Source organism: Triticum urartu, chromosome 2A (genome assembly GCF_056163025.1).
Source record: "Triticum urartu cultivar PI428250 chromosome 2A, HENAU_Tu73, whole genome shotgun sequence".
Classification (NCBI taxonomy): domain Eukaryota; kingdom Viridiplantae; phylum Streptophyta; class Magnoliopsida; order Poales; family Poaceae; genus Triticum; species Triticum urartu.
The window spans coordinates 475,050,602-475,122,690 of NC_141874.1; the positions used below are offsets into that span (position 1 = coordinate 475,050,602).

General features: G+C 44.4%; 2 protein-coding genes across 2 annotated transcripts; one reads left to right on the plus strand and one right to left on the minus strand.

The window, feature by feature from the left end:
* Positions 1–6,280: 6,280 nt before the first annotated feature.
* Positions 6,281–7,124, minus strand: LOC147985518 (uncharacterized). Its single transcript, XM_087539896.1, has 2 exons — positions 6,842–7,124; positions 6,281–6,765 (listed from the first exon to the last, which is right to left on the minus strand). Exons 1-2 carry the CDS (start codon positions 7,122–7,124, stop codon positions 6,281–6,283), a joined length of 768 nt encoding a protein of 255 aa, XP_087396022.1.
* A 4,471-nt stretch (positions 7,125–11,595) lies between these two features.
* Positions 11,596–22,750, plus strand: LOC125537704 (protein LAX PANICLE 2). The gene is made up of 4 exons (XM_048701029.2): positions 11,596–12,683; positions 12,969–13,019; positions 13,257–13,329; positions 22,153–22,750. The coding sequence occupies exons 1-4, from the start codon at positions 11,968–11,970 to the stop codon at positions 22,312–22,314; spliced, it is 1,002 nt and encodes a 333-aa protein (XP_048556986.1). The 5' UTR covers positions 11,596–11,967; the 3' UTR covers positions 22,315–22,750.
* Positions 22,751–72,089: the final 49,339 nt, after the last annotated feature.

Genomic DNA, 72,089 nt, shown 5'->3' on the forward strand with positions numbered 1-72,089 from the left:
CGCGGGGGCCGGCGTTGGGCTTCGGCGGGCCCGCGTGGGTGGCGGCGCGGTGAAGTGGGCGCGGGGCGGCGGCCAATCCCGCTGCGACACGTGGCGGCGGCTAGATTCGGACGTGTCCGGCCGGCGAGATTTCGTCCGGCCGCGCGAGGAGAGGGAGAAGGTTAGGGTTTCATCCGGAATTTCGGGGAAGGGATCTTTATATAGGCATTGAGGGCGCTAGGAGAGTCCAAATGAGGTGTAGTTTGCGGTCACACGATCGTGATCGAACACTCTAGATGATGGAGAGAGTTTTGGTGGATTTGGGGCCAAATTGGAAGGATGTTTGGCTGCAACATACATGAGGCCTTCTCGATCCCTCGGTTAACCGTTGGAGTATCAAACGAAGTCCAAATGACACGAAACTTGACAGGCGGTCTACTGGTAGTAAACCAAGGCCGCATGGCAAGTCTCGGTCCAATCCGGAAATGTTTAACCCCCACACACGAAAATAGGTAGAAAGGACCACCGGAGGAGATAGGAGCGCCGGAATGCAAAACGGACAACGGGGAAAAAGCTCGGATGCATGAGACGAACACGTATGCAAATGCAATGCACATGATGACATGATATGAGATGCATGACAAAGGCAACAACACACGGAGACAAAAACCCGAACATCTGGGGTACATATAAGGTAAATTACATCTGGGGTGTTACACCTGAACATTCTGTATGCAGATACATTGAAAGGAATGGGCATTCCGATGTCCAGACTCAGTGAAAGCCATATGAGTTTCCATGGGGTCATCCCAGGCAAGAAGGTTGCGTCCCTCGGTCAGATTGCACTCGATGTGGTTTTCAGTGATGCCAAAAATTACCGCAAAGAAAAGTTGACGTTTGAAGTCGTGGATTTTCAGAGTGCGTATCATGCAATTCTGGGCAGGCCAGCTTATGCACGATTCATGGCTCGACCTTGTTACGTGTACCTCAAACTGAAGATGCCTGGTCCCAGAGAAGTGATCACTATCTCTGGTAATCGGAAAAAGGCGGAAGAGTGTTTCCAGAAGGGCTCAAAGATCGCCGATGCCCAGATGGCCGTGGTAGAATTGCAAGAATATCAGAAAAATGCAGACCCGAGTGACTTGCTGTGAGCCAAGAAGCCAACCACGGATTCAGCATTCCAGTCGTCTGGCGAGATGAAGTCTGTTCACATTCACCCGACGGACCCCAATGCAGCTCCGACCCACATTTCGATCACACTCGACTCCAAATAGGAAGAAGCGCTCATCCAGTTCCTCCGTGAGAACTGGGACATCTTCGCATGGAAGCCTTCTGACATGCCAGGTGTTCCCAGGGGACTGGCTGAGCATCGTTTGCGAGTCGACCCGAAAGTGAAACCACTCAAAGAGCATCTTCGATGGTCCGTCGTCCAGAAAAGAAAAGCAATCGGCGAAGAGGTGGCTCGGTTTTTGGCGGCTGAGTTTATCCGAGAGATTTACCACTTCGAGTGGTTAGCCAATGTTGTCATGGTCCCAAAGAAAGATGACTCACTCTGCATGTGCATCGATTTCAAGCATATCAATCGGGCCTGCCCGAAAGATCACTTCCCTCTCCCTCGCATCGATCAGATAGTCGATTCGACTGCTGGGTGCGAGCGTTTGTCCTTTTTGGATGCCTACTCCGGGTACCACCAGATCCGTCTGTACGGACCCGACGAAATAAAGACAGCTTTTATCACCCCGTTTGGGTGCTTCTTTTATGTCACAATGCCATTCGGCTTGAAGAATGCCGGAGCCACATTTATGCGGATGATTCAGAAGTGCCTGCTCACTCAGATCAGTCGGAATGTGGAAGCATACATGGATGACATTGTGGTCAAGTCACGTAAAGGTTCCGACCTGCTGACCGACCTCGCTAAAACCTTTGCCAACCTCCGAAGGTATGATATCAAGCTCAATCCATCAAAGTGCACGTTTGGAGTTCCAGGCGGCAAGTTACTCGGTTTTCTTGTTTCCGAATGAGGAATCGATGCTAACCCAGAGAAAGTAGGCGCTATACTCCGAATGAAACGCCCTGTGCATGTGCATGATGTCCAGAAGCTCATGGGTTGCTTGGTCGCCCTAAGTCGATTCATTTCTCGCCTCGGTGAAAAGGCGCTGCCTCTTTACCGACTGATGAAGAAATCAGATAAGTTCGAGTGGACTCCAGAAGCTGATACAGCATTTGCAGAGCTAAAAGCCCTTCTTTCCACCCAGCCGGTGCTTGCTGCTCTAGTCAGCAAAGAGCCTCTACTGCTTTATATAGCAGCCACTGGACAAGTCGTCAGTACAGTACTTACGGTCGAGCAGGAAGAAGAAGGAAAAGCGTACAAAGTCCAACGCCCAGTTTATTATATCTCTGAAGTCTTGACCCCGTCAAAGCAGAGATATCCTCACTAACAGAAGCTTGTCTATGGAATTTACATGACCATGAAGAAAGTTGCACACTACTTCTCAGATCACTTTGTTACAGTCGTCAGCGACGCTCCATTGTCAGAGATTCTGCACAACAGAGATGCAACTGGTCGAGTGGCAAAATGGGCGATTGAACTCCTTCCTTTGGATATCAAGTTTGAGGCAAAGAAAGCCATCAAGTCCCAAGCAATAGTAGATTTCCTCGCCGAGTGGATCAAATAGCAACTGCTGACTCAAGTTCACTCTGAGCACTGGACCATGTTCTTTGACGGATCCAAGATGTTGAACGGTTCTGGTGCTGGAGTAGTTCTGGTATCCCCCCGAGGAGACAAGCTCAGATATGTCCTCCAGATTCACTTTGATTCCTCCAACAATGAAGCAGAATATGAAGCACTCCTGTATGGTTTGTGCATGGCCATCTCACTCGGCATCCGTCGCCTCATGGTCTATGGCGACTCAGATTTGGTAGTTAATCAAGTGATGAAGGAGTGGGATGTCAGAAGTCCAGCCATGACTGGTTACTGCAACGTGGTGAGAAAGCTTGAGAAGAAGTTCGAGGGATTAGAACTCCACCACATCCCCCGATTGAAAAATCAAGCAGCCGATGAATTGGCAAAGATAGGTTCCAAGAGAGAAGCCATTCCCAGCAATGTGTTCTTGGAGCATATTCGCACGCCGACAGTTCAGGAAGACCCTTTCACTGAAGAGCCCCCGCAACCCAAGCGCACCACGGATCCGACTGAAGTCGAGGTCCCAGCTGTGGTCGACCTAATCATGGAGGTTTTGGCCATTACTCCCGACTGGATGGTGCCCTACATTGCGTACATCCTCAGGAAAGAGCTCCCATAGGATGAAGAAGAAGCTCGACGGATCGTCCGTTGATCCAAAGCTTTTACTGTGATAAGAGGGCAGCTGTTCAGGGAAAGTGTGACTGGAGTCGGTCAGAAGTGCATAACACCAGAAGAAGGTTGAATGATCCTCAATGACATCCACTCGGGGACCTGTGTCCACCACGCGTCCTCTTGGGCCATCGTGGCTAAAGCATACCGAGCTGGATTCTATTGGCCACGAGCAAATGAGGTGGAGAAATATATAGTCGATAGATGTGAAGGCTGTCAATTTTACTCTGATATGTCTCACAAGCCAGCGTCAGCCCTGAAGACCATCCCCCTCGTCTGGCCCTTCGCTGTTTGGGGACTGGATATGGTTGGACCGCTGAGGACCAGCAAAAGCGGCTTCACTCACGTGCTCGTTGCAGTCGACAAGTTTACCAAATGGATCGAAGCCAAACCTATCAAGAACCTTGATGCTAGCACCGCTGTCAGTTTATCAGGGAATTGACATTCAGATATGGAGTCCCACACAGCATCATCACGGACAATGGGTCGAACTTCGATTCCGATGAGTTCAGAGCTTTCTGCGCCTCTTAGGGCACTCGAGTCGACTATGCTTCTATCGCTCACCCGCAGTCGAACGGACAAGCAGAAAGAGCCAATGGCCTAATTCTCAAAGGAATGAAACCCCGACTGATGCGTGATCTCAAACATGCGGGAGGTGCTTGGGTTGATGAACTTTCGTCAGTTCTGTGGGGCTTAAGAACAACTCCTAACCGTTCGACTGGAAGAACTCCTTTCTTCTTAGTCTATGGAGCCGAAGTTGTTCTGCCAAGTGACTTGCTCCACAATGCACCCCGAGTTGAACTCTTCTCCGAAGTGAAAGCAGAGCAGGCCCGGCAAGATTCAGTCGATCTCCTAGAGGAGGAAAGAGAGATGGCCTTGATCCGCTCGACCATTTATCAGCAAGACTTGCGTCGATTCCATGCCAGGAATGTGAGGGGTCGGGCCTTTCAAGAAGGAGACTTGGTTCTTCGAGTGGATTAGCAGAAACCACACAAGCTCGCTCCAACTTGGGAAGGCCCCTTCATCGTCACCAAAGTTCTCCACAACGGAGCATACCATCTTTACAGTATCAAGCATCAGAAAGACGAGCCACGGGCTTGGAACGCGGAGCTGCTCCGCCCCTTTTATACTTAAACACTCGCTCGAAAAAAATGTAATAAGCAACACCTTTTGTAATTCGTTTATCAAAGACAAGAGCTTATGGTTCTCTCATTCGATTGTGTTGTTCTTATTTACTTTTCAAATCCCCCAGTGGGTGGGCTTAATCGCGAATCCGTTTCGCCTAAGTTCGAAAAAACCCTACCGAGTGGAGAGCAACCCTCCCACTCGGGGGCTTAGCTGCAGTCGAGCACTCTCCTAAGTTCTCTCACTAAGAGACTTAACAGCAGTCGAGCACTCGCCTAAGTTTGAAAAAATCCCACCGAGTGGAGGGCAATCCTCCCACTCGGGGGCTTAGCTGCAGTCGAGCACTCGCCTAAGTTCTCTCACTAAGAGACTTAACGGCAGTCGAGCACTCGCCTAAGTTTGAAAAAATCCCACCGAGTGGAAAGCAACCCTCCCACTCGAGGGCTTAGTTGCAGTCGAGCACTTGCCTAAGTTCTCTCACTAAGAGACTTAACGGCAGTCGAACACTCGCCTAAGTTTGAAAAAATCCTACCGAGTGGAGAGCAATCCTCCCACTCGGGGGCTTAGCTGCAGTCGAGCACTCGCCTAAGTTCTCTCACTAAGAGACTTAACGGCAGTCGAACACTCGCCTAAGTTTGAAAAAATCCTACCGAGTGGAGAGCAATCCTCCCACTCGGGGGCTTAGCTGCAGTCGAGCACTCGCCTAAGTTCTCTCACTAAGAGACTTAACAGTAGTCCAGCACTCGCCTAAGTTTGAAAAAATCCTACCGAGTGGAGAGCAATCCTCCCACTCGGGGGCTTAGCTACAGTCGAGCACTCGCCTAAGTTCTCTCACTCAGAGACTTAACGGCAGTCCAGCACTCGCTTAAGTTTGAAAAAATCCTATCAAGTGGAGAGCAATCCTCCCACTCGGGGGGCTTAGCTGCAGTCGAGCACTCGCCTAAGTTCTGTCACTAAGAGACTTAACGGCAGTCCAGCACTCGCCTAAGTTTGAAAAAATCCTACCGAGTGGAGAGAAATCCTCCCACTCAGGGGCTTAGCTGCAGTCGAGCACTCGCCTAAGTTCTCTCACTAAGAGACTTAACGGCAGTCCTGCACTCGCCTAAGTTTGAAAAAATCCTACCAAGTGGAGAGCAATCCTCCCACTCAGGGGCTTAACTACAATACAATACTCGCCTAAGTTTGAGACCCATCCCTATCCGCAAGGACGACGAGGTGCAGGTCGACTGCAACCTTCTCCTTCGGAGCTACAGCACAAATACAACGTCCGCTCCATCCCTATCCGCAAGGACGACGAGGTGCAGGTCGACTGCAACCTTCTACTTCAGAGTTGCGGCACAAATACAACGTCCGCTCCATCCCTATCCGCAAGGACGACGAGGTGCAGGTCGACTGCAACCTTCTCCTTCGGAGCTGCGGCACAAATACAACGTCTGCTCCATCCCCATCCGCAAGGACGACGAGGTGCAGGTCGACTGCAACTTTCTCCTTTGGAGCTGCGGCACAAATACAACGTCCGCTCCATCCCCATCCGCAAGGACGACGAGGTGCGGGTCGACTACAACATTCTCCTTCAGAGCTGCGGCACAAATACAACGTCCGCTCCATCCCTATCCGCAAGGGCGATGAGGTGCAGTGAGCAAAGTCCATCCGGAGGCAAACACAAGCACATTCGGAGATAAACCAAATTCAAATAAATCCTAAAAGGTTCCAAGCAGTGAATCAAAAGTACTCGAACACCAAGCCCGAAGGAGTTTAACGGTTACAGAAACCACTCGGCATTCCAAGGCAAATTTAAAGCGTATCCAAGTTTCATAAGATTGTTCACTCGGCCGGAGGAGGGCTGGCAGGCTCCATGAATGAGTATAGATCGATCCCATCAGCGATCCGAGTGGCAGCAGCAATGAAAGTCTCCATGAAGGACTGGAAGTCGTGCTTTTTGGTGTTAGCAACTTTGATCGCAGCCAGCTTGTCTTCACGAGCCTCCTTGCAATGGACTCGCACCAAGGACAGCGCCACATCAGCACCACACCGAGCAGAGGATTTCTTCCATTCTTGCATTCGGTCAGGGATCTCATTCAGGCGAGTCATCAGAGATTCTAGATCGTTCTGAAGCGTCGCCCCTGGACAAAGCGTCGAGTCGATTCGAGAGACAACCTCCTTCAGGCGTGCGAGGTAGCTTGTGGTGCTGGCGATATGGGACTCCAGTCGGAGCACGTTCATCGCAGTTTCATCGCAGACTAGGGAAGCGATAGGGTCCAAACCCGTCTCGACCCTTCCAGTTTCTTCGTCGAAGTCTTGGCAGAGTTCTGCAGCCAAAAGTCAGTCCATCAACCGAGCAAGACCCAATTGCAAGCATCAACACAGTCGGATTAAAAGAAATACCTTCCAGCACGAGATAAAGCTTCTTGGCGAGGGTCCTCATATAAGCTTCTGTGTCATTCCTCTTGCGGATCGCAGACTCTAACTTTTCGTTCAGGACGACCTTGTCCTTCTTTAGGCTGGTCACTTCGCGGTTAGCTTCATTAAGACAAGATTTTAGTCTATTCACCTCTCCTTCAAGCATTCCGACTGAAGCAAGCTTCTTGTCTGCGAGAGCGGTTTTGTCTTGGGCTGCTTTTTGCGCGGCGGTGAGGTCCGAGTCCTTCTTGTCCAGAGCCAGCTTCATTTTCTCTGCAAAGAAGTAATCGAATCAAAGAAGAGGTCAAAGAGATATATTGAAATTCAGTCGGCAATCAGTTACCTTCCATACCAGCGGCTTCATCTTGAGCTTTTTTCAGATTTTGCTGAGCCAATTCCAAGTCTAAGTTGAGTTGCCTCTGCTTCTCTTCGAGTTCGGCAAACTTGGAGATAAGAGTACAAGACTTCTGTAGGAGGCAAGAGACAGATCAATCGATAGGTTCGAAGGCAGTTCATTTCTGAGTGAATAAAACCTAAAGAAGTGGGCAACAAGCTGTTCAGACCCCAGTCGACTGCCAGCAGTCGACCGCGGTCTCGGGGACTACACCAAATGGGTGCACTTGGCGTGCCCCCACCGGTTCTGATCCGACTCAACCGGCCCGCCGGAGTTGAGTGCAAAAAAAGGAGAGAAAGAACAATTGCGCCGTCAAGAAAGAACTCAGGCCAGCAGTCGACCGCGGTCTCGGGGACTACACCCAGTGGGTGCACTTAGCGTGCCCCCACCAGTTCTGGTCCCACTCGCCCAGACCGAGTGGAAGAGCAAAACTACCAAAAAAGACAGCGACACCCAGTGGGTGCTCTAATTCGACGCGAACAACAGGAGATTGTGCAGAAAAAAAAATTCGAGAACAAAAACAGTCAGAAAGTCTACTCACCTGGACATTGGCCCGAAGGGCGGCACTAGCGTCGTAGGCAGCCTGACTGCTCTCGTGCACTACCTTCACCCGCTCCATCATCATATCAGCCTTTCGGATGGCTTCCACAACCACTTCCGACTGGTTGTCTGGGACGGGGTAGCTGGTGAAAAAGTGTGCAGACGACCCAGGTGCGGCTGCTTGAAGCTCCGTGGTGTGGAGTTGGATAGTCGAAGGAACCACAGGCGCGGTCGACCGCGTGGGATTCCCACTCGGCAAGGGTGCAGCGAACGTCACAGTGGCCCTGCCCGTGTCTTCAGCTTGATGGACGGGAGGCGTTGCAGTTGGTTCTTGTCGAGCCACCCTGCCAGCTGTTACCTTCTTGCTCTTCCTAGGCTTAGGAGCCACATCTTCGTCGTCATCCGGAAGATCAATGATGTTGGGTGGAGCTGCAAGACAGAACATTCGACCCCAAGTGAACCACTCGACCCTAAAAGGATCAAGAATCGAAATCGCAAGAGTTTATACCTGGGTTGGAGGTTACCGCATCCTCCATTTCCTCGTCCCGGTACTGGTATGAAGAGGTCCCTGACGTAGCAGCACTGCAAAGGCCTGCATTCAATCGGTTACACCCAGTTAATCGAATCCACATAAAGGACAAGTCAGATTGTTACCCAGAGATAGTAGGAACGGTCACTTTGATCCTGGGTAAAGCTTTTGGCAGTTTGGAGGAGATGGCTTTCGGCACTTTCGGCGCTGGGGGCGGCGCGACCTTAGATTGCTTTGGAGCCTTCTCAGTCGGCGTCGGGGAAGACGTCCTGGGGCGCTTCGAGGACTGCCCGATTGGCGCAGCCACCAAGTCCGGAGCACTTGCCGGGTCATGAGTGTGCTTGGACCTCCTCTCCCTGCGAGGAGGCGAGTCGACTTCTTCCTCATCAGTCGATTCATCGCTCTCCTCGTCCTCCTCGGCTTCCAAATGCTCCTCGCCGCTCTCGCCCCCGCTCCCTTCTTCCTCAGCGCCTGGGTCCTACACTCTGTTGGGCATCGAGTACATTTCAATGAGGGCCTGAAAGGATAACAATCAAAGGAAATTCAGTCGACCGCAAACGGGGCATCACATGGTGAATCGGAAAGATACTTAATAAAACAGAAATATACCTGCTCCGACTGGTGCGAGTTGTCGAACGGAATCACCCTCCTGGATCCCCGAGGGTTGTCTTTGTTGCCGGTGATTCCCCTCAACCAGTTCTCCAAGATATCCTCGCTGACCTCCTCCGGGTGGATCCGAGTGGTAGCCTCGAGCCCAGAGTACATCCACATCGGATGATCGCGCGCCTAAAGAGGTTGGATGCGTCGACCGAAAAAGACCTCCAGCAGATCCATCCCGATCACTCCGTCGCGGACAAGCTGGATGACCCGTTCAACCAGCACCTTGACCTGCGCCTTCTCTTCTGGAACTACCTTCAGGGGAGCAGGCTTCTCCACTCGAGCCAAGGAAAAAGGAGGAAGTCCAGTCGACTGGCTAGGGGTTGGCTGATCCTTGCAGTAGAACCAAGTCGACTGCCAGCCCCGGACCGAGTCAGGAAGGATCATGGCTGGGAAAGTACTCTTGCTTCTCATCTGGATCCCTAGACCACCGCACATCTGGATCACCCGCGTCCTCTCGTCACTCGACTTGGCCTTTTTGACCGACTGGGAACGACAAGTGAAGATGTGTTTGAAAAGCCCCCAGTGCGGTCGAGAGCCCAAGAAGTTTTCGCACATGGACACGAAAGCGGCCAGATAGACTATGGTGTTCGGAGTGAAATGGTGGAGCTGAGCCCCAAAGAAGTTCAAAAACCCCCGGAAGAAAGGGTGGGGGGGGGCAGTGAGAATCCGCGATCTATGTGGGTTGCGAGGAGGACACACTCACCCTCTCTAGGCTGCGGCTCGGTTTCGTCCCCCGGGAGCCGAGCCGACTTGTGAGGGATCAATCCTCCCTCCACCAGGTCGTCGAGGTCGTCCTGCGTGATTGCCGAGCGGATCCAATCACCTTGGATCCAGTCCGCCGGCAGGCCGGACCTCGACGAGGATCCGCCTCGGCTGGTCCGCTTGCCCTTCGCCTTCGCGGTCGCCTTCTTCGCGCGTTCCAGCGCCGCCATCTTCTCCTTCCCCATGGTGACGGGTCGAGCTCGAACAGAGGTCCGGTGATGAAGCGGAAGCGAGAGTGGCGGAGAGATCGGAGGAAAGAGAAGAGAGAGTGGGAGCACGCGGAGCAGAGGCCTGGCCCGGGACCTTTTATAAGGCCTTTCACCGAGTGGCTGACTCGTGGACCCAAGCGATCTAAACAAATCCCAGAACAGTCGCGCGCGCAGTACGTGGCGAAAAAGGTGGCGCGGGGATCGAGGAGACTTGCCTAATCCGTCCCGATAACTTCGGTTCCGCCCGTCTGGCGCACTTCCCAAAATTCGAATCCCGCGAGATCCGCGGAGAGCAGAACAACCTGTCAGACTGAAGACAAACACCCTCTACATCATCATTCGGAATTTTACCATGAAGGTTCACTCGACAACAACCAAGAATGGACCAAGGCGATTGAGAAAATAGTCGACGTCGTCACCTCAACTCATTGTTCCAGACAAGGCATATTCATGGCACAAAGAGTGGGTCGGAAGTGTTCTCAACCCCTCCCTCACTCAAACCCTGATCCATTCGGGGGCTAATGATAAAGCTATGTACCTAGGGTAGGGTCATGGACCTGTCCAACTTACCCTCCCCAAGGACATCTCTACAAAGAATTAGAAACAGTCGAAGAGAAACCATCAACCACTCGACCGTGGAGATGCACTCACTCGACCACCTTGAAGACACTCGACCACCAGAAGATGAGGAACGCTCCACTCTGCAATGGTCAGGACTTAAACCATAGCATTATGAACATTTATGGCGCTTTACTGTAGACGTTACCAGTAACGCCTTTCCTTTATGAACATTGAATCCTGTGTAACAAAGGGGAGCTGGGGCCCTGGCGCACTCTATATAAGTCACCCCCTCCTCTGGGACAAGGGTTCGCATCTTTTGTAAACTCACACACACACATATAATTCAGTCGACCGCCTCAGGGCACCGAGACGTAAGGCTGTTACTTCCTCCGAGAAGGGCCTGAACTCGTAAAACTCACGTGTACAACTCCTTCATAGCTAGGATCTTGCCTCCTCATACTTACCCCCTATTCTACTGTCAGTCTTAGATTCACGACAGCGACCACAGGAGGCAGGGTAGCCCTATACGCGTTTGGGGCGCCGCTCGTGAATGAGGCGGAAAGTGTTTCTGCAAAGTTGCTAAATAACGTATTATTATACTAAATCAGCAATAATTAATATGGATCGGAGTGAGTATAAGTAATAAGTATTGTAAAAGAAATTATGATTTCTTAGTAAGGACGGTCATTTGCGCATTTTGTTTGAGCGCTCACAATCTTTGGCTAATTTTGGACGTGCCGCCGTGGCTCGACATGCAGAAGCCAGTGCAACCGCGCAGAAACCCACACGGAAGCTTTAGGCAGGGCGGCGCATGTCACGCACCACATCGTTTAGCGCTGTAGGGTAAATCATGCCACGCCACACGTACTGCCGCGCGGGGCCCGCTGCTCACGACCGCTCTTTTGGTTTCTTCCAAAAGAGCCCCTGGACGACTGAGCTATTCGCCTAAGCAAACCCGCGGTTAAATATCTGGAGCTTCTGTTCTTTTTGTCCCTGCGACCGCGAGGACTCAAAAGTTAAAAAGATATATAGAGAGAGAGGGGAGCGGCCCCTTTCTCTCTCTAGGACGGACACGGACGACTCGACTTGCTCGGGTTTTCTCTGTCTCTACCCCCTTCTGAAACTATTTGATCTCCGATCGACCGAGGTCTCTCTCTCCGCCCCTCTTCCTTTCCGCTGCCTCGTGCCATGCTGCTACGGCTCCTCCTCTAGCTACTTCTCCTTGCGTGCGTGCCTACCTAATACTCTCTTTCTCTCTCTCTTCGTCATCTTCTTCCTCCGATCTCCTGTGGCCAAAGGTACGTGCCTCGCGCGTGCCGACGTCGTGCGTGCCGCGCGCGCGTCTCGGTCTCTCCGACGTTCTAGCGAGCGGAGAGAGAGAGAGAGAGAGAGACGGGGGTGGCGCCGGGCCGGGCCGGGCCGGCCGGGTGGATGGAATGAACCGGCGGCAGCCCGGATGGTCCCGGCTCGGAACCTGCAGCTCCTCCGCGACGCGCATGGCACGCCTTTCATCCGCGACGTCGCCGCCGGCGTCAACGCTCTGACGGCACAGCCGACGCCGAGGCCGAGCCACCACATGGCCCAGGAGCCCATTAACCAGGACCCGTCAAAGCCGCCGCCGCCGCAGGAGAGGCAGGAAGTGCACCAGGAGGAGCGACGCGGGGAGGCGCTAGTAGTGTTGCCGCCCCATCCCGCCGGCACAAGCGGCAGCAGCAGTGGCGGCAGCAGCAGCAACGGAGGCGGCGGCGCCGGGGGAGGGGACTGGTTGCGCCTCGGCCTCGGCCCGGCGTCCCCGGGCCCCAGTGGCGCAGCGCCCGACATCGATCTCTTTGCGGCGGACCGCGCGGGGACGGCGGGGCCGCGGCAGGAGACGCTCCCGGGCATGGACGTGCCGCCCGGAGCCTTCCTGCGCCCCGCCATGCCCGGCATTCCGCAGGCGTCGTTACAAATGTCTGTGCCGCGCGCTGGGCCACCTTGGCTGCCGCCTTGGAGCCACGCGGCGCAACAACCGCAGCTGCTTCTCCCGTTCGGACACCGCGGGCTCTACGGGTCTGGCTCGCCGGCCGCGGGCCCCTCCGGCTTCGACACGACCAGGGTTGTGCTGCCTCCACCGGCGGCCACCGCCGCCGCCGCCGCCGGAGTCTGGTTCGTCTTCCAGGCCGCGCCCCACCAGTGAGTGCATATATACACGTCCTACCACTCTCTGCGACTGCACTAGCTACATGGGTACACGCGAGCATTTCATGTGTTCATCGCTACTTACTCCTCCTCATCCTACATATTTCACTCGCTGCATGCCAGTTGATTAATTCGTCCTTGAATGATCAAATCCTGCAAATGCAGCGCCTTCATCTGCACGTTCTTAATCCTTTTTTGCTTCGATTCGTGTTGTTTTGCTAGGAGGACTAGCTGTCGGTGTTTTATTGACTTTGATTTTTGTCATCTTGATTTGTGCAGAGGGAGGGAACCGTTCTTGCCTCAGATTCCAAGAAGCTACTTAAGAATCAAGTAATACTCTACAACCCTTTTTTTTTTCTTTCATCGTAATCATTCTGCTGCTTCGATTAGTTGCCTCTCATCCTGCATTTGCATATTCTTTATGCGCCTCCAAATCTGCGAGGCTATGAGATGTATTAATTCATCTAAAAAACATGCTTCGGATGTAATGTGGTTTGTGCTTACTGCTGCGGCGTGGAAAATATGAGAATTTAACATGCGATTTCCTTGTATTTTGATAATTTTCAGAGATGGGAGGGTGACAGTTAGATTGTTGATCAAGTACCTGGCTAACAAGCTCGGATTGGAAGACGAATCAGAGGTATTTAAATATCAGCACAAGTCCGATTAATATCCGTTTTATTTACTAGCATTTTGCATTTTATTCTTCTTCCCCCCTTCTCCGGTCTTTTGTGTTATGGTGAACTTCTTTCTTTATTTTTATTACTGCCAAGATGCATTGTTTTCCCCTTTGCTTTTTCCAACATCGGTGATGAAAGGAACATCAGAGCTAGAAAAGAGACTGGTACGTGTACGGTACAGAGGTGTAGGTATAAAGAAAATAACATTAGACATATGCTTGCACTCCTGAATGAAATATATGAAATTTTAATCAAGCGTGACATTAAGGGTCCAGTTTGTGCTTGTTCCTATTGTAGGTGAGGGGTGTGTGTCTTGGGTGGCACATCATCCCCTCACCACTTGACAAGAACTCCTCCATCCGAGAGAGAGACGCAAAGAGGGACTAGTGAGAGGTTGTTAGATACTAGTCTAGATGGTTAGTTATCAGGCTTGTGATGGAGCTTTACTTGTTTCTTCTTCTTGCTCTCTGTCGGTTCATGCAAACAATAAAGCTGTATATATGTATATATATACTCATTTTATATTGTACTTATTAATTATTAATTATATCTTAGGGAGGGAGCCTTGGCTAGCTAGCTAACTATAGGTAGAGCCCTCACAAGCCTTTCTGTTCTTTCTTTTCCTATGCATCCTAGGGGTCAGGATATGGCCAAGGAGCTCATCATTGCCTAAAGCCCTTTCTCCCCAGTGCAATGCCTCAAATGGAGGCATAGGAAGGGCTAGCATGCAATGCATGCAACAGAGGCTTTCAGGGCTATGCTCATATATAGGACACATGAGTAGGCATATATGTGTGTGCTGTGTACTCCTACATGCATGCATGTAGAGAGAACCTCTTGCTACGGCCTGGCTAGCCAGTGTGTGCGTCTGTGTGTGGGGCTGTGCTTGTGTAAAGCCATAGCATTGTGAGGGAGGGAGGGAGATAGATGGTGCATGCCCTAGAGAAAGAAAAGGCCTCCTTCACCTACCATGCATCACTGAAAGCTATGCACCATCCTCACCTCACCATATGGAAGCATCAAGTAGGGCTTTCGAGTGTTTGTATGTGTGTGTGCATGAGGCTCTCTGTGCATGAGAGAGAGAGAGAGTGCGTGAGAGAGAGAGAGAGAGAGAGAGAGAGAGTGCACCACAACATAACGCGCGCGCACACACACACAAACACACACCATTTCCTGCTCCATCACGTACAGTGATGGATCCTTTTCATTATGACTCGAGATCTTGCTTCCTTTTGCACTCGATAGGCCTACCTAGCAAGCCTGCATATGTTCTCAGTAACTGCAATGATATATAGGCTCCTTTTTGTTCAGGACTACACGCATATACAAAAAACACAATATACTCACCATGCACAGACCGACCGGCCCTACAATAAATCTTTGGTTTTCTTATCTACATTTCTCATATGTTAATCTACTCATTTACTTTCCTACCTAGCTACATTGCCTGGCTGTTTCATTGACCAATCTCATGCACAAAATGGCATGCATGCATGCACGGTCACGCAGGAATCTTCTTGCGGATATATATACAAAAAGAAAGAAATACGTTAATGGTTACAATATGTATCTAGGTAACAATATGTAAGCCGTACTCAATGATGAAAGGATGGACAACTTTTAAGGTGCCTAATATATAATGTATGATATATTTGTTGCAACAACCTTAGGTGATGCGTGCAGACGTATACTAATATAAGTTTATACGTGGAGGGGTACTGGGTCTGCATGCATGCGCCTTTCTGTTTGAAGAGTAGACTTTGTTCATTTTCTAATTCTTTGATCTTGGTACGCAGAAGTGTTAGGGTGCACATACATACGAGCCTTAATTGCATCAGGATCCCGCTTTTGCTTTCAACTCCAATAAATCGACGTGTTTATCATATACCGTTTTATATATTTCTGGGAATTGACCTGCTAACAACAGCAAGGCCTCACGCTATAGTGTCTCGCCCACACCAATATATTTGCTTCAATGGCGTTGCATATACATATAAGGTATAACTATATGTATGATGGGTTTCATTTGCGCTCACCAATCACCACTCGGCCAGAAATATGCGAAGTGCAATATAGTTTATTAGTTCCAAAATTCACCATAACTTCTTGGGCCTTTTCATAACTATAAATGGGGGTCTACTCCATAGAAGCATATAATTAGGTATAATCAGTAAGTTAACATCTACATGCCGGTACTATAGAGGAGAATATATTCCTCAAATAACTAGCATTAACCGGGGCAATGACGAAAAATAAAATTCATCATGATCTATCATATGCACAACTTAATTATGATTTTTTTAGTTAAGGTCATCGGATCGCCCAAGTTGTTGATACCAATATCCTATATCTTTTCTCGAAAAAAATCCTATATCCTATATATCTAAGTATCCCATTTAAATGTGCATGCAAGCCATCCACATCATCAAGTGCATGCAACATTTCCACTTTCCACACATGCAAGCCCTCCACACCATAAAAAAAAATCGGCAAAAAATAATTAACCTTCAATGTCAATTTTACACCACATGCAAACCCTCTGTATATTTGAATTTTTTTTTATACTTTCATTGCTATGAATTTCTACAGCAGTGTGCAGGATGTTGTCTAGTTTATTTAGATTGCAAGCTTCACATTCCAGTTTATCTTATTTATAAAAGTTATAGTATGTAATGCAATAAAATGTTACTTACATTATTGGTGGAACAAAGTGAAGGCAAAGATATTTTTTGTCTTCTCTTTTGGTAAGCAGTTTAAACGTATTGATGTTTTTGTGCTCTTTGAACATTAAGTCTGATCAATTTCTGAGTTCAAGCCAGGCACTTGAACCCATCTAGTGGAAATGAACATCCACTCTCCTAACCAAGTGAGCTATCTTTTCTACACTCACTTATTCACGGAGTACACATGTCATAAGGTTTCTAATTGTTCAAACTTGATCTGCAAATAAACATTAAAAGTAAGTTCGCTTCTCATAGCATATACCTTCAATTAGTTATATAGGACTTTGAAAGGATTGCACACCACATGTAAGAACTATGTAAAACGTAGGCAAATCCTAATTACTTCACGCTTCTAATGTAAATTCCTGAAACTAGGTCCAGAAATTTAACTAATTATTTTTAAGCATCAGAACATTTAAAGTGTGATATTAGAAGAATTGCTAATATTGAATCACCATGACCTCTATAATCACAAAATCAATAACCAAGTATATCACCATGGCTCCCGTCAATCAGCATGCATGCACGCACGATGCATAGTATAGTAGAATGATTGATCAACTGAACATGCAAGTTGGTGTAGGATTTCTTTTTTCATTTTAATTGTCTCGTACTCCCTACAATGGGCCTAGTTTAACCGGCGCCATGGATGTATAACAATTCGTTTTTCTTTTGTGCAAAGATGCCCATCAAATAAATATTTCCAGGGTCAACTTTGTCTCTACCAGCCAATTCTTTATAATCCAAACTTTAATGTCAATCAAGGAGGTTCTTTGCTAAAAAGAGGGTGATGGTTTTACCAGGTTAAAACGTGTGTCAGCCTTGAGCAGTGAAAGTTCCCCATGACTAGGGATGCGTGCTTGATTTAACAATCTACACAGAATATGGAATGTGGCCATGCTGCGACTAGGATAATATGTAGTATTAATCAGAGTTTAGTGGCAGCCCTTAGCTAATCAAAAGATTCCATCTGTTGATGGATGCCTTTATATACTGCAGATCATGCATGCACCAAATGGCTCCACCACTTTGTATATGCATACGACTCGTACTTTCTTCTTTGTCTTTAGCAGTCTGTTGCTCTTTTCCTCAATTGCTATCTTAGTCGTTCACTTAATGTGACAGGCATCTATAGCCTTCGCTTAAAAATTACTAAAGATATATAAAACACATATATATGGGGATTGATTGGGAACAAATCCAATGCATCGTGTCTCTCGTCTCGTGTAGACTATGATGGTCAGTGGTTCAGAGCCAACATTGCATTTAATTCACTTGGTCGTAATTTTGATCTGATCATGTCGCCGGTACATAAGTACTTGGTATTCATTTCATACGCTAGAAATATGGATGCTATATACGAGTATCCTTCATGCATGTGCAAAGTTGTTAGATCATCAACCGACCTTGTGCATGTGCACGGATGCAGCAAACTAGGCTTGGATTTCTTCATAGTATTTATTGGCGTCATGCCATCGTCGACCTTACCTCACGTATTAACGGACTGTGCACCTAGCTAGCTCGTGAAAGCCAAACTAGAAATTCTCACGGGAGACAAAGCCTAAGGGGAAGGTAAGATAGCTTAGATATATAGCTTTGGTTGTGTGGTTAGATGACAAATCGAAGAACCTTATTAAGTGGGTGCACTTGCACTTTGTGGTGGAATATTTTTACACATACGTGCATGCATGTGGCCCCACCTTGTTAGCCAATGAAACAGACCCACCAAATCACCTGTTTTATGCTCGCATGATTGGTTTCGAGAAGAAAAAGAAAAGAAAAAAGGGAAATAATTAATGTGCATGGGAGTGGGGCCATGCGAGGAATGCGTGCACAGTAGAGACTAGAGAGAGACGGCCGGAGAAGTAGAGAAAGAGTGAGGGGGGGTAGAGAGAGAATAATGCCAAGTTGGTGAAGGGTGAGGCATCTCAATGAAAGTGAAGCAGGAGGAAGGAATAGACGGATGGACAAAAGCCAAAAGGACCACTAACTACTGGTACTGCTACGACGCAAACACTAGCTCTGCAATTCCGTCTCATGCATGCATTCCTTGGATCGGACGTGTCGTCCGTTGTAGTAGCAGCAGCTAGGGGGTTAAAAGCGGCGGAAGCAACGCACTCTGGAGAAGACCCTCGAAACAAGGAGCGGTGGAGAATTGCACCTTCATACTATTACTAGGGCATCCAAGTATAGTACTCGTAGTACGTAGTATTGATTTCCCACTATTTTATGTCCATATATATACTTAGTAGTAATAAATTAGCTGCTTTTAGTATGTGTAAATTGACAATCATAGGAGGGCTGGAGGGAGCATATTGCCACCACTCCTCCCTTTTTTTCTGTCATGCTTATGGATCGGGGGACCATGTGCATATATGCTAACCCCCTTTTGTTCTGGAGAGACTGATTAATTAGCCAGCTAGACTAGAGGGGGTGCAAGTTGAGTTGAATTGATTTTTGGTGATTTGCACGGGAAGAAATTGTACGTGTCAATTGTCATTGGGAATTTAATTAAGAGGGTTTTTTTAGCAGAGAAACCTACCAACAAGAGCAGAATCTAATAGTTTAAGCACACCTGAATCACTATGCAGTGCAGCATTAATTGCATGCAGGCACGCACGCCTCGTCCCTCCAACTATTAGCAGCTAAACCGGAGGCGTACTTAACCACTAATCAAGTACGTACGAACCCCCACGATGATTATATTAGATGCCGATGGCTCGAGCGTTAGTTGGAGGGTACTTGTTTGTGGCCATGCTAGAATTATATTCCCTCCCTCCCTAGCTAGCCAGCGAGCGGGGGCAAAGGGTTTATGCATGCCGCCAAGCCCAACAAAAACGTGTGAGCTCTCATATACAAGGGCCACTGGTTGGTTGGGACCTGGCACATCAATCAAAGCCAACAATTCCCTTGCAATATATCATAAAAAGAAGAGTATAGTAAGTATAAGATCGATATATGGTGAGTAGTATATGGACGTCCCTAAGTGCTCGACGAGTAGTAGTACTACTACTACTAGACTGGTAGAGGTAGTCGCTCGTGGGTCACATTGATGTAGCTAGCTGTGCTTCTTTGGGGGCAAAGCTAGGGACATTGGACGTTTGGCCGGCCGCACAAACATACATACATCATGGGTCACATGATGGAAAGCCAAATAAGTGCCAAGATTTTTGTTTACATATATTGTATGTTAGTAGAGGAAACTTATCATACTCCTGTAGAAAACTACACCAATCCAAAGCAAGACAAATAATTAGAGATGTACATACTATGGCTACGTTGGTTTCTTGCACGACTGCTAATAAGGCTATGTGCCCATGTAGTGCATGCATGATCATGCATATAATTGGCACGACATGGACAGCTATTATGAACTGGGTATAATGCTGATCATGGCCTCGGGGATTGCAATAATTAGTACTACTGATCTTTGGTCTTTATATAATTCTGCTTGCTGCCAAAGTGTTGGGCACGTCAAATGGCGTCATATATGCACGATCGATTCGATTAAAGATTCGCAGATTGTCAATAGGTGTTCTTTCCTTTTTGTTCTCTTCTTAGTGTGTGGTGCTTGATTAGGTTTCTATATATATTAACCCTTTGTCTAGCTTTGCTGTCTTTGATCGGTAGATGGTTGCATTCTATGTAGAAAAATGCACGCCTGCATGATCATGTGAGACCTAGCACACTACTTCTTGTCCTATTGCTAGTTTGGACTCGCTGGCAGTTTTTGATTGTTAGGAATATCAAATGGACTTGATTGGAAAAAAAAACTCATATATCCTTGTACATTTTTTGGGTGGATAGTATATTTTGGTTGTTAAAAATATAAGAGTAAAGCTTTGGAAATGTTTAAATAAGAGGATCAATCTCAAAGCATACAAAATGACTACAGCAGCTCCATAAAGAATTTACGCCTTTTACACACTTCTCCCACCATCTAAAATTCATCCTACAATCCTCATAAGATTGCTAAGATAAGCTTCTATCAAGAATTAGTTAACTATATCCCACACTAAAGTGCTGAACTCATACTGATTTGTAGCTAGGACATAGGAATGATTTCTACTTGTTGTTTACGAAGTTCCATTTGAGACTGAACGCTGCCATTTGAACACCCTCTTAGATAGGGATCAAGATTCTAGCCAGTACCATTTTTTATGCACTTAAATTTTACAAGATCTAGCTTGACTTAGATTTACAACCGTATTTGGCTCTTTTGCCCCATGAGCATGAGAACAGCTAGCGTTTGAATTTTTATTGACTATAAGGCCAAATAACTAGATGCTCCGTGTCACTTCTATATCTAGATGTTACTAGATACTATACGCTTATAGTATCTTAACCAATGAAATTAACCCTCTCAGTGAGGTCACATATGCGCATAGGATTGCCCAGAGGTAGATATGACGTAGTTCTTGTATATTTTTTAGTATTAGGTCATGCATTGGACAACTGATGTATTAGGTAATATGTGTATACAGCACAAATAACTTGATTTTTTTATTTGCATGTTGTGTACTTGAGAATTTGAGATAGTCAATACATCACGCGTAGGAATTTTGCATTTGCTTCAAATTGTTATGGTGGATGTTTTCCATGAACTGAACATAGAAATCCTACTCTCAAGGCTAGATATGAGCGAGGTCAAACATCACTAGAAAGTCCTATATATTGAAACTGACACCTAACGAAAAAAACGTAGTGTGCCATGCAAGATTATAATTTTCACTTGAGCTGGGGCGTTGGTTGCTACATGGATTGTCATGGGGAGAGAGGTTGAAGGGTGAGACTTCTTCAACCTGTAAACATGTGCCCACAAATGAGCCCCATTCATCATTCATGCATCTAGGCACTGTGCCGCATACTGCCATAAATAAGCAATATCCTTGGGACCAATTTTTATTTCACGAATACGCAAACCTTGCGTATCTTTTCGCTGGTTGAAGGAGAGTGACATCATAAGGGTTACATCAGCTCACTAAGCCATGTGAAATGAGCAGTGGAACATGCAGAGAAGGGGTTGCTTAGCCCCTCCTTGGGACGAATTATCAGCTTGGTTCGTGATTATTAATTAATTTGAATCACGAGGTCCATTTTGCGCTCTGTACCATGATCTGCTGTCATTGTCAACAATGTCGGTGGCGCTCTCGCTCTCGGTATCATCTAAAAATCATAATCAAGGGTAGGGCCAGACGTCCTTGTCATGCCATGGAAATGGCATGTTTGGTGGAGAAGCACGGTCAGAGAAGCTGGAATACTTGCACGCTCTTGTTGTTGGGCAGTTTGGGGGGGGATGGAAGATGAACCATTCAATCAATCAGCATCCTGTGTAGATTAGGCTCAGTAAGTGTTAAGTTTTGTCTTACTTAGCTGAGCACTTGCTTCTAGGACCTCCACCCATTGACTTGATGAGCCTGAGGTGATGATTAGTTAAATAAAGTATACGCTCATGGGCACGACAGGTGGTATTCAAGGGTTGCAGTAGCTTGGCATCTCAGATCTGTGCAATTGCAATTACAATTGCAAGCACGTTTAGTATAGTTTAGCTTTGGTTGGTTGGGCTGGGCATCTCATCCCACATGTGGCCGTGGGGGAGAAGGTAATGAAATGCCATCATCACAAACTAACAGGGGAATCCGACATCAGTATCAGGCATGCATCACTTGGACCTGCCTGCTCTTTTTCTGCATTGTACTTCTATTGGGCATCAGCCATGGAATTGCAATGCATGTTTGTGGTTGCACAAAGGAGAAAGTCCCCATCACATCACTATGTTCCTCTCGCCAGAAGCAATGCTATGCTTCTCATCCATCTTCTCACCTCACTGTAATTGACGCCTTACCTTAAAAATAGTAACAGTAGCTGATGCCCTGCTAAACTATTTTGCTTCACTTGTAATCCATTTTGTGTCCTGTTTGTTAATTTGGTCACAGTTCACTAGCATCCAATCCGTGCATCAGTGTGGAGTCATGTGTGCATCATCATCTCGCTTGCCCTATGAACAAGTTTAGGTTTTTTTGCTGACAAACTGAAGAAAATGTGTGTGTGTGTTTGCAGGTGGAGATTACATGCCGAGGGCGACCGCTCCTCCCGTTCATGACCCTTCAGCATGTCCGCGACAGCATCTGGTGCCAGAGAGACGCCGTGTCGACATCGGTTGCACCAGACACGTCAACCGCTAACCACATTATGGTTTTGCAGTATGGCAGAAGGCCGTAGTAGACAGTCCCCCCTCCCTTCTGATGTCACTCAGAAAAATGTAGATTCTACCCCCTCTTTTAACCATTTTCCGGCACGGCACGACAGGCGGCATGACGGACGACAATTCCTGACCGCCTGGCCTCGGAGGCTGCTGATGATCTATCTATTGATGAACCACAGAAGAGAAGGTGTGGAATGGAGCTTTTTTTTACCCCTGACAAACGGCGCGGTTATTCATCGGCACACCAGACCAGAGGCTTTTTTTCTTGGCCACCCCTTTTGTATACAGGCTATGTTTTCTCCAGCGAATCACTAGAGAAAACAGCTTGGAAGCTGCCTGACATGATTAGATCAAATCAAACTGTGAGAGGAAGGGATTTGACTCAAGAGTGCACTTCCAAGCCATTGTGGCCTTCGCTTCACCTGATTTACTAATTTGAGGTTCCAGCTGTCACATTTAGTTCTCCGCTGCCTGCTTCCTTTCTTCGTGTTGGAAGCAGCCAATGTTGCCCTTACTACACCGGGCATTTTTTTTTGTTTGTCCGCGACTTGTCCATTGAAGATCTTACTTTTCTTTTGTTCAGTGGTTTGTGCCACACAACTAATTTAGTTTCTAACATCTTTCACTTGAGCCTCCTATTGTATCAAGCCCATAAAACTGTACTACCGAGCATTATTTATCTCTGTTCTGATGACAGTCAAATGTGCACGAAGTTCATCCTGCAGAGAATAAGAGACATTTCATCTCACATGATGCCAGGAATAAAGCAGTCTTCCACTTTCTAAAAAATATACGTATGATGCAACCTTGCAACGCAAAAGCTGACAGTAACGCCCAAATCACACCATGTATAATTTTTGAAGCCTGAAGTGAGACAAATTCAGAAAGCCTTGAGCTACCCTAACGAAACAAATTGCTAGCTTTTGGCTCCGGCCGGGGCCGGTCAAGGAGCAGGCCAACAAGTAATAGAACAAATTACAGCAGGCGCTGATTAATACAACAAGGATTAAGGCAATATAATCAGACGGAAAGCTACACCACATGAGACGTCAATGTGTCACCGAATACCCTTCCCAGTCAGGCACCACCACGCCAGTATAGGGTCGCCGTCACCAGCATGATGCTGCTGCGACGATGAGGTGAGGTCAAGAAGCTCCAAACAACCGACAGAGATCACACGTAGCAGGCATTACAACGCACACTGCTACTGAGAAAGACAAGGGAGGGGGTCATCAGTGCAGCTGCAGGGTAAACGCTATCAAGGCGGCGTAAACATGATTAAGACAAGCTGAGTGAGCTTCACAGCAGGTCGACAGACCTGATGCCTGCTCTACTCTAGTTAAAACCAAATATAGACATAGTTAAGAGAAGATGATGCCCTAAACTAAGAACTCGGCGCGATAACTTAAAACCGGCCCGCGCGTGCAGGCGCTTGACAGTTGACAAAGCCACCTGAACAACCACATTTCTGAACCCTGAACCTGCGCCTCAACTTTCAACCGGGATAATGATAACAAGGTCATTGCAGTTGTTGCTCCTCGCTTATATGACCTCTGCACTGTTCCCTAGTGGCTAGTGCTCCCTCGCTACAGCACCTACTGCGCAAAATAGACGAGGAAAGAAACGTGGCGTCGGTGGCAAACCAGGCGGCGCTTAGAAGAATGTTAATCATGGGAAAACCAAGTGTAGCTGCAAATTCATGCATGCTCCACTTGGCCTTCTAGTCCTGGCGGTGTGTTCCGGTGAAGCTTCTGAAAATGAAGCACGCGGGCCTTGCCAAGGTTGCATCATCCCAGTTAAGATTGACGTCGTCACCTATTCACAACGTATATATAGTAGTACTGTTTTGGTTCCTCGGTTCGGGAAATGGATATTAAGCTGTGCCAGAGAATCATCAAGTAGGGTGTGCGTGTGTGTGTTCATAGGGGTGAGTGTATGCGTGTGTGTGTATGAGCGCTTGTGTAAAAAAAAAGGTAGCCCACTGTCTGATGGAAGGTTCCTTGCACACACGCACACGCTGGAAAAACGCACATGACAAATGTGAATTCTGCAGTGACCTGTAGTAATTCAGATAGATTTCTTGACATAATAAGGACCATCAGCTCCCATGCTGCATGCAACCAACAGTATTTGCATTGATGTTAACTAAGACGGAATCAGAAAAAAACACTGAGAAGAAACAAAAAGAAAAAGGAAAGGGAAACCAAGATACGAACTGTTCCACCCACCTCATCTTCTGTATTAGTTGCAAGTGGAAACTAAGACTTAATTGCTGCATATTCAACAAAGCTCAACAAATCATGAGGGCCATTAAAGACTTGGGGCTGTCTAGAAGCTTCTGCTTTCAGGTGATGCAGAAAGAGGAACAGAAACCAAATGCTATATATTATCCACGGCTTGTCAAAATCATCTAGTACTTGAAGAAGGCGATGATTTAGCTGCACACTGCAGCTTGCTTGGAATCCATGCAACGGTCAAGACCCAAGAGCAGCTCTATTGTGGAAGCATCATGTGTGCATTTCATCATCGCTTACTTGCTTTAAAGGCTGGAAAACCAAAAGCACTTGATGTAAAAGCAATTGCCATTTACAGTCTAGCACGCACTAGTGAACTTCACACTGCTTAAGTAACAAGAACTGAATTGCAAGCTGCTGCGTATGGGATAAAACACTTGAACATAATCATCTATATATGCAAAGGAAGCAATCAGATAGTATCGACACGTCGCACTTCACTTCTCCCTAACAGAAGATTGTGTTGCACTAGTTTTGGCAGTTCATACTTTGAACTGCCAAAACATCTTACATTAGGGTGTAACTTCATAGTCATCTATAAATCCAAAGGAAGAAATCAGATAGTATCGAACTTCGCCCTAACAGAAGATTGTGTTGTACTAGTTTTGGCAGTTCAAACTTTGATCTGCCAAAACATGTTATGCCTTGGTAATATATGGTTCAGGCCGGCGTAGCCCACCGTAGACGCGTAAAAAAAAATCTGCCAAAACATCTTACGTGTAGAAACAGAGGGTGTAACTTTTAGCATGGTCTTGATTTGACAGAGAGTTGACTCCAGTTTTGCAGCACAAAGTTTCTGCTTATTTGTAAAACTAAAGGCCACGGCCAGAGATAAACCAAGCTGGAATTCACCTGAACTTTGAACAGGTGCGAGGAAACAGGAGATGTCAAAGCCATTAACCATGATAGCATATATCAAGACACTGACAGATTAACACCCATACTGTTGCAGAGACGCTGTACGCAATAATCCACACATGTCACTAGAGAGCTAAAACGACAGCTCGTCATGCATGTTTTTTTGCATACTAAAAGTCTCTAAATGATCGAGTGATAGAGGAAAAGTCTTACAATACTCTAAACCAAAAAAACACGACAAAAAAGAAAGGAAAGGAGAAGGAATCAGGAAGAACTCCTTTCGTTGGAAAGAAAAGGAATATCTCACTACCTTTCATCATTCAATTCTACGTCTGTATTCGGTGCTTTGCTTTAGGACGCCGCTCTTTTTCTCAAACACGACCCAAAGCGTGTGTCATATTGTATTAGTAGAAGAGGAACGCCAAAGTTGGCGTCAGGTTAAGCTAAACTGGCAAGAAGGAATACCATAAACACAATCACAATATGTGGTTCGAAGCAATTCATATTCACAATGGGAATGGGCCAAGGTTACCCGTTGTGACATTGGTCCGGCCCATAATTTCAAGGTCGAGATGGGTCCTCTAGCTCGGCCTCATAAGAAAATTGGGTTTTGGGGAGCCGGTCACCATCAGCCCACCGGGACAAGCGAGTCGACCCAAACTTAGCTGCCCAATGTTGTATTCTGCCGTTATAATGCACATGTCTTTGCAAAGTTGTTACCCTTGTGTTTATATGAAAATTTCAAACTATTGACCGACCTTATAATACAAAACATTCATGGTAGAAATAGAACCGGACTTTCCTATGTTCCTTATTTTTCTTTGAACAAAGAAATTCTAAATATTTCACTCCAACTTATTAAAATTCACTACAACTAAATGGTGCTAGTTCAAATAATGTGGTGGAGAAAATACTCCCTTCTTCTTGTGCAATTTAGTATTGAAATGGGTCGGACCATGTTACCCAGTGGGACATGAGGCCGTTTAGTAATAGACCATTGGGCCGGCTCCATATCCCTAAACAAAAAAGAGAAGCCAGTAGGAATCAGGTCCGGGCCGGAGTGGGTCGTTCCCGTCCTAACACAACATATACAAGATGATTATAAGTTCAAAACAATAGTAGAGATGGTAAAGATGTGCGGATGTCGAAAGATAAATGGTGTGTCAATGCTGAAAGTTGCACAGATTTAATTCTGAAACACCTGCTCCCTCTGATACATATTAATTTTCTTTGATTTAATACAACTTTAGTACAAAGTGTACTAAATCTCTCTCACAAAAAAAAACAGAGTGTACTAAATCAATGACAATTAATATGGATCGGAGGGACTAGTAAACCGACACTTGAATAAAGATAGACCCACAATGATGCTTGGACGCCGCTGAACCGACAACCTACCGCCACCGGAGAACCACCCCATAAGAGGAACACGCGGAGCTGCCGTCGTTCATACTATTGTCGGCGTACGCAAAATGATCACAGAGCAGGTGCAGTTTTGCAGTAAGGGCCTCGATTCATTGGTACTGTTGCTAGGGCCATGGAGAGAGTTTCCTGGCGGTGGGGGTGGCCCTGTATGCGCGCATGTTATGTATCGCTCATTGAACGAAATTGCTTCACACACGGCACTTGATGCACGATCGGCAAACGACACTTGCTCCCCAACAGCGCTAGCATCAGCTAAGGAAAAAATAATTGCTTCCTTCGTTCACAGGCAGCTGCCAAGTAAGATCGTGCAAGAGTCGGCCACAAATATGTCGTCTGTATAGCAGCGCCGCTCATTGAAAGCTTCTATATGACACACCTTGCAACAGATAAACGCATGCCGCATACGATGATCCCCCGACTGGGCTGGTCCAACAGCGAGTGCTACTGTAGCGCAAACAACGGTGCCTAGCCATTAGACTAAATGAGCTATGGTGTCTATTTATGTAGACCGGTATATTAATAACTATCAGCGGCAACAGATTTAAAATATTTTTGCGAATTTCAAACACGACTTTTTTAGAAAAGCAAATATTTTTCAAACACGACTTTTTAAATTTGTGAACAAATTTTTATAAATTTAAATATTTTTAAAACACAAACATTTTTTGTAAAATCCTGAAAAAATTCGAAAAGGGGACATTTTTAGAAATTTCTAGAAATTTAGAAAATGCGAACATTTTTTTAAAATATGAACATTTTTATAAAAATGGGAAAATTTGTTAAAACTATAAATGAAATTTGAAAAGACGAACATTTTTTGAATCACTGAATTATTTTTTAAACTCTGAACAAAATTAGGAAAAGGTTAAAAAAATGTTTTTTCAATCATGAACATCTTTTGAATTTGTGAACAAAACCTGAAAACAGAAACATTCTCTGAAAAAAGGTGAGAATTTTTCAATTTCCTTTTTTTGAACAAAATTTCAAATCAATATTTTTTTGAAATTTTGAACAATGTTTAAAAACACAAACATTTTTTGAAAATTTGGAAACATTTCTTAGAAAAATAACTTGAAAAAGGAAAATAAGAGAAAGAAAAACGAGGCATAGGAAAATAAAAGAATAGAAAAAACAGTTCAGAAACCTGCTAGAAGGTTCCCAAGACCAAAAAGCAAAAAAAAACTCCTAGAAATCTCCCAAACCCGAAATCACTGAAATGCCTTAATGGGCCGGCCCAAATCATCGCTCGCTCACTCACAGTCCTGAGCGAATCGTCGACAACTTGACCCAAAGTGCGTCATATAAGATTTTCCTTGCTAATTAATGGATACTCCTTGTAAAGGTCACTCCCACTTTTTCAGCGGTTGACAAGTAACACACTACGTCACAACCTGGATTTCTCGCGTCGTTTTTATTGTTAGATTTCTTGAGTCGAGATCTTCAAAACTAGATCTCATGTTAATGGGTTTATATAAACTTTTTTCCATAGGAAAAAACAGAAGAAAAAAAGCCAAGCCGGAAACACTGTTTTGTTTTCACTTTATTCCTTTCTGAGAGGTACAACTATTTCACTGGGGGAGAAAATTTGTGCCTCCACGAAAAATAAATCTGTGTCTCTCATAAAAACAAAAAGATAATCCCTTTTTGATAGGCACAGCTATGCCATTTGCGGAAGCAAATCTTTGCCTTCCATGAAAGAAAGAAAAAAAAAGAGTTTTTTACCTTTACGAGAGGCATGGTTGTGCCTCTTGTAGAAGCAAATCTGTGTCTTCACGAGAAGCAAATCTGTGCCTCCGTGGAAGCAAAGAAAAAATGTTTTTTTCTTTCCAATTGTGCCCCCCACGGAAGCAAATCAGTGCCTCCGTGAGAAGCAAATTTGTGTCTCCCGTGAAAGAAAAACATATTTTCCCTTTCTCAGAGGCAGAGTTGTGTCTCTCGCGAAAGCAAATATGTGCCTCCATGAGAAGCAAAAAAAATGTATTTTTTCTAGAAAAAATCCACCTTTTCTCCAAAACCTAGCGAAAACCAAGCAAAAACCAAAAACCGTAAAAATACCTAAATAACTCCATCTAAAATCCGAAAATATGTACAGAAAGACAAAATAGATTAAAATAAGATACCGAAGGATCGTTTAGCATGTGATGTGTGGCAGCGGCTGAAGGGTACCCCTTGATTAGTTGATCTCGTGTTATAGCAATCACGAGCTACAACGCAATATTGAGCTGGCCAATTTAATCAGGCTCGTACAAGTGCAGGGGCCTGAACCAGTGGGTTTTTAAAAGCATTCGAAAGTTCTTGAACCATTTTTTCCCTGGTATTTGGGATTATTTACTATTTTTCCGTTTCACTTTTAATTTTTTATTTTCTTTTCCTTTTTGTTTCCAAAAATGCTAATTTCAAAAATAAAATCAAAATCTTCAAATTATGTTTGGATTTTCAAAAAGTACTCGATATTTCAAAAATTCATCACGACCTTCAAATTTTTTTCATGTATTTAAAAAAATGTTCGTGTTTTTCATAAAATGTTCTAAATTTTTAAAATTTGTGTCCTTTAAAAAATCTGATTTGAAAAATTCATCACATCTTTGAAAACAAAATGTGTTTTTGTTCTTTTGGAATTTCATAAATTGTTCAGCATTTCAATAAAAGTTTATGCTTTCCAAAAACTGTTTAGGCTTCCAAAAATTTGTGCACGCCTTTAAAAATTTGCAAATTTGTGAACATTTCTGGAATTTGCGAACATTTTTTGAACGCACAACAATTTGGGATTTGCAAACCACTTTTCAATTTATGGACATTTTTTGAATTATCAAACTTCCTTTTCCAAATTTCTATATTCATTTATTCCAATATAAACCAGGTCCAAATTAAAAAGGACGTGAAAATAAATCAAAAAATAACATACACCTGCTGTCGCTGTGAGGGCGGAGCCAGGATTTGAGGTTGGGGGGCAAGGCCAACAAGCAAACAAATTCTAGCATTGCAACATGATAATTATTTTTGATGGTTCAGTAGAGAACATATGTTCAATCAGCAATGCAAAGAAGTTACATTTCTATTAGTTTAAAATTGTCTTTGCGATCACCAAGAAGATCGGTGACAAATTAAATTTACAGTAACTCGATCTATCTGTGAGGATAAACAAGAGAATTAGTGTGTCATGCCTAATTTACAGTAACTATTTGTGAGGATAAACAAGAAATTGTTGGCCCTAATTAATTCGATCTATCTGAAGAATTGAATTTCTGCAGCCTATTACTAGTAGTAGAGATCAGTTCGCAGGTATATATAATTACATGGCATGAATTCCCCGCAAAAAAAAATTACATGGCATGAATTAAAGGAGACTCACTGCCTTGGAGAATTTCCTTGCTCCTGCCGTTGATTTTGGCTGGTCGCAGGTTCGGCCGTCCGCGTCGCCGGAGCCGGCGCAGCGGCGCTGTGCGATCTGGCGGATGTTAGGGAGCGCCGAACAGCAAGGAGAGATGCGTCGTTGTGCGGCGCCGTCGAAAGACCAAACGATGGAGAGATCGATCCCCTGTTCAGCGCACCTGCTTTTTTTTTTTGAAATTACCTGCTTTTGTCTTACGTGGTGGGCTTCAAGGATTGAGCTCGCGTTAGGCGGGCTAATTAGTCCTTTTTTTGGACAAACTTGCAAAGCTTTATTATTGACATGTCACGTTTACAGGGACGAAAGAAAAATCTCTCGAGTGGCCTAACCAAACACGGCGACCGGTCCCAAGGATTAAAGCATGTTTTGCTAGTTTGTGTGCCTTGACATCTGAGGTTCTAAACTCATGTCTAAATAAACAGGAAATAAAACTGCTATAATGCTCCTTGATCTCCTACACTACAGCTCCATAAGCCGAAGATGTTCCTCGTTGGATAGCTTTAACCGCTAACTTGCAAGGCGAATTGAATTTTTTGGATGTACAGATCGTCTGCCAGGGCTAGTGACTCTCGTATGGCAAGGCTTTCCAGTATTTCTGGCTAGTCAATGTTTCTGAACACAACGGCGGATGCACCCAAAAACAGTCCTGCGGCATCCCTGCAGATCGCTGCCACGGCACCAAAACCTCCAGCCCTAGGTACTGCTGCATCAACCTTAAGCTTGGAAAAACCCTCCCTTGGTGGTAGCCATGTCGTCGGCTTAGGTTGTGGTTCGGCCGGTACTCTGTTGGGCGCCTTGTAGATAAGTTGTAAGTCGCACAGGTAGCTTTTCATGAAAGCTTGTGTGGAGAAAGGAGTTTGGAAAATCCCTTCATGTATCAGCTTTCGACGAGCGTGCCAAATTGTCCAGAGTGTAACAATTAGCGTGGCGAACTCTTCTGACGATAGAGACTCATTCATGGCGAACAACCAGCCCTTGGCGCTGTCATCCATGTTCATATACATGTGTTCCACAAGATCTGCACTTGACAGGGCCCAAACACTCCTAGACATGGTGCAATTAAGAAACAGTATAACTGGACGAGCTACGGCTGCTCACAGCGTCTTAAGTCTTAACATCTCTAGCCGCCCGATTATTGATCGGTCGATCTCCAGCCTCACATCCGATGTTTCGTGGGCTGCTGCTCCGCTGACTTACCTAGGCTTGTTACGGTTGATTGGGCTGGAAATGCATGCCGGGCCGGATGGGCTACTGGTAGGCACCCCTCAGGCTATGAGAGGATTCCTCGTTAGGCTGCCCACCTTCCACTGTTCTGATAGCGATGAAAAAAAAGATAGCGATGGAAGCAGCGCCGTCGTTGCCGCCGGGGCAGTCTCTCGCATGTAAATGATGGCAAGGGAAAGGCGTCGGCGCATCCACATCAATGGATGTTGGCGGTAAGGCGCTTACAAGGGCGTCTCGACTACAGCTGCGCCGCGTTCCGGTGCGGCGAAAATCTGGCCTGGCGCGTTGGGGATCGACGGTGGATTTAGAAGATGGCGACAACGCCGGTCCACATCAGTGAATTCTAACCCAAGGTGCAGAATGTCCCCGTCAAATTTGACAAGCAGCGGTCCAAGTATAAATGATCTGCTTCCTCTTCCGAGCGCCAAAATAGTTTGATTCAGTGGTGGTGCATGAGCCCTGCCATCCCCAATCACTACTCCGTCATGCTCTTCATGCTCCCCTGAAAGTAAAAAGGCCGAGGACAACATAGCACGGTCAACTTCCACTGCCGCGATGCTGTTCAGTGTAGTCCCATCGTAAACCAAACCAAATGTTATTTCAGCTTCTATTTTCGTGGAACTGCTTTGATGTCCAGTAATTTTGTTGTTTTCTTCTTGTTCTGCAGCTATGAATTCCCAATCATTTATTCTTGTTATTTGGTGCACAACATGTGCTTCTCTCAATGTCTGAGGAGAAGCACACTCTATTACATGATTTTCAAGATTAAAGATCCTTATATTTAACTAACAACGAGCTATGTTGTAGGATCCAGCTGAACAAGTTGAACACCAATGACTAAATAACTTCAGGTTCCACCTACTGGATGAAACCTCCAAGGACTGGAGCTGATCCAAATAAAAGGTATAATGGAATGATTAACCCGCTGCCAAATGTAGATTTCTAGCACAAATAACTTGGTATCATCTCGTTTCCATCTGCACTTCAGCAACACTGGAATATGATATATGATGAGGATTTTGTTTCTTACATGTATGTGACTAATATAATCTATTTAACTACATTGAGATGTTATATCCTCAATAATGATACAAGAACCAAGTATATTTAGTAGTGGTTAGGCCTTACTGCAGCGTGCACATATCCAGAGCACACAGGTTTATCCAAAATAAACTCAAAATATTTCATCGATTACACATAATATATCCATACAACTAAAAGGTACAATACAATTAATCATTTATGTTATTGTATTTTTATTTTATTAATAATATACCGACATCCTCCTCACCATTGTGTTAGACAGGTTGATATTTGATGTCGTTACATATAACAAACATTTTGGATTCTTCAATGCCTTGTCATACTTTGTTGTGTTCTGCTTCGTGGGTCTGTTCGTGTGTCTATACATGCTTAGCGATATTATGCTCTCTATTGAAGCATTTAAATTTAACGCTATGTATGCATGTATTCACTTTAAGCAAGATTACATTGATCGTATTCCTAAGTATTTATATCCCCTTTATTAAGATGGACGGGCGCGGCAACACGCGCCTTTATGATCTAGTCTAGCATAGAATGACGCCAGTTGTCGACTGCCCCGCATATAGCACATTCACTCGTTGTAGACATGTTCCAATGCTGTAAGATATCACTCGTTGGGCCTTAGATGGAGCAAGTCATTGGTTGAAAGTGCAACTATCCCTGGGTGGTTTTGGTAATTCCTAACAACATATAGCTCATTGAGCTAATACTATTTCAAGATAAATATTTCAGGAAAGCTCAATGATTGGCATTGCATGGATTAGAAATGTGGACCCCTCAAAATGCTAAGGACAAAAGATTGGCTCAAGCTCTAAAGCTCAAGACTCTACATTATTTTTAGTGATCCAAGATCACATTGAGTCCATAGAAAAAGCCAATACTATTAGAAGGGGATGAGGTGTTGCTTAATGAGTTACGTGCTCAAAATGCTTAGTGATATGCTCCAAAACCCTCCACTACTTTCTCATATTCACATATGTCCCAAACCAAAAGTCAAACTCAGTCCCACCAAAATTTCCTACCCGACGCCATTTGAGTTCACTTGACATAGCCACAGCCACAAACCCTAGTCATTTCGGCCTCACCGATAGGGATCTCGGTCTCACCAAGATGGGATTGCAAACTCTCTGTTTCCCCTTCGTAACGTTTCGGTCCAACTGAGATGAGCGATCGGTCCCACAGAGATTGCAATGCAATCTCTCTGTTTCCCCTTCGTAACATTTCGGTCTAACCGAGATGAGCGAATCGGTCCCACCAAGTCTTCCTGACCAACTCTCTGTTTGCTATTACCAAAATCGGTCCCACCGCGTTTGTGTAATCGGTCTCACCGAGATTACGTTATGCCCTACCCCTAATGAAATCGGTCCCACCGAGTTGACATGTCGGTCCCACCGAAAATCCCAACGTTCACATTTTGAACTAAGTCGATCTGGCCGAGTTTCATGATTCGGTCCCACGGAGTTTGGTGATTTGTGTGTAACGGTTAGATTTTGTGTGGAGGCTATATATACCCCTCCACCCACTCTTCATTCATGGAGAGAGCCATCAGAACATGCCTACACTTTCAGCATACATTTTCTGAGAGAGAACCAGCTACACTTGTGTTGAGGTCAAGATATTCCATTCCAACCACATAAATCTTGATCTCTAGCCTTCCCCAAGTTGCTTCCCACTCAAACCCTCTTTCCACCAAATCCAATCTTATGAGAGAAAGATGAGTGATAACCCACAAGTATAGGGGATCACAACAGTTTTCGAGGGTAGAGTATTCAACCCAAATTTATTGATGCGACACAAGGGGAGCCAAAGAATACTCTCAAGTATTAGCAGCTGAGTTGTCAATTCAACCACACCTGGAAACTTAATATCTGCAGCAAAGTATTTAGTAGCAAAGTAATATGATAGTAGTGGTAACGGTAGCAAAAGGTAACGATAGTAAAAGTAATGTTTTTGGTATTTTGTAGTGATGATAGAAATAGCAACGGAAAAGTAAATAAGCGAAGAACAATATATGGAAAGCTCGTAGGCAATGGATCAGTGATGGAGAATTATGCCGGATGCGGTTCATCATGTAACAGTCATAACCTAGGGTGACACAGAATTAGCTCCAATTCATCAATGTAATGTAGGCATGTATTCCGAATATAGTCATACATGCTTATGGAAAAGAACTTGCATGACATCTTTTGGCCTACCCTCCCGTGGCAGCGGGGTCCTTACGGAAACTAAGGGATATTAAGGCCTCCTTTTAATAGAGTACCGGAACAAGGCATTAACACATAGTGAATACATGAACTCCTCAAACTACGGTCATCACCGGTAAGTATCCTGATTATTGTCACTTCGGGGTTAACGGATCATAACACATAATAGGTGACTATAGACTTGCAAGATAGGATCTAGAACTCTCATATATTGATGAAAACATAATAGGTTCAGATCTAAAATCATGGCACTCGGGCCCTAGTGACAAGCATTAAGCATAGCAAAGTCATAGCAACATCAATCTCAGAACATAGTGGATACTAGGGATCAAACCCTAACAAAACTAACTCGATTACATGATAGATCTCATCCAACCCATCACCGTCCAGCAAGCCTATGATGGAATTACTCATGCACGGCGGTGAGCATCATGAAATTGGTGATGGAGGATGGTTGATGATGACGATGGCGACGGATTCCCCTCTCCGGAGCCCCGAACGGACTCCAGATCAGCCCTCCCGAGAGGTTTTAGGGCTTGGCGGCGGCTCCGTATCGTAAAACGCGAAGATTTCTTTTCTATAATTTTTTCTCCCCGAAACCAAATATATAGAGTTGAAGTTGGAGTCGGAGGAGCTCTGGGGGGCCCACGAGGTAGGGGGCGCGCCCTAGGGGGGCAGGCACGCCCCCACCCTCGTGGACAGGTGGTGGGCCCCTGGCCTTCATATTTTGCAAGGATTTTTTATATTTTCCAAAAAGTTGTTCCGTGAAGTTTCAGGTCATTTCAAGAACTTTTGTTTCTGCACATAAATAACACCATGGTAATTCTACTGAAAACAGCGTCAGCCCGGGTTAGTTCCATTCAAATCATGCAAGTTAGAGTCCAAAATAAGGGCAAAAGTGTTTGGAAAAGTAGATACGACAGAAACGTATCAACTCCCCAAGCTTAAACCCTTGCTTGTCCTCAAGCAATTCAGTTGACAAACTGAAAGTGATAAAGAAAAACTTTTACAAACTCTGTTTGCTCTTGTTGTTGTAAATATGTAAAGCCAGCATTCAAGTTTTCAGCAAAGATTATAACTAACCACATTCACAATAATGCTTAGGTATCAAGTTTACTCATATCAATGTCATAATCAACTAGCAAGCAATAATAATAAATCTCGGATGACAACACTTTCTCAAAACAATCATAATATGATATAACAAGATGGTATCTCGCTAGCCCTTTCTGAGACCGCAAAACATAAATGTAGAGCACCTTTAAAGATCAAGGACTGACTAGACATTGTAATTCATGGTAAAAGAGATCCAGCCAAGTCATATCCAATGTAAACTAACAATAATGAATGCAAATGATAGCAGTGCTCTCCAACTGGTGCTTTTTAAGAAGAGGATGATGACTCAGCATAAAAGTAAATAGATAGGCCCTTAGTAGAGGGAAGCAGGGATTTGTAGAGGTGCCAGAGCTCGGTTTTGAAATAGAGATGAATAATATTTTGAGCGGTATACTTTCATTGTCAACATAACAACCAAGAGATGGCAATATCTTCCATGCTACACACATTATAGGCGGTTCCCAAACAGAATGGTAAAGTTTATACTCCCCCTTCCACCAACAAGCATCAATCCATGGCTTGCTCGAAACAACGAGTGCCTCCAACTAACAAGAGTCCCAGGGGGAGTTTTGTTTGCGATTATTTTGATTTAGTTTGCATAAAGCATGGGACTGGGCATCCCGGTGACCAGCCACTTTCTCGTGAGTGAGGAGCGGAGTCCACTCCTCTTGAGAATAACCCGCCTAACATGGATGATACGGACAACCCTAGTTGATACATGAGCTATTCGAGCATACAAAACAGGATATTTATTTGAAGGTTTAGAGTTTGGCACATACAAATTTACTTGGAACGGCAGGTAGATACCGTATATAGGTAGGTATGGTGGACTCATATGGAATAACTCTGGGGTTTAAGGGATTGGATGCACAAGCAGTATTCCTGCTTAGTACAGATGAAGGCTAGCAAAAGACTGGGAAGCAACCAGCTAGAGAGCGACAACAGTCATGAACACGCATTAAAATTAATCAACACCGAATGCAAGCATGAGTAGGATATAATCCACCATGAACATAAATATCGTGAAGGCTATGTTGATTTTGTTTCAACTACATGCGTGAACATGCGCCAAGTCAAGTCACTTAAATCATTCATAGGAGGATACTACCCTATCATACCACATCATAACCATCTCAATAGCATGTTGGCACACAAGGTGAACCATTATAACTCATAGCTAATCAAGCATGGCACAAGAACTGTGATCTCTAGTTGTCATTGCAGACATGTTTATCCATAATAGGCTGAATCAGGAACGATGAACTAATAATATTTACAAAAACAAAAGAGGTCGAGTTCATACCAGCCTTTCCCATCTCAGTCAGTCCATCATATATCGTCATAATTGCCTTTCACTTGCACGACCGAACGATGTGAATAATAATAATAGTGCGCGTGCATTGGACTAAGCTGGAATCTGCAAGCATTCAATAAACAGGAGAAGACAAGGCAATATGGGCTCTTTCGTCAGATCAACAATAATGCATATAAGAGCCACTTCAACAATTTAATCATGGTCTTCTCCTATCGACCCCCAAAGAAAAGAAAAGAAATAAAACTATTTACACGGGAAAGCTCCCAACAAGCAAAAGAAGAACATGAAATCTTTTTGGGTTTTCTTTTTAATTACTACTACAAGCATGGAAAGTAAACTAATTAAAAGCTACAACTAATTTTTTTGGTTTTTCTTAAGGTTTATTAAACACACAAGAAGAAAGCATAAAAATGAAATAAACTAGCATGGATGATACAATGAAAAAGTATGAGCACCAACATCTAGCAATGAGTGTGTGAACATGAATATAATGTCGGTGAGAAATACGTACTCCCCCAAGCTTAGGCTTTTGGCCTAAGTTGGTCTATGACCACGGCTGGCCTGGCGGATATCCATAATAGTAGTTGGGGTCGTACTGAGATGCAGCGGCTATCGCCTCCTGAGCTGCAGCATGGCGACGAGCGGCCTCAGCCCTCCTCTCGTACTCATCTGCCTCCTCTCTGGTAATAACATATCTTCCTTTTGCCTCCTCACAAAGGAACTTGTGAGCTGGTGATACTGGCTGCACTTCTCTTCCTCGAAGATCACAAGATCAGTGTTATGCAAATATGCGTTAAATTCTTCCTTAATTCCCGCTCGATCCATAAAGTTCTCAGAAGGCCATTCACAAGGACGCACTGGAGCGTCTCTTGGTGGCTCTTCATCAGCATCATGCATTGCAAGTCTGGGTCCTTGCTTCCTTGAAGAACCACCTTGGAACATTTTCCTAAGCATATTTCTTCCTCTGAAAAATTCTTAATTTTTTTAGTAACTTCTAAATAAAAGTAAACCAAACTCAATATTATTGATAGAAACTACTCATACAAGTGCCTAGAGCCTATATCATGCATCAAAACTACTTGGAACCATATAAATTTGACATGCAAGCTCAAGAACATGGTCACCTAGACAACATAAATTTGCAATGAATAAAGCACTAGAACAAAAACTAATTGGACCAATGGAGGAGTCACATACCAAGGAACAATCTCCCCAAGCAGTTTTGTGAGAGGTGCTTTGAGCAAGGAGATCGAAAATGGCAGCAAAATGAGCTTGGACTCGGGTATGAACTGGATATTCGTGTTTGGGGGAGGAAGGAGTGTGTGGGTGAAAGGATAAGTGGAGGAGGGCCACCGTGGGCCCACGAGGTAGGGGGCGCCCAGGGGGTAGGGCGCGCCCTCCACCCTCATGGGCAGGTGGGTGACCCCCCTGCTGTGTTCTCAGTGCCAAATATTCTAAAAAATTCTAGAAAAAATCATATTTAAATTTCAGGGCATTTGGAGAACTTTTATTTTCGGGGTATTTTTATATTGCACGGATAATCAGATAACAGACAGAAAATACTATTTTTATTTTATTTAATATAAATAACAGAAAGTAAAAGTGGGGTACGGAGAGTTGTGCCTTCTAGTTTCATCCATCTCATGCTCATCAAAAGGAATCCACTAACAAGGTTGATCAAGTCTCGTTAACGAATTCATTCCGAATAACATGGAATCGGAGAAATTTCGAATAACACTATATTACCTCAACGGGGATATGCACATCCCCAATAATAAGAATATCATATTTCTTTTTGACCGTAGGAAGAGGAAATTCAAAACCTCCAAATATAATCAATGGGATTTTTCCAATAGAGTTGATACTATGAACTTGAGGTTGTTTCCTCGGAAAGTGTACCGTATGCTCATTACCATTAACATGAAAAGTGACATTGCATTTAGTGCAATCAATAGCAGCCCCTGCAGTGTTCAAAAAGGGTCTTCCAAGAATAATAGACATACTATCGTCCTCGGGAATATCAAGAATAACAAAGTCCGTTAAAATAGTAACGTTTGCAACTACAACAAGCACATCCTCACAAATACTGACAGGTATAGCAGTTGATTTATCAGCCATTTGCAAAGATATTTCAGTAGGTGTCAACTTATTCAAATCAAGTCTACGATATAAAGAGAGAGGCATAACACTAACACTGACTCCAAGATCACATAAAGCAGTTTTAACATAGTTTCTTTTAATGGAGCATGGTATAGTGGGTACTCCTGGATCTCCAAGTTTCTTAGGTATTCCACCTTTAAAAGTATAATTAGCAAGCATGGTGGAAATTTCAGCTTCCCGTATCTTTCTTTTATTAGTAACAATATCTTTCATGTACTTAGCATAAGGATTCATTTTGAGCATATCAGTTAATCGCATACGCAAAAAGATAGGTCTAATCATTTCAGAAAAGCGCTCAAAATCCTCATCATCCTTTTTTTTGGATGGTTTGGGAGGAAAAGGCATGGGTTTCTGAACCCAAGGCTCTCTTTCTTTACCATGTTTCCTAGCAACAAAGTCTTTCTTATCATAACGTTGATTCTTTGATTGTGGGTTATCAAGATCAACAGTAGGTTCAATTTCTATATCATTATCATTACTAGGTTGAGCATCATCATGAACATTATCATTAACATTATCACTAGTTTCAGGTTCATTACTAGATTGTGTTTCACCATGAGAGATAGAAATATTATTTGGATTCTCAGGTGTTTCAGTAATAGGTTCACTAGAAGCATGCAAAGTCCTATCATTTTTCTTTTTCTTCCTATTAGAAGGACTAGGTGCATCTACATTATTTCTCTGAGAATCTTGCTCAATTCTCTTAGGATGGCCTTCAGGATACAAAGGTTCCTGAGTCTTTCTACCAGTTCTAGTAGCCACTCTAACAACATAATCATTATTCTTACTATTCAATTCATTGAGCAAATCATTCTGAGCTTTAAGTACTTGTTCTACTTGAGTGGTAACCATAGAAGCATGTTTACTAATAAGTTTAAGTTCACCTTTAACATTAGCCATATAATCACCCAAGTGTTCAAGCATATCTGAATTGTATTTCAATTGTCTAACAAAATAAGCATTAAAATCTTATTGCTTAGCCATAAATTTATCAAACTCATCTAAGCATGGGCTAGCAAACTTAGTAAATGGGATTTCAGCTTTATCATATCTATAGAGAGAATTTACCTTTACTACCTGTGTCGGGTTATCAAGACCATGAGTTTCTTCAATAGGTAATGGATTAAGATCATATGTTTCTTCAACAGGCGGTAAATTAAGATCATGTATTTCTTCAATAGGAGGTAAATTCTTAATATCTTCATCTTTAATACCTTTTTCTTTCATAGATTTCTTTGCCTCTTGCATATCTTCAGGACTGAGAAATAGAATACCCCTCTTCTTCGGAGTTGGTTTAGGAATAGGCTCAGGAATTGGCTCCGGAGGTGTCCAATTATTTTCATTTGTCAGCATATTATTCAATAAAATTTCAGCTTCATCCGGTGTTCTTTCCCTGAAAACAGAACCAGCACAACTATCCAGGTAATCTCTGGAGGCATCGGTTAGTCCATTATAAAAGATATCAAGTATTTCATTTTTTTAAGAGGATGATCAGGCAAAGCATTAAGTAACTTGAGAAGCCTCCCCCAAACTTGTGGGAGACTCTCTTCTTCAATTTGCACAAAATTATATATATATATATATCCATCCCTTAAAGCAGCTTGTTTCTTATGAGCAGGGAAATATTTAGCAGAGAAGTAATAAATCATATCCTGGGGACTACGCACACAACCAGGATCAAGAGAATTAAACCATATCTTAGCATCACCCTTTAATGAGAACGGAAATATTTTAAGGATATACAAGTAACGAGTTCTCTCATCAGTAGTGAACAGGGTAGCTATATCATTTAATTTAGTAAGATGTGCCACAACAGTTTTAGATTCATAGCCATGAAAAGGATCAGATTCAACCAAAGTAATTATATTAGGATCAACAGAAAATTCATAATCCTTATCAGTAACACAAATAGGTGAAGTAGCAAAAGCAGGGTCAGGTTTCATCCTAGCATTTAGAGATTGCTTATTCCATTTAGCTAATAACCTCTTGAGTTCGTATCTATCTTTACAAGTTAAAATAGCTAAAGAAGCTTCTTTATCAAAAATATAACCCTGAGGAATAACAAACAAGTCTTCATTATCAATTTCATCAGTAATATCAGATTCAATATTTTCATTCTCTCTAGCCCTAGCAAGTTGTTCATCAAGAAATTCACCAAGTGGCATAGTAGTATCAAGCATAGAAGTAGTTTCATCATAAGTACGATAGCACCACCTATCGGAACCACGCCAAAATATCTGTGTCTACATTGCGTTTGCTCCCTCCAAACTTCTCCCTTTACCTTCATATGCAATTGTTTTACATTCTGCTGCTATACTCTTAGAATTACATGTGTAGGTTGATTACTTGACTTGTGCTAAGTTGTTAAAATCTGTCAAGAATTAAAATTGGGAAAATGCTAGATTTTTATTTGGTCAAGTAGTCTAATCACCCCCCGCCCCCCTCTAGACATAATTTCAATCCTACACTGGTCTATTATAGACAAGTCCCTCCATTTAACGTTAAAGCGGACACGTATCTCCCACCCCTAGATAAATAAAAAAAACTACTAAATGTGCACGTGCAACGCACGTTAATATTTAGATAATATATTAATTGCAGGCAAATATTAGGTATGCTATTATTTGTGTGTTAATTCTATGATTAGTGCAAGATTTGGTATGATATTAATTGCACGTTAAACACGTTTAACGCTCACCATTGGAACAATCTAGTTCGTTGGATTGACTTAGCTCGTGGCCGAGATCAGTTGGATCTGTCCCTTTGGTTCTTTTTATATAGAGGAGAGCACCCCATTGTATGTATGTACAGCTGATGATTAATTAATAAAGAAAGGCTCCTCTCAACTTCTTTGTGTCCATTTACTTTCTGTACCTATGTGCGATCGACTAAGACGCTCGCTGCCGCTCTGTGACCTTGGACCAAACTCGCCGGCAGGAGTTGCGGAACAATTCGTACGTATCGTAGCTTCGCCTTTGTGTCGCTGACTCTATGTGGTGGCGACGTGTGTGGACGGCTTCTTTTCGGAACCGAATCCTCTAATATAGAGAAGAGAAGTCACAGTGCTACAGTGCTAGTCTAATGTAAAATGAAGAAGTGTTGTTACAGACTGTTGGTATTTATTGTAGATATAAATAATTTAAAATTAATTTTATTTCACCATCAACTTATTTGTATGTAATTACTATAAATGTATACAGTAGATTATCAATTTGCCAATTAATTTAAGTTATTTTAGCCTTAATCAATTTTTATTTTATTTCAACCCTTTTACCTTTTTTTCAAATTGAAGAACGTTGTTTGAAATCCCTGTAGATTTTTCAGATCAGTGAATTTTTTTTTGACATTTGGAAAAAAAATCCAAGTCATTAACAACCTTTTGAAATCATGATTTTTTATTAAAGTTTTGAACATGTTTTTATATTTGGATTTTTCCTTTTCTATTTCGTGATAATGTGAAAATTTAGAATATTTTTTAGTTGTGAACATTTTGGAAATCTGAGATTTTTTTTCCAATTTCTCATTGTTTTTCCAGATCCATGAACAATTTATTATTCTGAACAATGTTAAAATTTAGAACATTTTGTGAAATCTTGAACCTTTTCTAAAATTTATGAATTTTTTTGAAATCTGAAAACATATTTCAAATTGTGAATATTTTTTAAAATCCAAGAACAATTTGAAATTCGTGCAGATTTTTTCAAATCCTGGAATATTTTTAAATGTAGTAAGAATTTCTATAATTGTGAACAGTTTTTGAAATACGGGAACGGTTTTCAAATAATTTTTATTTTTTCCACATTTGGAACATTTTTCTATCAAATTCCTGATTTTCTTTTCATTTGGATTTTTATAAATCCCGAAAGCAACCAAAAGAAGAATAAATGGGGTGCCCCGTCCCGCAATGGCCCGGCCTAAAGTGTATAAGGGGGTGCACGTTTGCTGCCCTAGGGCCGCCTAGCATCGGAATTAGGAAATCCTGGTGAGTGACGAAATCACTAGTTAGACGGTACTTTTGCAAAGGTCACTGTCGCTTCCTCTTATGGTGACAAGTAGATCACTGCATGTCTGACAGCTCCCACAACATGGGAGTTTTACGTTTTATTTTTGTTCGTTTGGTTATTTCAAAACATTTTATCTCTTAAATTGTGCGTTCAAATTATAAACTGTTTTTATCGTTGCGTTTTAACTAATCCATGTTTATAGGTTTGGAAGAAATTTTTCTCTCCAAAAAATGGAAAACAAAAAGAGCCCACAAACAAAAAGACAAAAAACTAGAAAAAACAAGAATAATAAAACAGAAACTCAAAAAAGGGAAACCAAGAAAAAGCACGTAAAGCCAAAAATCCGAAACTCAAAGCACAACCGTGCTTTTCAAAAATTAATTGAAAGCACAACTATGTTTTTACTTTTTCGAAAAGCACAACTATGCTTTTCACTTTTCACAAATGCAGTTATGCTTCTCACATAAGCATGCGGTGCTTTTCTTTCTTCGAAAAGCACAGTCATATGAAGAACAGATGGGTTTCCCGCCGAAGCACGGCTGTGCTTATCAGACCGCAAAGTATAGATGTGCTTTGCGTGAGCAAAAAAATTTCACAAAAAATAGAAAAAACAAGCAAAATAGAAAAAGTGAAGAAAGAGGCAAAAAAAAAACAGACATGCAAAAGGGAAAAAATAATAGATTCCACGGATGCGCCAGCGGCCGACGGGTGGCAGCTACTGGGCGCACCACCTGGTAGCGCGAGACAGGAAAAGCACGGGAGCTATTCCTTGTCGGAGATCCTATAGGGCGAGTACTGCGCCCGTGAGCGCCGTGGCACGTAGCCCCCCCCCCCCCCCCCCCCCCCCCGCTGTTTCTATGGGCCGGCCCATTTCGGCATTTAACCCCAACCTGTTTTGGGAAGGTTCTAGAACCTTCCCTGCACCGGGTTTTTATGTTTTTCTTTTGGTTTTACTTTTTTTTTCGTTTTTTCTTTTTCTTTTTCTTTTTCTATTTTCTTTTCATTTTTTTCTTACTTTATGTTTTCATTTTATTCTTGTTTTTAATTTCTGAAAATGTATTAATTCGCGATTTGTTTCTAAAATGGTTTTTTTTAATGATGAATTTTTTTTCCAAAATCGTGGTTTTATTTTGGCTAAACCGTTACTCTTAAATCATGAACAGTTTTTTTTGAAACTGTGAACATTCTCTTAAGTCATGAACATGTTTTCGAAATCATCAACGTTTTTTTTGAAATAATGAACCTTTTAAAATTAAAGACTACCTTTTCAAAATCATGAACATTTTTTTCAAATTCATGAACATTTTTTAGAATTAGCGAACATTTTCCCCAAATTCGTGAACTTTTTTTTGAGTCGTGAACATTTTTTGAATGAGTGAACATTTGTTTGAATTTTTTAATTATGAACATTTTTTTAAAATTCGTGAACAGTTTTTGAATTCCAGAGCATTTTTCTCTAATCATGATTTACTTATTTTGTGAACATTTTTCAATTTCACAAACATTTTTTTGAAATCATGAACATTGTTTTAAATTCATGAACATTTTTTGCCAAATTCATGAACAATTTTTGAATTACCGAGCATGTTTTTGGAAATCATGTTTTTTTTAAAATCATGATTGTTTTATTCAAAATTAGCAACTTTTCTGAATTTTAGGACCTTTTGATATCCCGAATTATTAAAAAGGAAAAAAAAGAAAAAGGAAACATCCGCAAAAAAGCAGGTGGCGTCCCAGCCACATATGGGCCGGCCAAGAAGGGGAGCGGGGGGTGCGCGCCCACTTCCAGCGCGTGCTGCTCCCATTCCTTGCTTCCTTCCTTATTCCAAGGGTAGCCTTTTTTGAGGGGTAAGGGCTAAGCTTTATTGATCGAAAACCACAGAACGCGGGATGATGTTTGCATCATGTGGCTGGCCAAACCACACATGACGCCCAGGAGCTAGATTTAGAGCAAATCTGGCTAATCTATGAGCTTCTACATTACTACTACGGTTCTCAAAAACAAAAGTACATAAAAACGAGGAAGATCTTGCTTTAATCTCCGTGATGATCGCACCATTCTTCCCTTGACTCCCTTGATGTATGTCTCGAACCACTTGCTTGGCGTTGGATGCTACGACAAACTGAGTGAGGAGCAAGTCTTCCGCGATACATAGGGCTTCCCTACATGCGATCGACTCCATGTTAACTGGGTCGTCCACGCCTTGTATAACCAACGCTGAACTTTCCAAGTAATTGCCATCATGATCTCTGCGCACCACGGCTGCCGCCCCCCTACTGCCGGTTCTAACAGCTGCATCAACATGGATTTTCGCGTGTCCAGCAGGAGGAGCATGCGGACGCATAGCTCGAGGCCGAGCTACTACAGGGGTTGGTTCAGTAGTTGGTTTTGTTCCGTTGATCACTTCTAGCTCTTTGATGTATCTTGTGGCAAATGAATGAACCGAGTGTGGGCTTTGGAAGATGCCTTCATGTATAGCCTTTCTTCTAGCCGACCAAATCACCCACAGAGTTACTGCTAGCTTAACAAAGGACTCATGAGATAAGCACTCCATCTGGGTAAACAACCATCGTTTTGCGTTTGTTTCCTCACTAGTCACTAGGGACTGTCCGATTTCTTCCTCTACCAGGACCCATGTGCATCTTGAAGTGGTGCACTCTAGGAGTGAGTGGCGCCATGAGTCTTGTGATCCGCATAATCCACATGCTGATGATGTTGACATGTGACGGTGCGCCCGGACAACTTCAGTCTGCAGAGATAGCTTGGATAACCGCCACAGAAACATCCGAATTTTTGCTGGGACCTTTACCTACCACAAAGAGTTCCATGACTTCTCCTCTTGAGACCCAGCCGAAGGGCCGGCTGAATTCTCAAGCCACGCCTCCCTTCGTTTTCTGGTCACCACAAGCATATTATACGCGGACCTCACCGTGAACTGGCCATTCTTCTCGAAGTGCCAGCACCAAAAGTCCAAGGTGTTTCTGGTGCATAGTGGGATACCAACAATGATTTTTGCATCAAAAGGCAGTAAAACTTCCCTCACTCGTTGCATGTTCCAGGTTGCTGTGGTTGGATTGATCAATTCTGAGACAAACATAGGTGGTGTAGGCATCAAACACCCATATGGACGTAGCATCTCATCCCTAGGCAGCCAGTTTTCAGTCCAAATCCTCGTTGTCTCTCCATTACCAATTCTTTTTATTAATCCTTGCTTGAGCGTGTCCCTGCCCTCTATGATTGCTCTCCATATTTGACTTGGATGAGCGCCCAAGGTGGCCTCCAGAATTGAAGTGTTTGGAAAGTAAACACTTTTTAGGACGCGAGCACTAAGGGATTCCGGCTCTTGCAATACCCGCCACGCTTGTCTAGCCAACAAGGCCAGATTAAAGAGCTCAATGTCCTTGAATCCTAATCCTCCCATAGATTTTGGCTGTGTCATCTCCTTCCAGGACACCCAATGTGGTTTACGCTAGCCGTTCTTGCTCCCCCACCAAAATTTCCTTATGAGCATATTAAGGTGTTCACACAAACCTCTAGGCAATTTAAAGCATGACATGGAATAGACAGGTATTGCTTGCGCCACCGCCTTGACCAATACTTCTTTTCCTGCTGAAGACAAAGTGCTCTCAATCCATCCTTGGATCTTGCTCCATAGCCTATCCTTCAAATATTTGAAAGCCCCATTTCTTGAGGATCCAATGTCAGAAGGCATGCCCAAGTACTTTTCATTCAATGTTTCATTAGGAACGTTTAGCACTTCTTTTATATCATGTCGTATAGCATCTGGGACCCCCTTACTGAAAAAGATTGAGGACTTGCCAAAATTTATGCACTGTCCGGACGCTTTACAATAAGTTTCCAGCACCTGGTTCACCTCATTTGCTCCCACACTATTTGCCTTGAAAAACAGCAGGCTGTCATCTGCGAATAATAAATGGCTAACTGGTGGCGCCGTGGGTGCCACTTGTAGTCCACATAAATTTGATGACTCACTCTTTGATTTTAAGAGGCACGAAAGGCCCTCTGCCGCCAACAAGAACAAGTATGGAGAAATAGGACCCCCTTGGCGAATTCCACGAGATGGCTTGAACTCCTCGAGTTTTTTCCCATTCAACATAATAGAAAAGCTTACCGAACTCACCAGATTCATAACAACGTCCACCCACTTATCGGTGAAGCCCAGCTTCAACATGATAGCACGCAGGTAAGCCCACTCAACCCTGTCATATGCCTTCATCATATCGAGTTTCAAAGCACATGCTTGAGCTTTCTTTGCTTTGTTACGCTTCATGAAGTGTAGGCATTCATAAGCTGTAATTATGTTGTCCGTAATGAGCCTACCTGGGACAAAGGCCGACTGCTCCTCTGAGATTATCTCCAGTAGAACTTGCTTCAGTCTATTAGCGATTACCTTCGAGGCTATTTTGTACAGGACATTGCATAAACTTATAGGCCGGAATTGTGTCAAAAGAGTTGGATTCTTTACCTTTGGGATAAGAACCAACACTGTTTGATTAATGCTTTCAGCAGTCTCCGAACCATCCACAATACTCAGAACCACCTTGGTAACCTCGTTGCCACAAATATCCCAGTGGCATTGGAAGAAATGTGCAGGGAAACCGTCCGGACCCGGTGCTTTGATTGGGAACATCTGAAAAAGAGCCGTCTTCACCTCCTGCTGGCTATAAGGCGCATTGAGCATGTCGTTCATTGCAAGCGTGACCTTCGTTGGGACCGTCTCCAAGACTTGTTCCATATTTTGCACCCCCTCAGATGTGTATAGGTCCTTATAAAAAGAATAAGTCATGTTTTCCATCTCCGTATCCTGTGTCAACCCATCCGGCCGTTGCAGAGCTTTAATTTGGTTTTTCCTCCGCCGTCGGCTCGCACGTAGATGAAAGAAGTACGTGTTTTTGTCTCTGTGAGTTAACCATTCCAGCCGTGCCCTCTGCCTCCAAAGGATCTCCTCGCGGTGATATAGTTCCACTAATCGATCACATATCTTGGTCTCCGTGTGAGACGGCCCCATTCTGATCGGGTTCTGGCGCAGCCGATCCAGCTCAATCTTCAGGCGTTGGATTTCGGTTCGCACACTGCCAAACTTCTCTCTGTCCCACACAGTTAGTTCTCCCGCCATACATTGGAGTTTTGCATGCAAAGTGTGAACGGAATCTGCCAACGTCGCTTTCCACCTGTCCCCAATGAGCTCACTCAGCGCCGGCTCCCTTTCCCACATTAATTCATATTTGAAGCTTCGGGGGGCCCGCTTGCATGGCGCATGCACGTTGATCTTCAGCTCCAGTGGTAGATGATCTGAGGAGGCGGCGGTTCTGTGATAGCTCAGCCCCTGGGAACGCTAGCGACCACGTCGGGTTTACAACACACCGATCCAACCGCACCCTGGTGAACGTGCCTCCGGCTACTTTTTTCTCGAAGGTCCAATTTGTTCCTGAGAAACCAATGTCCGTGAGACCACAAGTATCAAGTGCGTCCCTGAATGCATCCATCTGTGCTTGGCTACGGTTCCCAACACCATCATGTTCATGAGCATGCAACACTTCATTGAAATCTCCTATTACAGCCCATGGGAGATTGCTTAATCCAGCTATCCCTCGCAACATGTCCCATGTTTTGTATCTTTCCGGGACTTGGGCTTCTCCGTATACAAAGGTAATTCTGCTTTTAGCATCAACAAAATCATCAACAGTCACATCAATATGGTACTCGGAGTAACCAATAACTTCCAACTTTATTGAGTCATTCCAAAAAATTCCAAGACCTCCACTTCTTCCTCTGCTACTAACAGCATAGCTTTTATTAAAACCAAAAGAACTAGCTAAATTCTCCACATGGGAGCCCTCTATTTGGGTTTCAAGAATACAAACTATAGAGGGGGCAAACTGCCTCGTGAGATCACGAAGCTCACGAACTGTCGTGGGTTTGCCTGCGCCGCGACAGTTCCAATATAACAGACTCATTGCGCTAGGCGCGACTCCGAGGGTAGCCTAGGTCTTGCCCGGAGCACTCACATGTTTGAGCCCCCACTGGTGTTTTTGGTCATTCGTCCCATGTTGTTCCGCCTTCTCTTTTTATTTGGTTCTTTCCTTCAGATTTCTGTGTTTCTCCCAGTGTTCTTTGGTTTTCTGTTTTCCTTCATTTTTTTCTCCGGTTTGTCTTCTTTTTATGTTTTTGACCGATTTCACTACTTTTGCATCGGTTTTCACAGTTTCTTTTTATTTCATTGTTTTTATTTGATTTTTGTTGTTTTTTCTCCACTTTTCCTTGGTCTTTTTCTTAGTTATAATTTTGTTTCTTTGCTTATTTTTTCTTTGGTTTTATTTGTTTCTTTTGTTTGTTTCCATTTGTTAATTTAGTTCAACAGGTGTCTACTTTTTTCAGTACAGAATGTACATTTTTAGTGGGCACATGAAACGTTCGTTGATACGAGTAGAACATTTTTTAAATACACAATGTTCTTTTTTTTCTTAAAATATATACACTTTTTTAATACATGGTCAACATTTTTTCAATGCACGATGAACATTTTAAATGGAAATATATTTTTCCACACACAAAGTATATTTTCTGTATACATCAAGAACATTTTTATATGCATGTTTCTTATACATTTAAGATTTTCCATATACACTAAACATATTTCGTATATAACTGAAAAAATTGTGCGCACGTTGAACATTTCCAGATATGTGATTAACATTTTTTCAAATATATGTTTTTCATTCGTATTTTAGTTTTCATACACATTATACATTTTTCATATACATATAAAACATTTCTTACATTCCTTTTTGAAATACATCATAACAATTTTTGTTGTCTACTTGTCCGCATAGACCTTGTACATTTTTTTCATACATGATTAACATCTATCTAAAAATATGTATTTTCAATTTCTATTATTTCTCATACATGTTCTACATTTTTCATATACTCCCTCCATTTTTTTTACTTCACATATAAGATTTGGTCAAAGTCAAACTACACAAAGTTTGACCAAATTTATATATAAAAATATGAACATCTACAATATTAAAACTATATAGTATGAAAATACATTTCGTGGTGCATCTGATAATGTTGATTTCATATTGTTAATGTTTATATTTTTTTAATATAGAGTTAGTCAAAGTTTACAAAGCTTGATTTTGACCAAATCTTATATGCAGACTAAAAAGAAACGAAGGGAGTACGTTTGGAGTATTTTTTATAATCATCTAACATTTTTCAAATATATGTGTTTGAACATTTTTTAATAGGTGTTAACCATTTTTTTACACATGTGTTCAAACTTTTTAAATACATGACTAGAAAAAAAATTAGTGTGTGATAATCACTTTAAAAATGAAATAAAAAGGAAAAATGAAAAACAAAAGAGAAGAAAAAAATTAAAAATAAAAAGCAAAATAGAAGGAAACGGAAAAGAACAAATCGGGATTTTTCTAGGCCGGCCCACTTGTTGGCGAGTGCGGGCTTTCATCTCGCATTAACCAAGGTATAATCATCGAAATCACTAATTAAGAAGTACTCCTTGCAAAGATCACTCCCACCTTCTCAGGTTGTGACAAGTGGCGCGCTGCATGTGCGCCACTTGTCGCAACATGGGAGTTCTCCGCTTTTTCGTAGATCTGTTTATTGAAAACGTTAATTCTGCGTCCAAATCTCGAACCGTTTTCACCGTTAGATTCCTCACGTCGAGATCTTCAAAACTAGATTGCATGTTGATATGTTTTGATAAAAAAATCACAAAAAAACCCAGACGAAAAAACAAAAAAACCGAACTAGGAGCATGATTGTTTTCTTTTCCGAAAGAGGCATTGCCGTGCCTCCCTGCGAAAGCACAACCGTGCCTCTCGCGGAAGCAAAACCATGCCTCTCGTGGAAGAAAAAAACAGAACATGTTTTTTTTGTTTCCGAGAGGCACGGCGGTGCCTCTGCGGAAGCAAAATCGTGCCTCTTGCAGAAGAAAAAAAACAGAAAACATTTTTGTTGTTTCCAAAAGGCACAGCCGTGCATCTCACGAAAGCAAAACCGTGCCTCTTGCGGAAGAAAAAACAGAAAACACGTTCTTTTTTCGCTTTGAGGCACAGCCGTGCCTCTCGCAAAAGCAAAATCATGCCTCTCACGAAAGCAAAACTGTGCCTATCACGGAAGAAAAAAAATGATTTTTCATGAAAAAAAATGTTTTTTGAAATTTTGTTTTTGTCCAAAAGCTAAGGAAGACCGGTCAAAAACCGAAAAGTCAAAAAAAAAACAAAAAACCATTTTAAAAGCCGAAAACGCGTGCAGAAAAAAAAATCTGAAAGGAGCGCCCAAAGCGTGACATACGATGGGGATCGAGGTTCCCGAAGGAGCGCTCGTTAACTAGTTGCTCCCTATAATCACTCCCGTGCAAAAGTGCTCGCGCTAACTAGTCGCTCCCTATGAGCGGTTGTGTACCGCCACACACAAACTTTGCTAGTAAAATTTAAGGCCCGTGAAAGCTAATGTTTACATTACAAAACTTCTAGAATTCAAATAACTAATTAAAGGATACCCTTTGCAAAGGCAACTCCTTACCTTCTCTCGTGCTGACAAGTGGCGCACTACATCATAACTTTGAAGTTTTTAATTTTTTTGATAGGTTCATTTTGTCAAAACATTTTATCTCTTGAACTATGCGTCAAAATCACGAACCGTTTTAACCATTGAATTTCTCACGTTGAGGTCTTTAAAGCTTTTGACAAACTTTTTTCACGGAAAAAAAACCCCAAAAAGGAAATCGTGAAAACAAAAAACCAAAGAAACCAAAACCAAAAAAGCCAAAAAAGAGAAGAAAAACATAACTGAAAAAACCGTAACCTAGAAACGTGGTTGTGCCTTTTCACTTTTTTGGTTAAGCATAGCTTTGCTTCTCGCGGAAGCACTATTGTATTTTTCCCTCTTCGGGATCCACAACTGTGAAAAAAGGGGAAATTTTTCATTCAAAACTAAAGGAAAACCATGAAAACACCAAAAAGCCAAAAAATGCGTAAAAACAAAATCATGAGGGTGCGCCCAATGTGCAACACATGGCGGCGACTGGGCACACCACTTGGTGCTCTCCCAGTGCCCCAAAAGTGACCTCTGCGGGAGCTGTCGAAGGGGGTACCTGTTCTATATTATTTCCTGGGGCTAAACTCGCTCCACTTTATTTCTCAATAACATAGTTCATAAAGATACAATGAATATCATGAGGCTGGTTAAGACAAATATGTCTACCAACAGTAAGATTTAGAATGAATTTAGTGATGCTATGTGCCTCTATATTGGACTCCTGTCCTTCGAATATGAAGGAGAAGGACTGGAACTCCTTATTAGTGATGATGATTTCTTTGTAATACTTGCATGCTTACCATCGGGTGATGATTCTATATATTGAATCACTTCTTTGCAGTCTGATGCGATTAGGATATTGGTCAGAGATAAATCCTTAGCTAAAGCCAAAGCCTCTCGATATGTGAATGCTTTAAGGGTTGTTGGTTCTATAACATCTAGAATTCTAGATACTTGACGACTCACACATCGAGATAAAATCCTTGAGAATCCCTGCATACAACATCGAAGGAGCTGGTACTTGAAGACCTAGAAACTACCCCGTCCACCTTCAGTTTGGCAAATCCAGGGGTGGAGGGGTCCAGCAGATCCTCCTGGGTTGGCTAGCAGCTCCCACACTTCTTTGGTTTGGAACCTTCAAGATCTTGTAGATGTCGAAAGATAAATTTGTGTGTTTCATGAGGGCTTTGAAATATCTGTTCATGAATAGCCTTACGGCAAGCATGCCATATCTCCCATAGCATGACAAGAATTGTCATGAAAACTCCATGATGCATCAAAAGAAGGAACATCTGGAGCAGTTGAGTTGTCCGGATGGGCCCTTAGCTAGTGTTCTTGAGAAATGGCCAGGTCTGGCCCATTCCTCAAAAGATGTTTTTCAGGATCCCTATCCACAAAAATTTGTATTTCTGTTTCTAGCTTCATCTTTCTGAAAGGAATCGAGCCTGGGTTAGCCGGGCTCGCGTTGTTCTATCTATGAATCAGAGAGAAGATCCACCGCTTCACTACAGGTTCAGCTATGGTGCTCATGGCGTCCACTAGATCAGGGTCGGCCAAAGGCCATACATAGTGATACATGTTGCAATGAAGCAACGAGTGTGTCCATTAGTCCTCCATCACACAAAGTGTGTAGTTATTAACAAGGGACATATTCCGGTGATGGACGAGGTCCGCCGTCAGTGGAGATTACCTAGCAAATCGTCAGAAGAAGATTTTCAGCTTAGACGAAACCTCAACTTTCCACATGCTTATCCATGATTTCTCATCAAATTTCCTATTTAAAGACTCGGATCTCTCCTCCAACTAGGTCACTCTACGGAACTTTGTGTCCACCGACATTGTGTAAGCCGATCTCATGGTGAAAATACCTTTCTTCTCACAGTTCCAGGATCAAACCTAACTTGTCTAGTACATAAGGGAATAGAAAATATTGTTGCCGCATCAATCTGGATAAATGTGTGTTTCAATCAATTCCCTGTTCTACGTAGTTGTATTGGGAGTGATAAGCTTAGAGAGAAAACGGGGTGGAGCACCCGATAAGCACGTCAAGGGTCTCATCGCATGATGCCGCAGAAGCTAGCTATGTTGCCATATTTCTATGGTTTTGTCATCTCCAATTCTTTGAATCAATCCTTGGACCATAATGTCTCAGCCCGGTACCCGGTAGATAGTTGCTCCCTCAAAAATCATTACAGACAGTTGGCCCAAGTAGGGATGAAAAAAAATCGACCCAACAAAATTTACTACATTTCTTGGGACGTGCAACAACATTTGTATTTGCACTTTCCCTTGTATACTTTGGTTATGGCACCTCCAACGTGGACCCCTAAAACAGACACTGCATCTGTCCGCGAACTGGTTCAGACAAGGGCTCAAACACTAATACTGGAGCCAGTTGTCCAAAGCTTACCGCAAACATCACATTTGATGCAAATTTAACCAAACTAGACAACTTTCATTCAAACTTACATGATTTTTATCTAAAACCGGATGATTTTCATCTAAATTAAAGCACATTCATTACATTTTTGACATATTTCAACTAACTATAGAGGATTAGGCGATTCTAACCTATTCTAAATGATCGCTGATGCCCGTTTCCCATGACATATCTTCCTCATGTCCCGTAGCAAGCTTATATGTCGGCCACGAGCCCCGGGAACTGAAGCTTCAACGCAATGGGTAGAATAGTGGCCTCCACCTCTGTGAAGCGGGCAAGCACACTAGTTGTGATGCCTGTCTAGACGGTGGCGCGGCCTTCCAAGGACCCCAAGCGCCAGTGGCCTCCCATGTTACTCGTCCTCACTATCAACGGCGACCATGGGCGTGTTAGTCTTATCGTCATGGTGGTGGGGCCTAGACGATGCGGATCTAGGGACGTGGTTGGTGACATCGTCAAATTCTTCTGCCGCCACGTCAATATCCACAAACATCACGTCTTTCTTCGCCCGCATGACACGCAGTCGCTATCGCTCGTGATGGATATCGCGGGTGGGGCGGAAGGAGAGGAACATCACCTTATACCCATCTACGTCTGCCACCATGCTCATGATGGCATTGTCGGTTGCATGGTCACATGCGATTTTCTCCGCGACTGGTGCTCGTTGAGGAGCAGGAGGTTTTACCTCCGGTCGGCCTACGCCTGGAAGAACGCCGCCTCCCGCTCTTCCACCACCATGTCGGTGCAGTGTGCCTACGCCTCGCCCGTGGTGATGCCTACATGGACCGGCGAGGGCAGTGGCGCCGACTCATCGTTGTCCACCTCTTCATTAGCTTGTTCGCGTCACTGCCCTCCAGGGAGCTCGTCGGTAAGCCAGTCTGTATTCGGCTGGCTCGGCAGGCCTGCCAGCCGGTCGTAATGCCGGAGATATCCTACTTCTGTTCGTCCGTGAGCCTCTCCCACAAGGCTTTGGAGCTCGAGACCATGGCGGGTGTGGGGCAAAGAGGTGATCGGGAGTGCTGGTGGAATGCGACTGTTGCCGAGTCTGGCCATGTTTAAATAGTAGGCGGATGCCATAAGAAGCGGCGGGTTGCTTAATGCCGGCCGGCAAACGGACATGTGATGCTTGCATGAGGGTACCGGTGTAGATTCCTCACCGATTGTGCTTGTTTAATGGAGGGAGGCAGACGGGTGCCGTTTGAATGCAGAGAGAAGGCGTGTGCACTGGGACATGGCGCAGGTGGCTCTCTCGGCCGGCGTGCCGCTTCAATGACGGCTTCAGTGAGAGGTTGTGTCCGCCGTAGGCTGGCATTAACGCGGCACTGACCGGCATACATGTGCGGCAAGTGCTTCACACGGGAAAGGGCGCGAGCGAGAGAGAGGCTTTTGTGTGGGTCCGGGGCGTCGGACGCTTACCTGGATTTAGTCCGGACATCCGCAAAGACGCCTTGATTTCTACGAAAACGGACGTTTAAACCAGTCCACGGACGAATAGGATACTGCGTTGTATGACAAAACACGTCTAGACCATGTGGTCCAAAAAATATGCATGATTTAAGGGTCAGCATTAGAGATTCGCTCACCCTTTTGGTCTCTCTATTCAGGCAAAACATATGGTGTGTTTTCTCGCTTGTGGGGTGCAGTTCAGGCAAGCACCTGCATCAACGAAGAATCGACAAGAAAAGAAAAGAAAATGTTGACACTTGAAAAGGAGGCACTATCACGGGGCATATAGGTAGCAACTGTCACTCTGTCAGCGCGGTGCCAAGAAGAAGCAGCAGCTTTAATTAGCCACCACTATCCTCGATTAGCAGGACTACATCGTCAGATCACCGATTCAGACGCTTAACTTTGCGGATGCACGCGCAGCGAGTGTCCACGCCCCAAAAGGCCAGCGATCGAGGTGAAGGGCATCGCTTCCTGCAGGTCCAGGGACATCAGAAAGGAGGCTGGCTAGGATCCCAAGGCTCGTGCCGAGCGCACCAACGCTCATCAACACTTTTCACCATGATCTTTCTTTAAGCTGCATATACATGCTGATGGAATATCCTAATCCGCCGTGCGTATCAGTGTACTCCTGTTTTCTAATACTGATGCAGGATAATCTATGGTACGAGTACTACATGGCTCTCTTAATTTCGATGCCCCCTCCGCCCCTAGCTTAATAGCCTAGCTGAACTGGAAAATCTCAGGAATGTCTCATTCTTTTACCAAGAAAAAATCGGATGTGTTATAGGATATGTCTATTGTAGACTTTCAAAAAATTAACAATGACTATACCAACAAAGCACATGTATTTGTAGATGGTCCTTTCGGAGAGAAAGAGAGATGTCACAAGACAAAGAGATGAGTGGTCGTAGTCCCAGACCCACGGGCCGGGCTGCATGTGCTGCAGCGAGAGGCTTTTGTCAGCTGTGGGTGTGTGTGCAGCCTTTTGAGTTGCTGCGCTCCGGTCCATGCCCTGCCCTGCCCTGTGAACCCAACTCCACTTTAGCAGTGCAGCGCCCATATTCTTCATCGCGTCATCATGCAGGTAGAAGCACTCCACTTTAGCAGTGCAGCGCCCATATTCTTCACCGCGTCATCATGCAGGTAGAAGCCAAGCATCCAATCCTAGCTATATGTACCTCCGTAGTAGCGTAAAGCACAACGGCAATTGGGAGTCACCTTGGCATGCTACTGCCCGCCACCTATGGATCAAAGCAACAAAGAGATGCATGCTTTGAACCCGATCTAAGGCCAACTCCACCGTACGACCTCAAACGGATGTCTGTTTTATTCGGATTTCGTCCGTTTGAAATAGCGATGGGTGACAAAACGGACATCCGTGTCCGGCTGTTGTTGGACGTGCCCACCGCGGTTAACCACCCTAAAACGTCCGCCTATGTCACGTCCGTGTGTTTGTCCCTGTGGTCGCCCTGTAGACGCACTAGCTCACGCTCGCCTGCGCTTGCGCGCTCGCCCGCCTTCAGCAGAAGCAGCCCGCGCCGCCTCGCCGCTCGCCACATCGGCCGCGCCCGCATCGCCGCCTGCGCGCCGCGCTCGCCGCCACCTCGTCGTGCCCGCCAGCTCGCCGCCACCCGCTCGCGCGCTCCCGCCCCCGCGCGCGCCGTCCAGCTCGCCGCCGCCCGCTCGCCTGCTTCCGCCCACGCGCGCGTCAACCCGCTCGCCCGCTCATGCCCGAGCGGTCGCCAGCCGCTGGCCCGCTCTCGCCCCCCACGCACGCTCCTGCTCGCTGCAGCCCGCTCGCCCCCGCGCGCGCCAGCCCGCTCGCCCGCTCCCGCCCCCGCGCGCAGGCCGCGCGTGTGCCAGCCTGCTCGCCCGCTCCCGCCCCCGCGCGCAGGCCGCGCGCGTGCCAGCCCGCTTGCCCGCTCCTGCCCCCCCTCCGCGCGCTCCCGCCCGCCCCCCCGCGCGCTCCCGTTCGCCTGCTCCCTCCTGCGCGAGCTCCCGCTCGCCGCAGCTCGCTCGCTCGGTCCAGCCCGCTCGTCCACGCTCGGCCGGCGCTCCGCCCCGAGCCCTCCCGCCCAGCGCCCTCCGCCACGCGCGCGACCGCCGCCATGCCCGCAGCAGCTCACCGCCGCGCCGCTCACGCGCCTTGCTGCCTCTCTCCAGCCGCACCTTTGCTGCCCCTGCCTGCGCCTGCTCGCGGCCGCGGCGGCGGGGCCTCAACGACGGCGAGGCGAGGCCGGCCGGTTGGAGCGCCGCGTGCTCTCGGCGCCCGCGGCTGTCCTGCCTCTTGGTGATGTGGGTGCATGGTGGGCCAGGGAGAGAAAAGGAGGAGAGAGAGAGGAGTGGGTGGGTGGGTGTGTGGGTCAATGACAGGCAGGCCAGGGTCACATGCAAAAGGACACCCCCAGACGAGGACGACGCATAGAGCGTCCGCTCGTGTCCGTTTCAGACCCAAAGCCAGCCCAACTTTGCTCCCAGGATGGGGCGAAGCGGACAAAAAGCGGACGTTTTTTGAGGATGGGGTCGTGCGCTGGGCCGTCTGTTATGTCCATTTTACCCCAAACGGATAGACCCGGACAGGATAGGGTCGCGCGGTGGAGTTGGCCTAAGGGCATGTACAATGGCGACATATGGATACAAATGCCTCATGACAAAAAATGATTTGAGGCATATGTGTTGATTTTTTTCTCCCTAATGCAAGCTACTACTAGTGGGCCTCATCAAAAAAATAAAAAGTGACTCTCACTACACATGCATCCCTCCTCTTCACTTCAACTTTTTCCAACTTTATGCACCGGACCACACTTTTCTCTCTAAGTACCCGCCTCCTGGAGAGGATCCTGCTTCCCCATCCGAACCTACTTTTTGTGTCATCCGATCCTACATGGCATGCGAGGCATCACCCTGGGGCTATGCATTGGCCATGCCCTAAGAGCACCAGCACTCTACCACATCCCTTAAAAGATCGCCGGCCCATTAAATTCCAGGGAATTTACAGTCCATGTCAAAAAACAGGCCCGTTCAGGTACCGTAAAAACGGTCCGATCCGTAAAAAGTTTATGGGCGGCCCGTAAACCGCCCATGATTCCCACATATATACCGGAGCAACCCCTTTTTAGGGTTCGCATCCAGCATTTTCCTTATCCTCCTCCGCTACAAATCTTCTTCTCCCGCGAGAAATCCTTCTTCCTCCGTCCGCTATTTGCCACACACGTAGGCAGCGAAAGTTCGCCCTGATGTCAAGCGCGGGTCGTGGGAGGGGTGGCCGAGGAGGCGATGGTGGCTCGGCGTTGCGTAAGAACAACCAAGACGACGAGGCGGGGAGCTCCTCCCTCCGCCCGCCAGTGGAGTGGCGCAAGGTGCAGGCACGGGTGCGCGGCGCACTTTCCCGCAGCGATGGCCGACGGCCGTGGAGCAACTTCGACCGCCTTGACCGGATCTTCTCGTTGAAGGAAATATGCCCTAGAGGCAATAATAAAGTTATTATTTATTTCCTTGTAATCATGATAAATGTTTATTATTCATGCTAGAATTGTATTAACCGGAAACATAATACATGTGTGAATACTTAGACAAACAAAGTGTCACTAGTATGCCTCTTCTTGACTAGCTCGTTAATCAAAGATGGTTATGTTTCCTAACCATAAACAATGAGTTGTTATTTGATTAACGAGGTCACATCATTAGTTGAATGATCTGATTGACATGACCCATTCCATTAGCTTAGCACCCGATTGTTTAGTATGTTGCTATTGCTTTCTTCATGACTTATATATGTTCCTATAACTATGAGATTATGCAACTCCCGTTTACCGGAGGAACACTTTGGGTACTACCAAACGTCACAACGTAACTGGGTGATTATAAAGGAGTACTACAGGTGTCTCCAAAGGTACATGTTGGGTTGGCGTATTTCGAGATTAGGTTTTGTCACTCCGATTGTTGGAGAGGTATCTCTAGGCCCTCTCGGTAATGCACATCACATAAGCCTTGCAAGCATTACAACTAATGAGTTAGTTGCGAGATGATGTATTACGGAACGAGTAAAGAGACTTGTCGGTAACGAGATTGAACTAGGTATTGGATACCGACGATCGAATCTCGGGCAAGTAACATACCGATGACAAAGGGAACAACGTATGTTGTTATGCGGCCTGACCGATAAAGATCTTCGTAGAATATGTAGGAGCCAATATGGGCATCCAGGTCCCGCTATTGGTTATTGACCGGAGACGTGTCTCGGTCATGTCTACATTGTTCTCGAACCCGTAGGGTCCGCACGCTTAAGGTTACGATGACAGTTGTATTATGAGTTTATGCATTTTGATGTACCGAAGGTTGTTCGGAGTCCCGGATGTGATCACGGACATGACGAGGAGTCTCGAAATGGTCAAGACATAAAGATTGATATATTGGAAGCCTATATTTGGACATCGGAAGTGTTCCGGGTGAAATTGAGATTTTACCGGAGTACCGGGAGGTTACCGGAACCCCCCGGGAGCCATATGGGCCTTAATGGGCTTTAGTGGAAAGGTGAAAGGGGCAGCCCAAGGTGGCCGCGCGCCTCCCCCCTCCCCTAGTCCTATTAGGACTAGGAGAGGTGGCCGGCCCCCCTCTCTCTTTCGCCCTCGGGGAATCCTAGTCCAACTAGGATTGGGGGGGGAGTCCTACTCCCGGGAGGAGTAGGACTCCTCCTGCGCCCTCCTCCTAGCCGGCGGCCCCCTCCCCCTTGGCTCCTTTATATACTGGGGCAGAGGCACTCCATAAACACACAAGTTGATCCACGTGATCTATTCCTTAGCCGTGTGCGGTGCCCCAGCCACCATATTCCTCGATAATACTGTAGCGGAGTTTAGGCGAAGCCCTGCTGCTGTAGTGCATCAAGATCGTCACCACGCCGTCGTGCTGACGGAACTCTTCCCCGACACTTTGCTGGATCGGAGTCCGGGGATCGTCATCGAGCTGAACGTGTGCTCGAACTCGGAGGTTCCGTAGTTTCGGTGCTTGATCGGTTGGATCATGAAGACGTACGACTACTTCCTCTACGTTGTGTCAGCGCTTCCGCAGTCGGTCTGCGTGGGTACGTAGACAACACTCTCCCCTCTCGTTGCTATGCATCACCATGATCTTGCGTGTGCGTAGGAATTTTTTTGAAATTACTACGAAACCCAACAGTGGCATCCGAGCCTAGGTTATTTATGTTGATGTTATATGCATGAGTAGAACACAAGTGAGTTGTGGGCGATATAAGTCATACTGCCTACCAGCATGTCATACTTTGGTTCGGCGGCATTGTTGGACGAGACGACCCGGACCAACCTTACGCGTACGCTTACGCGAGACCGGTTCCCCCGACGTGCTTTGCCCATAGGTGGCTTGCGGGCGACTGTCTCTCCAACTTTAGTTGAACCGAGTATGGCTATGCCCGGTCCTTGCGAAGGTTAAAACGGAGTCTATTTGACAAACTATCGTTGTGGTTTTGATGCGTAGGTGAGATTGGTTCTTGCTTAAGCCCGTAGCAGCCACGTAAAACTTGCAACAACAAAGTAGAGGACGTCTAACTTGTTTTTGCAGGGCATGTTGTGATGTGATATGGTCAAGACATGATGCTGAATTTTATTGTATGAGATGATCATGTTTTGTAACCGAGTTATCGGCAACTGGCAGGAGCCTTAGGGTTGTCGTTTTATTGTATGCAATGAAATCGCGATGTAATGCTTTACTTTATTACTAAACGGTAGTGATAGTCGTGGAAGCATAAGCTTGGCGAGACGACAACGATGCTACGATGGAGATCAAGGTGTCACGCCGGTGACGATGGTGATCACGACGGTGCTTCGGAGATGGAGATCACAAGCACAAGATGATGATGGCCATATCATATCACTTATATTGATTGCATGTGATGTTTATCCTTTTATGCATCTTATCTTGCTTTGATTGACGGTAGCATTATAAGATGATCTCTCACTAAATTATCAAGAAGTGTTCTCCCTGAGTATGCACTGTTGCGAAAGTTCTTCGTGCTGAGACACCACGTGATGATCGGGTTTGATAGGTTCTACGTTCAAATACAACGGGTGCAAAACAGTTGCACACGCGGAATACTCAGGTTATACTTGACGAGCCAAGCATATACAGATATGGCCTCGGAACACGGAGACCGAAAGGTCGAGCGTGAATCATATAGTAGATATGATCAACATAACGATGTTCACCATTGAAAACTACTCCATCTCACGTGATGATCGGTTATGGTTTAGTTGATTTGGATCAAGTAATCACTTAGAGGATTAGAGGGATGTCTATCTAAGTGGGAGTTCTTTAATTAACTTGATTAATTGAACTTAAATTTATCATGAAACTTAGTACCTGATTAGTATCTTGCTTGTTTATGTTTGGTTGTAGATAGATGGCTCGTGCTGTTGTTCCGTTGAATTTTAATACGTTCCTTGAGAAAGCAAAGTTGAAAGATGATGGTAGCAATTACACGGACTGGGTCCGTAACTTGAGGGTTATCCTCATTGCCGCACAGAAGAATTACGTCCTGGAAGCACCGCTGGGTGCCAGGCCTGCTGCAGGAGCAACACCGGATGTTATGAATGTCTGGCAGAGCAAAGCTGATGACTACTCGATAGTTCAGTGTGCCATGCTTTACGGCTTAGAATCGGGACTTCAACGACGTTTTGAACGTCATGGAGCATATGAGATGTTCCAGGAGTTGAAGTTAATATTTCAAGCAAATGCCCAGATTGAGAGATATGAAGTCTCCAATAAGTTCTATAGCTGCAAGATGGAGGAGAACAGTTCTGTCAGTGAGCATATACTCAAAATGTCTGGGTATAATAATCACTTAATTCAATTGGGAGTTAATCTTCCAGATGATAGCGTCATTGACAGAATTCTTCAATCACTGCCACCAAGCTACAAGAGCTTCGTGATGAACTATAATATGCAAGGGATGAACAAGACTATTCCCGAGCTCTTCACGATGCTGAAAGCTGCGGAGGTAGAAATCAAGAAGGAGCATCAAGTGTTGATGGTCAACAAGACCACTAGTTTCAAGAAAAAGGGCAAAGGGAAGAAGAAGGGGAACTTCAAAAAGAACGGCAAGCAAGTTGCTGCTCAAGAGAAGAAACCCAAACCTGGACCTAAGCCTGAAACTGAGTGCTTCTATTGCAAGCAGACTGGTCACTGGAAGCGGAACTGCCCCAAGTATTTGGCGGATAATAAGGATGGCAAGGTGAACAAAGGTATATGTGATATACATGTTATTGATGTGTACCTTACTAATGCTCGCAGTAGCACCTGGGTATTTGATACTGGTTCTGTTGCTAATATTTGCAACTCGAAACAGGGACTACGGATCAAGCGAAGATTGGTTAAGGACGAGGTGACGATGCGCGTGGGAAACGGTTCCAAAGTCGATGTAATCGCAGTCGGCACGCTACCTCTACATCTACCTTCGGGATTAGTATTAGACCTAAATAATTGTTATTTGGTGCCAGCGTTAAGCATGAACATTATATCTGGATCTTGTTTGATGCGAGACGGTTATTCATTTAAATCAGAGAATAATGGTTGTTCTATTTATATGAGTAATATCTTTTATGGTCATGCACCCTTGAAGAGTGGTCTATTCTTATTGAATCTCGATAGTAGTAACACACATATTCATAATGTTGAAGTCAAAAGATGCAGAGTTGATAATGAGAGTGCAACTTATTTGTGGCACTGCCGTTTAGGTCATATCGGTGTAAAGCGCATGAAGAAACTCCATACTGATGGACTTTTGGAACCACTTGATTATGAATCACTTGGTACTTGCGAACCGTGCCTCATGGGCAAGATGACCAAAACACCGTTCTCCGGAACTATGGAGAGAGCAACAGATTTGTTGGAAATCATACATACAGATGTATGTGGTCCGATGAATGTTGAGGCTCGTGGCGGATATCGTTATTTTCTCACCTTCACAGATGATTTAAGCAGATATGGGTATATCTACTTAATGAAACATAAGTCTGAAACATTTGAAAAGTTCAAGGAATTTCAGAGTGAAGTTGAAAATCATCGTAACAAGAAAATAAAGTTTCTATGATCTGATCGTGGAGGAGAATATTTGAGTTACGAGTTTGGTGTACATTTGAAAAATTGTGGAATAGTTTCGCAACTCACGCCACCCAGAACACCACAGCGTAATGGTGTGTCCGAACGTCGTAATCGTACTTTACTTGATATGGTGCGATCTATGATGTCTCTTACTGATTTACCGCTATCGTTTTGGGGATACGCTCTAGAGACGGCCGCATTCACGTTAAATAGGGCAGCATCAAAATCCGTTGAGACGACGCCTTATGAACTATGGTTTGGCAAGAAACCAAAGTTGTCGTTTCTGAAAGTTTGGGGCTGCGATGCTTATGTGAAAAAGCTTCAACCTGATAAGCTCGAACCCAAATCGAAGAAATGTGTCTTCATAGGATATCCAAAGGAAACTATTGGATACACCTTCTATCACAGATCCGAAGGCAAGACTTTTGTTGCTAAATTCGGAAACTTTCTAGAGAAGGAGTTTCTCTCGAAAGAAGTGAGTGGGAGAAAAGTAGAACTTGATGAGGTAACTGTACCTACTCCCTTATTGGAAAGTAGTACATCACAGAAAACTGTTTCTATGACACCTACACCAGTTAGTGAGGAAGCTAATGATGATGATCATGAAACTTCAGCACAAGATACTACTGAACCTCTAGATCAACCAGAGTAAGATCCGCACCAGAGTGGTACGGCAATCCCGTTCTGGAAGTCATGCTACTAGATCATGATGAACCTACGAACTATGAAGAAGCGATGGTGAGCCCAGATTCCACAAAGTGGCTTGAAGCCATGAAATCTGAGATGGGATCCATGTATGAGAACAAAGTGTGGACTTTGGTTAACTTGCCCGATGATCGGCAAGCAATTGAGAATAAATGGATCTTCAAGAAGAAGACTGACGCTGACGGTAATATTACTGTCTACAAAGCTCGACTTGTCGCAAAAGGTTTTCGGCAAGTTCAAGGGATTGACTACGATGAGACCTTCTCACCCGTAGCGATGCTTAAGTCTGTCCGAATCATGTTAGCAATTGCCGCATTTTATGATTATGAAATTTGGCAGATGGATGTCAAAACTGCATTCTTGAATGGATTTCTGGAAGAAGAGTTGTATATGATGCAACCAGAAGGTTTTGTCGATCCAAAGGGAGCTAACAAAGTGTGCAAGCTCCAGCGATCCATTTATGGATTGGTGCAAGCCTCTCGGAGTTGGAATAAACGTTTTGATAGTGTGATCAAAGCATTTGGTTTTATACAGACTTTTGGAGAAGCCTGTATTTACAAGAAAGTGAGTGGGAGCTCTGTAGCATTTCTGATATTATATGTGGATGACATATTGTTAATTGGAAATGATATAGAATTTCTAGATAGCATAAAGGGATACTTGAACAAGAGTTTTTCAATGAAAGACCTCGGTGAAGCTGCTTACATATTAGGCATTAAGATCTATAGATATAGATCAAGACGCTTAATTGGACTTTCACGAACAACATACCTTGACAAAATTTTGAAGAAGTTCAAAATGGATCAAGCAAAGAAAGGATTCTTGCCTGTGTTACAAGGTGTGAAGTTGAGTAAGACTCAATGCCCGACCACTGCAGAAGATAGAGAGAATATGAAAGATGTTCCCTATGCATCAGCAATAGGATCTATCATGTATGCAATGCTGTGTACCAGACCTGATGTGTGCCTTGCTATAAGTCTAGCGGGGAGGTACCAAAGTAATCCAGGAGTGGATCACTGGACAGCGGTCAAGAACATCCTGAAATACCTGAAAAGGACTAAGGATATGTTTCTCGTATATGGAGGTCACAAAGAGCTCGTCGTAAATGGTTACGTTGATGCAAGCTTTGACACTGATCCGGACGATTCTAAATCGCAAACCGGATACGTGTTTACATTAAACGGTGGAGCTGTCAGTTGGTGCAGTTCTAAACAAAGCGTCGTAGCGGGATCTACATGTGAAGCGGAGTACATAGCTGCTTCGGAAGCAGCGAACGAAGGAGTCTGGATGAAGGAGTTCATATCCGATCTAGGTGTCATACCTAGTGCATCGGGTCCAATGAAAATCTTTTGTGACAATACTGGTGCAATTGCCTTGGCAAAGGAATCCAGATTTCACAAGAGAACCAAGCACATCAAGAGACGCTTCAATTCCATCCGGGATCTAGTCCAGGTGGGAGACATAGAGATTTGCAAGATACATACGGATCTGAATGTTGCAGACCCGTTGACTAAGCCTCTTCCACGAGCAAAACATGATCAGCACCAAGGCTCCATGGGTGTTAGAATCATTACGGTGTAATCTAGATTATTGACTCTAGTGCAAGTGGGAGAATGAAGGAAATATGCCCTAGAGGCAATAATAAAGTTATTATTTATTTCCTTATAATCATGATAAATGTTTATTATTCATGCTAGAATTGTATTAACCGGAAACATAATACATGTGTGAATACATAGACAAACAAAGTGTCACTAGTATGCCTCTTCTTGACTAGCTCGTTAATCAAAGATGGTTATGTTTCCTAACCATAAACAATGAGTTGTTATTTGATTAACGAGGTCACATCATTAGTTGAATGATCTGATTGACATGACCCATTCCATTAGCTTAGCACCCGGTCGTTTAGTATGTTGCTATTGCTTTCTTCATGACTTATACATGTTCCTATAACCATGAGATTATGCAACTCCCGTTTACCGGAGGAACACTTTGGGTACTACCAAACGTCACAATGTAACTGGGTGATTATAAAGGAGTACTACAGGTGTCTCCAAAGGTACATGTTGGGTTGGCGTATTTCGAGATTAGGTTTTGTCACTCCGATTGTCAGAGAGGTATCTCTGGGCCCTCTCGGTAATGCACATCACATAAGCCTTGCAAGCATTACAACTAATGAGTTAGTTGCGAGATGATGTATTACAGAACGAGTAAAGAGACTTGCCGGTAACGAGATTGAACTAGGTATTGGATACCGACGATCGAATCTCGGGCAAGTAACATACCGATGACAAAGGGAGCAACGTATGTTGTTATGCGGTCTGACCGATAAAGGTCTTCGTAGAATATGTAGGAGCCAATATGGGCATCCAGGTCCCGCTATTGGTTATTGACCGGAGACGTGTCTCGGTCATGTCTACATTGTTCTCGAACCCGTAGGGTCCGCACGCTTAAGGTTACGATGACAGTTGTATTATGAGTTTATGCATTTTGATGTACTGAAGGTTGTTTGGAGTCCCGGATGTGATCACGGACATGACGAGGAGTCTCGAAATGGTCGAGACATAAAGATTGATATATTGGAAGCCTATATTTGGACATCGGAAGTGTTCCGGGTGAAATCGGGATTTTACCGGAGTACCGGGAGGTTACCAGAACCCCCCGGGAGCCATATGGGCCTTAATGGGCTTTAGTGGAAAGGAGAAAGGGGCAGCCCAAGGTGGCCGCGCGCCTCCCCCTCCCCTAGTCCTATTAGGACTAGGAGAGGTGGCCGGCCCCCCTCTCTCTTTCCCCCTCAGGGAATCCTAGTCCAACTAGGATTGGGGGGGGGGAGTCCTACTCCCGGGAGGAGTAGGACTCCTCCTGCGCCCTCCTCCTGGCCGGCGGCCCCCTCCCCCTTGGCTCCTTTATATACTGAGGCAGAGGCACCCCAGAAACACACAAGTTGATCCACGTGATCTATTCCTTAGCCGTGTGCGGTGCCACAGCCACCATATTCCTCGATAATACTGTAGCGGAGTTTAGGCGAAGCCCTGCTGCTGTAGTGCATCAAGATCGTCACCACGCCGTCGTGCTGACGGAACTCTTCCCCGACACTTTGCTGGATCAGAGTCCGGGGATCGTCATCGAGCTGAACGTGTGCTCGAACTCGGAGGTGCCGTAGTTTCGGTGCTTGATCGGTTGGATCGTGAAGACGTACGACTACTTCCTCTATGTTGTGTCAGCGCTTCCACAGTCGGTCTGCGTGGGTACATAGACAACACTCTCCCCTCTCGTTGCTATGCATCACCATGATCTTCCGTGTGCGTAGGAATTTTTTTGAAATTACTACGAAACCCAACACTCGTCTGCTCTCAAACGAGTCCGAGAGGCGGAGCGCGTGTGGTTCGACGCGAAGGAGGCGTCCGCCACTGGAGACAAAGCTGTCGCGGCACGGGTAGCGGCGGTGAAGGACGAGTACGACCTGGCGTTCGTCCTCTCCAACTTGTTGATGGAGTACCACCTCCACGTCAAGAAGCCCGGTGATGATGATGAGTAGATTTAGTTTTTTTATTATGCTTTAAGCCAGTATGGACTCCGTCTTTCGTATGAACTCCGGCTTCCTTGTTCCTCCCCAGCTGCGGCGCCAGCGTGATGTGCATCAAGCGCTGGAAGGTGGCGCCGGCGCTCCTCAAGTCGAAGGGCATGCAGGTGCAGCAGAACACACCACATGGGGAGATGAAGGCCTTTTTTCAACATCTTCTTTCGCCATCTTGATCTACTGGTAGCCCAAGAAAGTATCCAGGAAGCTCAGCAGGTCGCATTTGGCGGTGGAGTCCACTATTTGGTCGATGTGCGGGAGAGTGAAGGGATCCTGGGGGCATGCCTTGTTGACGCTCGTGAAGTCGACGCACATGTGCTCCTTCCCGCCCTTTTTGGGGACGACGACCGGGTTGGCAAGCCACTCGGGGGGACACACTTCTTGTATGACCCCCGCCTCTTGTACCTTGTGCACCTCTTGGACGATGAACGCCTACTTCTCCAGCGCTTGGCGTCACTCCTTCTGCTTGACGACTGATACGTCTCCGTCATATCTATAATTTTTTATTGTTCCATGCCAATATTCTACAACTTGCATATACTTTTGGCAACTTTTTATACTATTTTTGGGACTAACATATTGATCCAGTGCCCAGTGCCAGTTCCTGTTTGTTGCATGTTTTTTGTTTCGCAGAATATCCATATCAAACGGAGTCCAAACGGGATAAAAACGGACGGAGATTTTTTTTGGAATATATGTGATTTTTGGGAAGAAAAATCCACGCGAGACGATGCCCGAGGGGGCCACGAGGCAGGGGGCGCGCCCCAGGGGGGCAGGCGCGCCCGTGACCCTCGTGGCCACCCCGTAAGGAGGTTGGTGCCATTCTTTCGCTGCAAGAAAGATAATATCCGGATAGAGATCGTGTTAAAATTTCAGCCCAATCGGAATTACGGATCTCCGGGAATATAAGAAACGGTGAAAGGGTAGAATCTGAGAACGCAGAAACAGAGAGAGACAGGGAGACAGATCCAATCTCGGAGGGGCTCTCGCCCCTCCCATGCCATGGAGGCCAAGGACCAGAGGGGAAACCCTTCTCCCATCTAGGGAGGAGGTCAAGGAAGAAGAAGACGAAGGTCCCCCCTCTCCCCTTCTCTTCTGGTGGCGCCGAAACGCTGCCATGGCCATCATCATCACCGCAATCTTCACCAACAACTTCACCGCCATCATCACCAACTGTTCCCCCTCTATGCAGCGGTGTAACCTCTCTCTTACCCGCTCTAATCTCTACTTAAACATGGTGCTCAACGCTATATATTATTTCCCAATGATGTATGTCTATCCTACGATGTTTGAGTAGATTCCTTTTGTCCTATGGGCTATTTGATGATCAAGATTGGTTTGAATTGCATGTTTTATTATTGGTGCTATCCTATGGTGCTCTCCATGTCACGCAAGCATGAGGGATTCCCGCTGTAGGGTTTGCAATATGTTCATGATTTGCTTATGGTGGGTGGCGTGAGTGACAGAAGCACAGACCCGAGTAAGTAGGTTGTTTGCGTATGGGATAAAGAGGACTTGATGCCTTATAATGCTATGGTTGGGTTTACCTTAATGATCTTTAGTAGTTGCGGATGCTTGCTAGAGTTCCAATCATAAGTGCATATGATCCAAGTAGAGAAAGTATGTTAGCTTATGCCTCTCCCTCATATAAAGTTGCAATAGTGATCACCGGTCTAGTTATCGATTGCCTTGGGACAAATAACTTTCTCGTAACAAAAAGCTCTTTACTAAAACTAACTTAGTTGTGTCTTTATCTAAACAGCCCCTACTTTTTATTTACGTAATCTTTATTATCTTGCAAACCTATCCAACAACACCTACAAAGTACTTCTAGTTTCATACTTGTTCTAGGTAAAGCGAACGTTAAAGCGTGCGTAGAGTTGTATCGGCGGTCGATAGAACTTGAGGGAATATTTGTTCTACCTTTAGCTCCTCGTTGGGTTCGACACTCTTACTTATCGAAATAGGATATAATTGATCCCCTATACTTGTGGGTTATCAAGACCTTTTTCTGGCGCCGTTGCCGGGGAGTCATAGCGTGGGGTGAATATTCTCGTGTGTGCTTGTTTGCTTTATCATTAAGTAATTTTTATTTGTTGTTCTAAGTTGTTCTCTATCTTTAGTTATGGATATGGAACACGAAATACCAAAAAAATTAGGTGTACCTGCTACTCATGGAGATGGGGAACCTCCTAAAACCCTCGATGCTCGTTATGTGACAGATATTATGTACTACTTTGATAATCCTGAGGAAACCCCATTCAATTATGTTATGGGAGACACGTTGGATCAACGTGAATACTTTAGGGATTATCGCTTGACTCAAAAAGGGAAACTATTATGGGATCAAATTCATATGTTGCATTGGTATGCTCGGCAACTTTGCTTGAGATATGATTATACTTGTTGCTCTAGGATGAAGGCTCCACACCTTTCCTTTTCATGCAAATTTAATGATAATGAAACTTTGGCTTCTTATGCTAGAGGTATATATGACTACTATGATGTGGAACAAATAGAAGAATTTTTTGCTTTTATAGTGCTTATGAAATTGAATCTATGTTCAAAGAATATGAAAATGTTTATGATGCTGTTTACAGACCTAAAAATTTAGCTATCCTTAAATATTGTTATGAAATTATGAATACAATTCCGACATTGATGCGTTTATTGAGAAAGTCTCCGCTGTCCAAGAAGAGACTAATATTTTGCAGGAATCAATGGAAGAAGAAACTAATGAAACTGTGAGCTCATTGGATGAAAAAGATGAGGAGGAGAGCGAAGAACAAAAGGAGGAAGAGCGGATTGATCACCCGTGCCCACCTTCTAATGAGAGTAACTCTTCAACTCATACATTGTTTAATTTCCCTTCATGCTTACCGAAGGATGATTGCTATGATGATTGTTATGATCCCATTGATTCTTTTGAACTATCCCTTTTTGATGATGCTTGTGGACAAGATGCTAATATGAATTATGCTTATGGATATGGACTTTCTATAGTTCCTTATGTTAAACATGAAATTGTTGCTATTGCACCGACACATGATAGTCCTATTATCTTTTTGAATTCTCCAAACTACACTATATCGGAGAAGTTTGTGCTTATTAAGGATTATATTGATGGGTTGCCTTTTACTACTACACATGATGATTTTGATAGATATAATATGCATGTGCTTGTTGCTCCTACTTGTAATTATTATGAGAGAGAAACTATATCTCCACCTCTCTATGTTTCCAATACGATAAAATTGCAAGAAACTGTTTATGCTATGCATTGGCCTTTACTATGTGTGCATGAATTGTTCTTTTATGACATGCCGATGCATAGGAAGAGAGTTAGACTTCGTTGTTACATGATATATGTTACTTTGTGCTCACTACTAAATTACAAATCATTGTTAATTAAAATTGGCTTTGATATACCTTGGGATCCGGATGGATTCACTACTTGAGCACTATATGCCTAGCTTAACGGCTTTAAAGAAAGCGCTGCCAGGGAGACAACCCGGAAGTTTTATAGAGTCATTTATTTCTGTTGAGTGCTTTTATATAGTTTAAAAACAAAAAAATAAAGAGGGGAACCCGAAACTTTTCAAAAAGAAAAGCGAAAGTGAGAAAGACAAGCATTGTTGAAGTGGGAGCTAGCCTTGAACTTTGTTCATGCTCACGGAAACTTTGTGAATCTTGATTACAGAAACTTTCCAACAAAAATAATTATCCCCTTGTACAATTCCATTGTATTATAAAAATGATGTGCCAAGGTTTGCCTTTAGGATGTTTACTTTGCTTGTTGGTTTGTACGGTGCAGGACAGAAACTTTGGCTGTAGTGCGCGATTTTACATTTTTTACTGGAAGGTCAAATGGTTCTGAT

Excerpts from the sequence above, each read along its gene's own strand:
- LOC147985518 (XM_087539896.1), bottom strand. The coding sequence starts at position 7,124 with ATGAAGCTGGCTCTGGACAAGAAGGACTCGGACCTCACCGCCGCGCAA. Across the intron at positions 6,766-6,841 it reads GCTTTATCTCGTGCTGGAAG|AACTCTGCCAAGACTTCGAC; the intron begins GTATTTCTTTTA and ends TTTTGGCTGCAG.
- LOC125537704 (XM_048701029.2), top strand. The coding sequence starts at position 11,968 with ATGGTCCCGGCTCGGAACCTGCAGCTCCTCCGCGACGCGCATGGCACG. Across the intron at positions 12,684-12,968 it reads TTCCAGGCCGCGCCCCACCA|AGGGAGGGAACCGTTCTTGC; the intron begins GTGAGTGCATAT and ends TGATTTGTGCAG. Across the intron at positions 13,020-13,256 it reads AGAAGCTACTTAAGAATCAA|AGATGGGAGGGTGACAGTTA; the intron begins GTAATACTCTAC and ends GATAATTTTCAG.